The sequence below is a fragment of the Rhinolophus hipposideros genome (assembly GCF_964194185.1).
Source record: "Rhinolophus hipposideros genome assembly, chromosome: 23".
Lineage (NCBI taxonomy): Eukaryota > Metazoa > Chordata > Mammalia > Chiroptera > Rhinolophidae > Rhinolophus > Rhinolophus hipposideros.
Genome location: NC_138069.1, coordinates 39,295,873 through 39,366,499, shown reverse-complemented (window position 1 = coordinate 39,366,499; position 70,627 = coordinate 39,295,873). Strand labels below are relative to the sequence as shown.

General features: G+C 51.1%; 1 protein-coding gene and 1 long non-coding RNA gene across 4 annotated transcripts; one reads left to right on the top strand and one right to left on the bottom strand.

Annotated features, from left to right (window-relative positions):
• Window positions 1–11,648: 11,648 nt before the first annotated feature.
• On the bottom strand, window positions 11,649–44,525 carry NEURL1B (neuralized E3 ubiquitin protein ligase 1B). Of its 2 annotated transcripts, XM_081035959.1 has the most exons (6): window positions 44,352–44,525; window positions 25,629–26,174; window positions 21,630–22,349; window positions 19,930–20,055; window positions 19,483–19,560; window positions 11,649–11,718 (listed from the first exon to the last, which is right to left on the bottom strand). In XM_081035959.1, the coding sequence occupies exons 1-6, from the start codon at window positions 44,380–44,382 to the stop codon at window positions 11,681–11,683; spliced, it is 1,539 nt and encodes a 512-aa protein (XP_080892085.1). In that variant the 5' UTR covers window positions 44,383–44,525; the 3' UTR covers window positions 11,649–11,680. The 2 variants fall into 2 exon arrangements, with proteins under 2 accessions (XP_080892085.1, XP_080892084.1); XM_081035958.1 differs by lacking the exon at window positions 11,649–11,718 and having other exon boundaries at window positions 14,693–19,560.
• LOC308491853 lies at window positions 43,870–70,308 on the top strand. Of its 2 annotated transcripts, none has more exons than XR_013992415.1 (3): window positions 43,870–44,142; window positions 52,839–52,953; window positions 55,628–60,266. It is a non-coding gene; the product is annotated as an uncharacterized lncRNA (long non-coding RNA). The 2 variants fall into 2 exon arrangements; XR_013992414.1 differs by lacking the exon at window positions 55,628–60,266 and adding an exon at window positions 68,355–70,308 and having other exon boundaries at window positions 43,904–44,142.
• Window positions 70,309–70,627: the final 319 nt, after the last annotated feature.

The following is a 70,627-nucleotide window of genomic DNA, read 5'->3' as shown; positions in this document are numbered from 1 at the left end:
GATGGTACAAAACAGTCATTTCTGGGTCATTCAAGGTGAACCTTAATGTCGGATTCTTGGGGTTAGTTTCAAAATCTCATTTGGTGTCCTGGAGTATCTCATTGGGCCTGCACACTCACTAGCAGTCACCCGTGTGTCACTAAGACAGTTTGGAAAGAAGGATGGTTCCAGGGGGGTTACATGCCGGTGCTTGGGAGGCCATGGTTTTCTACCAAATGCCATGCTGTTGCCCGGGACCACACTTAGTGTGGGCGAGGCCAGATGCAGGGAGGCCAGCCAGCCGGTACCGCTGTGCCTCAGTTCTCATTTATCAAATATGGAGACAATGATGTCTACCTCTCAGGGCTGCTGTAAGGTTTGAAGGGCACGTGAGGGGAAGGGAGCAGGATTTGTTTTCCTTTCCCGCTCAGAAGTCCTTTTTTAGGCTGGTTCCTTCCACGAACGTTTTTGAGTAAATACACCTCGTTCTCCCTTGAGGCTCCTGGGCTCAGGTTTCCACAGGGCAGCGAGGACTTTTGCCATCACCCTGAGTTCTGGGGGAACTCCTTGGGGGACGAGCTACTGGTTCAACAACCCCAGTTAACAGATGGGGACACAGGCTGAGTGTCCTCCGCTGGAACAGCTGGGACACGAATGGCAGGGGAGGGAGTCTAACCAAGTCTCCGTCTTTAGTGGCCCGCAGAGCTTCTCAGGGAGGTCACTGCGCCCACCCCTGAAGGAGGAGACCCCAGACGATGGGCTCCGCCCCCTGCCGATAGGCTCCGCCCCCAGACGATGGGCTCCGCCCCCTGCCCATGGCAAATGCTCGAGTCGGCCAGGCAATTTCTCAGAGTTTGGCGCCCTCCGGTGGTCAGCGTGCAGAGGCGAAGAAGGCACGGAGCCTGGCTCCAGAATCGGACGGTCCTCCTCTGCCAGGGATTTATTAATTCCTTGATTCACCCATCCATCCATTTCACAAACATTTTTGCACTGCCCACTGAGGGCTCGCCACGGGGATAGGCACCAGGGACACACTTTTACCAAGATAGACGCGATGGCTGCTCTGGGAGGCCAGAAGTTAGTCGCATACCTATGCAGATGTATAAATACAGCGTGTATTAGAAAGGCGTGGAGGAAAAATTCAGGGTGCATGCCAGTGTATGCCTGCGGGACTGGCCCGAGGCCAAGTCAGCCAAGGTTCCTGAGGTGACAGGCTTGATTCAGAGTTAACCAGAAGTGGGTGGGCATCAGTCGGGGAATTTTAGGCAGAGGAAACAGAATGTGCAAAGCCCTGAGTGGGGAGGGAGCCTGCTGAGCGTGCAGGCTGGAGCCCAGCTGAGTGGGGAAGGTGGGAGGGGGGCAGCGGTGGGAGAAAGGCTGGGGAGGTGGGCAGGCCGAACCTCTCAGGGCCTTCTGAGCCTCCGCGGGAAGCTTTCGTATCTCCCAGGTCCATTAGGAAGCTGTCATGGTTAAGGACATGGACTCTGGCCCCAGGCTGCCTGGGTTTGAATCCTGTCTGCATTTTGCCAGCTGGGTGACCTTGGGCAAGTTGCTTCAGCTCTCTGTGCCTCAGTGTCCTCACTCAGGTAGTTGGGATGGTAACAGATTAACCAAGCTCCCCTCATAGGGCTCCTGTGAGGAATACCTGAGTCTGCACAGTGACCTGCCTGGAACAGCGAAGGCCCCTGGGGGGCCCCTATGAATGCTGGCAGATATTGCTGCTGCTGTTGGAGGGATCCAGGATGGGCTGACAGATCAGAATCCCAGTGGCGGGAGGACTCAGCCTCTGAGGAGGAGGATTTGAAGGGACATGGGAGCAGAGAGGCCAGAGAGGGGCTGCTGCAGCCTCCTGAGGGGAGAGGGCGACCCCCCCTCGACCAGGGTGCTTGTGGGGACGAGAGGACACATTCCAGATGTAGTTAGGAGGTAAAGTCAGTGGGGCTTGGTTCATGGATTATATCTGGGGGTGAGGGAGAGAGAGGGTCCAACATCACTCCCGAGATCCAGGACTTCACAACTGGATAGAGGACGAGATGGGGACGACGGGGGGGGGGGGGGGTTGTTGTTGGATTGACGGATGGACTGAGTGATTGACGGGCGGGCACTGGAGTAGCCGGAGGTCCAGGGTTAGTTTGCAGCTCCTGGGCGGTGGCCTGGAGGAGCTGTCCAGGAGATGGACGCTTCAGGGTACTGTGCTCAGAGAGTGGCCCAGGTGAGAAAGGGATTCTGGGTCACCTGCATAGGGCCAGTGACTAAAGCCACAGTCGAGGATGTCTCCATGAAGGAGAGAAAACAGAGGTGGGGGAGGCGAGGCCTTGTTCTGAGAGCTGAGAACCCACCGGCAATGGCTGGGGAGGGCAGGACGGGCTGGAAGGACCCTCGGGGCTAGAGTTTCTGGTTCTACCAGCACCTGGCTCAGGAAGGCGCGTCTCTGTCTGCCAAACCTGGGCCCTCCTTCCTCAAAGGGACTGTTCAGCCTAAATTCGCCATGTGCATTCTCCCTGTTTCTTTCAAATGCCCCGCCCTTGCCACCTATCCTCCACTGCGTGGCCATTCCACTAATTCTTTCTACTTCCTCTCCTCCCACTCCACTTCTTCCAGACCCTCCCTCTGTGTGCCCCTACTGTGTAGCCGACACAGTAAAGATACCACCAATTGCCCCACAGCTCTGACAACTCTCCCTGCCTTCCATTACCTCTGCGCCCTGGGAAGGCCTCTTCCCTGAGGTCCCTCAAATGGGGGTGGTTTGAATTTTCAACACTCACAGATCCCAGGGTTAGTCGATGGGGCGGCGTCTTCCTGGATCACCTGATCCTCTTCAAGATTTCCCACCTTCTTGCAAAACACCCACTGCTCTGAGGTCCATGGCGTTCAGCTCGCCCAGCCATTGCTCCTCCACCTCCCTGACGCCGTTTCATGGACCCACTTCCCAACCCTTCCCTGTTCATTTGCGGAGAGCTCGAGACCTACCGTCTTCCTGTTTGGCCCAAGCTTTGCCGTCATCTTGGGTGACTTTGCCAGCCAGTCCAATGCCATGAGCCCTTCTCTCAGTGACTGTGGACTCAATATTTCCTCTTTCAGTTCTGCCCCCTTTTACTTTATCCACCTTAGGACTATGTCACGAAAGCAGTAGAAATTTATTCTCTCACAGCTCAGGAGACTGGAAGTTCAAAAGCAAGGTATCCGCAGCATTGTTTCCTTTGGGCGGTTCTAAAGGAGACCCTCCCTGCCCCATTTAAATCACTTTAATCAGACACCGGTGTCCACCATTTCATTGAAATTGCTCCTGTCAATCTCCCAGAGTCCTCCACATTGCTATCCAATGGCCACTTTTCTGTACTTATCAGACCACGTCTCCCAGCAGCTGACCTCTCCCTCCTGGAAAACTCTTCTTGGTCAGGACACCACACAGACCTGCTTCTCCGATGGCTGCTCTCCCCCTAACTGATCTCAGACCTTGAGAATCCTCAGGTGTGGTCCTGAGCTCCCTTCTTCTCTCTACTTATACTGTCTCCTCAACTGAGCTCATATAATCTCGTGATTTTAAATACCTTCTCTATGCTGTTGAGCCTCATATTTATACCTCACTTCTAGGTTGTTCCCCCCAGCTCCAGATTCATCAGTCCACTGCCTGTCCTCTAGAGTATTCCACAGACATCTCAATATGAATATATCCCAAACATGAAGTGTAGACTTTCCCATAAAACTTGCCCCCTTGTTCCAAGTCTACTGGCACCACCACCCATGCAGTGGCTCCAGTTGGAAAGTTTGGGGTCATCCTTGAGTCCCTCTTTCCCTCCCACCCAATCCAACCCCTCAGCACATTCTGTTGTCTGTCCCCCCAAACACATTCTTGTTCTGTCCACTTGTGTCTATTGGTCCTGCGCCCCCTGAGGCAGACCCCCTCCATCTTTGCCCTGGACCATTGTGGCACCCTGGCACCGCTCTCTGCCTGGCCTCTGCCCCACCCCCGGCCATTGTCCACAGCCATCTTCAAAGATTGACTGAACACCTACCATGTGCCAGGTGCTGAGGATAAAAAGCGAACGGGAAGACCTATCCTGCCCCACTCACCTTCTAATAGGGTGAGAGAGAAAGTCACCGACACAGGGTGACAAATGCTGGGAAGAACATAAACAGGGTGCTGAAACAGACCAAGGTCTGCCTAGTGTGGTCAGGAAAAGTATTTCGGAGTGACATTCAAGCTGAAATTTCAGTGTCACAAGGCCTTGCGTGCCCCACTAAGGAGCGTTGGGCCTGACCGGAGAATGTTTGAAGGATTTTAAGCAGAGAACTGATACAATCTGGTTTATGTTTGAAGAAAATGCCTCCAGCTGCTGGGAGGACAATGGGTTAGGGTGGGGTGACGTCCCTAGGAGGTGGAAAGCACAGATTGGCCAGGCCATGTGCACAGCTCTCAGCCAAGAGAATGAGATCAGCACCCTGACCCCCCACGCCCCTGCGGCTGGGGTGGGGTGGGTGGCGCCCCTGAGGAAAATCAAGGTGCCCTTTCCTGAAGAAAGGAAATGACGGCAGAGCTGGAAAATAAAAAAGATAGCTCTCCACATCAGGGACCACTGTGGAGTTCCTCAAAGGGAATATGATGGACGTGAAGAGCATAAGAAAGTAAAGGACCTTGACACCTGGGGGCTCAGTGAAAGTCTATGGAGTGAAGAGCTTACCTAGGTATAAAGTATGGAGGGCCGTGTATGCCAGGAGGGAAAGAGATCTCTCAACTGCTGCCGGTCCAGGAAGCCTGCAAAAGAGGCAGGAACTATCCTTTATGGTTTCTCGAGGACGTAACACTTATAAAGGCATGGTTCACAGGGCCCAGTCTGAGGTAAACCCTGTGGGATTTGCTAGACCACAGTCCAGCAAACAAACAGACAAAAGCGTGTCAACATAGCACAATTCCTCTGCGTGTATTTGTGTCACCACAAAGAGGACTGACATCCTACCCTCCTGTCCCACCCCAGGTGCTCCGAGCCTATCTTCCAAATCCTACACAGTCTCCCCCAGCCCCCACCTGCGGGACTCATGTCATCTCCCCCTCTGCCTTTCCTCTCAGGAACCTCCCAAAAGGTGGAGAGGGGAGCAGTGGAACAAAGGCAGCAGGAGGGAGCCAAGGAAGACTCAGGACGCTCAATCTGGAGTAATTGTCCTACAGGCACTGCAACCGTTAAAAATAGCTCCCTCCTGGACGCCTCCCCCATCTGTCTTCCTCACCCACCACACAGTTGTTGGTTCCCTGAAGAACTAGCTGTGGGGAGCTCCGAAGAGCCCTGCCCTTGAAGCTAATGGTTTACTGCAGCAGACAAGAAGGAAGCAAATTGTTACAGATTAACCCAGCCTGGTGGGGGGTGGCAGGGGGCGTGGGAGGGGGTTCTGCCAGGGAAGGTTTTCAGGAGGAGTCATGGAAACTGTTTGAATGGAGAGCAGGTGAGTAGGCGTGATGCAGGCATGTGTGAATGTGTGCACCTGCAATGTGTGTGTGGGGGGAACATTCCAGATGGAGAGGGAAGCATGTGCACAATGAATGAATCTCAGCCCCTAAACCCAGGCATGCATGAAATGAGCTTATTTCCCCCACACCTTCATTTCCTTTAGAGACCACATTCCACTGGGGCTCCCTCCCTTTTCCCCAAAGTCATGGCCAAATTCCAGGGGCTTGTATTGTGCTGCGATGTGAATGGGGAGTAGGTGTAGAACACGGAGCTGATCCTCAGTTTCATCTGTCCACATGGTAACCCAGGATGGTCCTAGAGCATCTGTTATGGAGGGAGTCCTTACATCCTGTTCACTTTCTGCCCTGTGGCATCTTTCCTTGGAGTGTGGAGGGAGAGAGAGATGCCAGGTAAGGAGGAAAGTTCAGGAGGTCAAAGAGACTCAGTTAATATTTTAAAAAGTATGAGCTTTCCACATTTTTGAAGGCAGTTCATTCTGGCTAGCACACAGCAAGCTGTGGGTATGGTGGTGCTGGTGGTGGGAACTGCGGGGGAGAGGAGAACAGCTGGGGTCGACCCCGCCACCCTCTCTCTTTCATCAATAAAGCAGGTGGTGGCCTGAGTCTGACAACTGTCACTGCTCTCTCCCACACAGCAGGTGGGCTCTTTAAGGCCACCCGGGGGCCTTAATTTCACTCTACAAAGAACATGCAGGGAGAGGTTTCTAGGTGGTTTGCGGCAATTAGATACCTATTCTGTTACTAGAGAAACTGAGAGTAACAAGTGCCAATGGCTTTGCTGGATCACGGAGGTGACAGAGCCCACATCTCACACCTACCCCAGGCACAACTCCTTCGCTGGAAGACAAGTAGGGAATCAAACAGCTTTTGGAGACGCACTCTTCTGATGTAATCTGACTTACCTTCTTAGCAGTAGCTGGGCAGTTTTGCAATTTATCAGGAAAACCACAGCTCTGAGGGAGAGGCTTACCAGGTGAATCAGAGCTTCAGTGTTTTCTATCTTATATGCAAGAGGAAGGAAAAACAAAAGGGACTATTTACAAAGAAATATTCAAGAGCTTTTCTCAGAGTGGAGGATACCTCCCTATCCAAACCAGCTCATTCTTGTACCCTTTGTGTGTGTGTTTTGTTTTGGGAGTTTTCTCGTTTCAGTTTGTTTTCTTGTTTTTGTTTTGTTTTTTGTTTATTTTTGTTTTGTTTTGTTTGTTTGGTTATGGGCCTGACAAGTCACCCAAGCTGGAATGAAGTTGCCTCGGAGACATTGCATGTATTGTTCCATCTGTCTGGCAAACCCTTCTTCTTCTCTGCATAGAGACCATCTGTTCCTTAAAGGTGCTCTACTCCTGGAAGCCTCTCCTGACTCCTTCAGCCTAGATCAGAGCGCCCACACTCTTCTGGGCTTACCCCAGCCATGACGCTGGCCACTCTTGTAAGATCTTCCGTTTCAGTCCCGCTTGCTGATGGTGAGGTTGGTGAGTGCAGCGTGTGTTGTGTTAATTTGCTAACCTGCTGGGTTCCACTTGGTCCACTCTCTTTAGACGGTTGTTCCTCTTGTCAGGTTTCTTCATGCCCATTATCCAGACACATCTTGCATTAAACAATAATAGTAATAGTTCCAAGATTCAGAGGTTGAAGCCCTAACCCCCAATGTGACTGTATTTGGAGATGGGGCCTTTAGGGTGGTGATTAAGGTTAAATGAGGTCATAGGATGGGGTCCTCATCCAATAGGACTGGTGTCCTTATAAGAATAGGAAGAGATACCAGACAGCTCCTTCTCTGCATGTGCACAGAGGAAAGGTCACGCCAGGATACAGAGAAGGCAGGAAGAGAGGTCACCAAGCCTGGCAGCACCCTGATCTTGGACTTCTAGCCTCCAGAACTATGAGAAAATCAATTTCTGCTATGTATAAGTCCCCAGCCTATGGTGTCCTGTTATGGCAACCCCCGGGGACTAGGACACAGGAGTCACCCTGATGGCCAAAGAGGCATTTTTCGCAGCATTGCCATTCCTTGGCTATATTTGAGGGTTTATTTTTCTTTCCAATTTTAGAAATTGTGGTAAAATACACATAACATAAAATTGACCATCTTAACCATTTATTTATTATTCAATTACAGCTGACAAATTCAATATTTAGGTGTACAACGTATGCTTAGGCATTTATATAACTATTAAGTAACCCTCCCTCCTAAGTCTAGTACCCACCTGGTACCATAGACAGTTATTACAATAGGATTGCCTATGTTCCCTGTGCTGTACCTTACATCCCCAAGACTATGTGGTAACTACCAATCTGTACTTCTTAATCCCTTCCCCGTTTCCCCCCCACCCCTCGCCCCTCTGGCAGCCATCAGTTTGTTCTCTGTCTCTATGAGTCTCTTTCTCATCTTAGCCTTTTAGAAACGTACGGCTCAGTGGTATAAAGTCCATCCACACTGTGTGCCACCATCACCACTGGCCATCTCCAGAACGTTTTTCAGCATCACAAGCAGAAACTGTGCACATTAAACACTGGCTCCCCATGCCCCTCCCCCAACACCTGGTGACCGCCCTTCTATTTTCTGTCTCTATGAATGTGGCTACTCTAGAGCCCGCATATATGTGGACTCATACAGTATTTGTCTTTTGTGACTGGCTATGTCACTTAGCATAATGTCCTGAGGGATTCTTTTCATTGCATTTCCCCTTGCTTGTTTTCTTTTGATGCGCCTCATACAGGGTTGCATATGTGGGGTAAATCATGGCCCAAGGCGGGGGCCAGAGTTAGGGGCCATGTACCACCCTCTCAGCACTGCAGGGTCTGAGAAAGAACCTGTCCTGGTCCCAGCCCCAGTCCTTGCCCACCTCAGTTCCAGTCCAACCCCAGATGTCACCTCAGCCCGGCCCGTGTCACCCTAACACGGCCTCCTCAAGCTTCCCCATATCCATGAGGCCATTTGCAGGAGCCTGCCTCCCCAGGTCACCTGGTGACATCTGGAGGATGCGCTGGGGGTGGGGTGGGGTGGGGGTAGTGGATGTCAGCCCCTGGACCTTGACTATCTGTCTGGCAGTTTCTTTCTGCTCACCTCTTTGCTGCCTCTCACCAAGACCACTAGAGGACGACAGTGCTCTACCTTCTAGAAAGAAAACTGTCAATCCCTCCCAAGGAGGAGCCCAGAGAATCCCCTTCCCTGGACTTCAGGACTTCCAGGATCACTGCTTATTGGTGAGAATGGGGAAAAGGAGGTGCTGGGGGGATGGGGCCCTCATCCAGCATCAAACAGCCCTCCAGACCCCTGCCCAGCCCCCCACCCCCCACCCCACTGCCCTTTGCCCATCTGTCTGCAGCCTGTGGGAGGAAGCCTGACCAGGAGCTGCCAGCCAGGGGAGTGGTGGGAGCCTCTTGAAGAGAGAGAGTCTGGTTATGGCAGAAACAAAATGTGTCTGGGACCTTTGCCCCTACCGTGGGCAGCTCCTCCAACACGCAGCCCCGCCCCCTCTGTGCTTGGGTGGCTGCCTTCTGCAGGGTGTGCCCAGGCTGATCTCTGTTGGCCAACTGCTGCCCACCGTCCAAGGTGAGCCTCTTGCGTGAGGCTCTTGTGTGAGCTCCTCAGGGAAGCCTTCCCCGTACTGGGGCCTCTGTGAAGAACAATTCTGGCTAAAACAACCCCAGGGCGGAAAGACAGCGAGGCTGGGCAAGAGGGATGGCCCTGGAATGGATCTAGTCTGCTTTGGAACTCCCTGCCAAGGGAGACAGAGGCTTAAGAGAGATGGGAATTGCTCAAAATAATGGACAGGATTCTTTTTGTGTGGAGGTGGCAGATGACAGCAGAGAAAGGAGAGGCAAACCAGTTGGCACTGGGGACAGGGGACAGGGAACTGGGGACAGATGGGGAAGGCCAGAGGCACCTCACTGGGAACTTCCTGACATTTCTGTCCTGTGGTGGCAATGGGAATCTTCTCCCACACCCCAGCTCTATCCCTCCATGGGGGTGGGGGGGCGGATCGCCCTTGGGGACATCGAGGTGGGCATGGGCCAGTGCCTAAGGCTGTAGAGCAGGCAAGGCTGCAGACAGTTCCCCATCAGCTCAGCCTGGGGAAGGCCTGGCCCTTCCCACGCCCCTCCTGGAATGCAGGGGTCCTGGGAGTTGAGCAAAAGTGTGACTTTCCCTTTGGAGTCTGAGGTCAGTCAGCCTCCCAGGCCGGGGCCAGCATTCTTGACGGGGATCCAACACAAGCAATGGGCGAGGGGCCGGGGCAAGCTCAGAGGCCCGAGCGCCCGCCATCTGATGGCCCCGAGCTGCCACTCCTTGCGGAAAGAAGGTGTCTAATGCCAGAAGTGCCACACTGGGGGAGGGGATGTAAATACCAAAGTTATTTGGGAACCCCTGTGCTGGTCACCTGTACATGCTGCTGTAAACGCAAGTTCCACAACACTCTTCTGAGGGATAAAAGAGAGTTTCGTTCTGATACGATTTGTAAATCAGAAAACATAGCCATTGGTATAAACCGAAGATGCGCTCTAAAGTGGGAAGGATAAGGCAAGACTTTTAAAGGCGAGTTGCCAGCTGATCAAAAGGATGGGTTGTTAGGGAAATAAGACTATAAACTTACATCATTCGTTTTCTGACTGGTGAGAGCAACTGGATTTTCAGGGGTCTGCTAACTCAGTGGTCAGCAAGTGGGGCTGTGTGATAAGAACAATGGGTAGTTTCGATTGACTCATGGTCAGCAGAGAGAGTCACAGGATATGGCCAACAGTTGGAGTCATAAGACAGGGTCAGCAAAGTGTGTGTGGGGGTTTACAAGGCAGGGGCAAACGCCTCCGTTTCTTTTGGAGTCTACAAAATAAACTAGGAAAACAAGTTTTGTGGTGAAATGGACAGTGCAAAGAATGTGGTTCATCTGGTAGACAGATAATTTAAATTGCAAAATGGCCCAGTCACTCGAGCAGGGTCAGAAACCAAATTGTAGAAGGGTCCAGATATTTGGTCACAAATTATATTAGAATCCTCACTGCTAACAGTGTCACAGAGCTGACTCATTGAGGCACACAAAGCCTGAAGGGAGGCCCAGGGGGCTGTGTGGGGGACAGAGGGACAGCCCCTGGTCCAGCTGGGGGAGGGTGCAGCAGGTCCTATACTGATAAAAACAGTAACCACCATTACTTAGCCTCTCTAATGCCAGCCACTCCCTGACACGGTTCATCCCGACACAATCCACGATGGAGCTGACACCGCTCTCACTTTAGAGACCCAGAAACCAAGGCTCAGAGCGAGTCAGTAACTTGCCCAAGACCCCACAGCAGAGGCAAGACGCCATCACATTGGAAACGCCTGCCCAGAGCAGAGCTGAGATGCCAGGACACACTTTCCTAAGGACCTGAAAGTGGTCCTACAGGTGCCACCTAGAGGCAGGGAAGTGAGGCGCAGAGAGGGGGCCTCCCCGACGCACAACTCCATGGGCACGTCCACCAAACTTTGGGCCTCTTGAGGGGGGCAAGTGCTCCCTCTTTTTGGGGACAGGGTGTGGACATGCACTGAGGCCTATGCAGCCCACTCCTAAGCAGGCTCTCTGGACTCTTCTGATTGCTGAAGCCTTCCCGAGGCAGCTGGGGAGAGGCAGGAGAGGCAGTGGGAGGAGGTTCTCGATTCAGAGAGAAAGGTTTAAATCTGGCAGGCCATAGCGGGGAGAGGAGGAGCTAAGAAAGGGGACCAGACTGCCCGAGGCATTCTGTGTTGATGCAGCTGCCCCCAGGCTTCTGGAAGCTTCCCCTGGGTGCATTTAACAGCCAAGGTCGGGGCTCTGTTCCCACAATGGATGCCTGGAATATTCATGTTTTCCATATCCCTGTGTGGGAGCCAAAACCAGCTTCCAAGAGCCAATCGAGTTGAGTCTGAAGGGAGAGGCGAAGATTTCCCTCCCTGGAATTGGATTAATAGACCTTCTGTAAGTCAAGGACCCAGCTTGAAGGCTTTTCTCTACTCTCCTGGCTCGGGGCTGAGCCTGGTTCCCTCCCCGTCCCACCTCCCCTCTTCCTTCTCCTTTCTCCTCCTCTTTCTGATAATTTACCCACAGACAAGCTGTGATGCTGAGGAAAGAGTCAGCCCTGGTTCAGATCTGGGTTCTGCAGCTCACAAGCTGTGTGATTCAGGGCAGATCACTGCCCTTCTGAGAGTCTCTTCCCTTAACTTTAAAATGGGAGGATAATACCTACCTCATGGGCTGTTTGTGGGGTCAATGAAATCACAAGTGTCTATGTTCCAGGCCCATAAAAACCACTGGGTCTAAATCCTGGAAAATAATTACAAAAAGAAAGAGAAGAAATCCTTTTGTCGTGGAGAGGCCATACAGAGTGGGATAAAGTTATTTAATGTCTCTGAGTCTTGGTTTTCTGTCCTAGAAAATGAAAGTCACGATGGAAACTATTATACCTCAAAGAGCTATTGTGAGGATTCAATGATGTAATGGGTGCCCTTAGCACATAGTAAGCGGCCATTAAATGATTAAATGATCGGTTGTTACCACTATTTTTGTGGAGGAGTATTTGTCTTGCAGGAACACGAGGAATGATGACAAGAGGTCCCCATACACAGACAATGGTAAAGCTCGAGGCTACACTTCAGCTGGCAGGGGTGGTGGGGGTCAGGGGTGGTGGGGGTCAGGGTACAGGCTCTGGAGAGTGAAACATTAGAGGAGAAATATAGTATGACCAGGAGCATGGCCCAGGCAAGAGTAAGCGCCTGAACACCAAGGAGAAAGAACAATCCCTAAATGACATCACTAAATGATCCAGAGCCTTTATACCTTGAATTTTATCTGTCCCAGCAGCCTTAGAACTGCACTGGTCTGAACATGTCTGTTTAATGGGTCTGCCTTCCACCTCAGATTGGTTGTTTCTTGAGGGCAAGAGCCATGTCATACTTGGTTCTGTATCAGGTATGAGCATGTCACCAAGACTAGTTCAGGGACTTGGCTTTTGATCCAAGGAGTCAAAGGAAAGACAGCCCTGGGACTTTTCCTGAAACTTTTTAAAAGGGTTATTTAGCTGGCATAAGTTAGGAGCCACTAGAGGCCATCTTGGTCACCACACAGGGAAAGCCGGCCTGAGAGTCTGTCAACCCAGAGGAAAGCAGAACTGAGAGAGCGAGAGATACCCAATGACACATTTTAACAGTTGGGTCCAGCCATTCCTGAATCCAGAACTGACACGCTGAATTGTGTGAGTTATTTCTTAAGTTAGATTTTTCTTAAGTTGGGTTTCGTTCTTTTAGAACCCAAAGAGCCTAGATTAACATGCCACCCCCCACCAACCTTTATTTAAAAAAAATAAGTCTTAATTATTAGATGACACCTATGAAAATGACCCTTAACCCAGTATAAGTGGGTGATATCATAGGAAGGACGCCTAGGAAGGGAGAAAGGAGCCTGGGTTCTGGGAAGTCTCTGCCCGAGACCTAGAGGAAAGGTACAAGATTTTCCCTTAACTCTGGAGCAGGCACACCTGGGATTCAGTCCTGCTTCTACCTTGGAGGGACCCTGGTTCTCTCACCTGTAAAATGAGGAGACAAACATTATTGTGAACATTCATTCAGAGAATGTGTGAGAATCGGGGTTTCTTCTGCTTGGTGAATATTCACGTCTCTTACCCCACTGCTCCTAAAACAGTGTCAGCAAGCCAGGCTGTCCTCACAAGCCAGGAGGGACAGGCCTGTGCACTTGCTTTACCTTCTTCCTTTCCCCACTATTCCTGATGCCACTGCAAGTCTCCACCCCAGAAATCTGGGCCCTCAAGCCTGGCCTGGAGCAAGCCCAAATTGGTCAGCCTGGCCTGGCCTCTACTAGAAACTTGCAGGCCCTTATCTCGACCGTGACTAAATTTGGATCTCAAACTCAGACAATCAGCCTGGGAATTCCTGACGAATTCCAGCAAGGGCCAGCCGTTCTCCGTGGTTTTTGCAGAGAAGGGAGATAATTTTTCCAAGTAACAAGTTTACATTAACAGTAATAACCGGTCATTATAGAAAATTTGGAAAACACAGGGGAAAACGTCACCAGTAACACCATCACCCAGCCCCAGCCCCAGGCGCTGTTTTGCTTGTTTTCTGTTGGTCGTTTCAATGCACGGTCAGGTTTTTGGCTGTTGGTTTTTCTTTTCCTTCCTTTTCACATCCATGAGATCAGAGTGTATGGAGTTTCCTATCTTCATGTTCCCACCATATTTTAACATAAAGATATTCCTGTGTCATGAACTCTGCTGAGTGCACGTCACTCGCGTGTCTCAATAATGCTCACACCCATCCTAACATCAGCTCTCGTTCTTCTGGCTTTGCAGATGAGGAAACTGAGGCTCAAAGAAGTTTAGTTTCTCGCCGGCGTCGTGGTGGGGCCCAGGCTGTCTGGCTTCACAGCCCATGCTATTAACCAGGTCTCTCTCTGTATCACCGTTTACTGAGCCTTTCTTAGAGAGATGCCTGTTGTTTTCGCCTGCCCAGCACTCTTTCATTGCTCTAATTTCTCCTGAGGACTGTCATTCCCCACTTTCAGTTCCACTAGGGAAGCTATTGGGTGGAGCTTCCTTAGTGGAGCTAAGGGAGAGCACGTCCTTGGGTCTGACCAATCAGAGCCCCCTATCTCTCTGGCCTCCGTGACTGGTTCAGGATAGGGCACGCGATCCAGGTTGGTCCACACAGGGATTGCTGAATGGCAGGATGTAACATGGGCCCGCAGCTGGATGTCTTGAGAACCTGCCTGGGAATGACGCTGGAACAAAGGAGGGCAGAGGGAGAGGGGGAGAGACCAAGTCCTGTTACAGCATTTCAAATTCTGGGTCCAGTTGCACCTGAAGTGGGTTCTTGGGTTCTGCTACTGGACTTCTGATTCCTGAGCTTTTTAATCCCCTTAAGCCAGTGCGAGTTGGGTTTCTGTCACTTATAACCAAGAGTTCTGGCAAGAACACCCTGGTTGTTGGACATGAGGGTTGCTTATAGTTTTTCTTACCGAAAGGCAAAATAATGCTGCAATGAACATCATTACATAGAGCTTACCCTTTGATTAGAATTAGAATTATTTGATTAGAATTATTTCCTCGTCATATTTTCACAGTAGTTACTTGGCAAAAGGATCAAACATTGTCAGGGCTCTATAGACATTCTGCAAATTGTTTCCTTAAGGTTGGCAATGATTTGTATCCCTCACCTCCACTCTCCAACTGTGTATATAATTGTGATTTTAAAAAATGAGCTTTGAAGAGACTTTCTTTCTTACCAAGCCAAAGTTGTATTTGTTTTCAAACAGGAAAATTATGTAATATAAAACAGATAAAAACAGACAAAACTCAAAACACACAACACATAAAAGCACAACACACAAGACCAGTGCAAACCCTTCCCAACCCATTTGCCCCAAGTTTCAAAACCTTTATTACAGATCCCCAAAGATTAGACTGTATTGGAGAGGTCACAGTATTGAATCAGAAAAGTAAGAAAAGTAAGAGACATTTTTAAAAAGGTCTGTACACAGGTAGTGAGGGGTGGGGGACAGATACTTCATCAGTCCATCAAAAACATAATGCAGAAGGATTTCAGTGATTATCACAATTTCTCGAACACTACAATGTATGCTAGTCCCCTGCCCACTTTTGAAAGTTGCTTTTAAAAAGGATAAAAAGTGCACAGACACTTTCATAAGGCACAGACATTGTTGCACAAGTCATTTCAGTAGGGACTTGGAAAAGATAGTGAGACAAATACCGAGAAATGCCAGGTGACCATGTGTCCCTGAGCCAGTGTCCCTTTGCTGGAACTGCGGCAGAGATGGGATCTAGCAGTGGTAGGTTTCTGCCTCTCAGTCTCCAAGACTTTGCATAATCCCCTTCTCAACCGGAACTTGCTGGGGATTCTCCAGGGACTTGGGAATTGATTTCCAGCCTGAAAGTAGTAGGTAGCTCTCGCCCCACATCTTTCTGGGAGGACCTGAGAATTGTCATCAATTGGTGGGGACTTTGGGGATTTTGCCCAAGGCTGTTTGGCAGCAGCTCACCTACTGCGAGGTGCCTGGCATTTCTAATGCACAGCAGGCTTTTCGAAGCATGCAGGACACTCTGGGTCTGGAAAGCAGTCATTGGGCCCTCACCAAGACACATGCCCTTGGAGCAACAGAATGGCCAAGAAGGGCCAGTGGATTCTGCCCCTACTGTCTCATTACCCTCTCATTGTCTCTCCATCTGAAGTCAGACCTAGGGCCCTCTCCTCTCAGCATCCCACACCTGGTAGGCACTCAGCAGACGTTTGCTGAATGACTGTGTGCATGTGTTTTATCAGACCTCTGAACACTTATAACTGGATTTCTGATTTATTCAGCAAATCTTTAATGAGTACCTACTACGTAGAACACAGAACCCGACACAAGAGGGATCATATCAAAGTTTACAAATCTGTCCATCTCCTGCTCTGGACCACGAGCTCCCTGAGGGCTGCGTCATTAGTCCCAGTTCCCAAACCTGTGTCCAGAACACAGGCCATGCTGAGTAGTGGGTGTTCAATGGCTGAAAAAGTAATGCTGTATTTAGGGAAGCAGCTGTCCCGGGGAAACTAAATCCCAGAAGATTCCCAGTTCTAGGAGTGGACTAGGAAAAGGAGCTTGTTTTGATTTGGAATAAGCACAATTTTTTTGACGATTCAAAAGGAACATGTACAACATGGGGCCTCCCCTGCCCCCCTTCCCCCGTCCCAGCCCTGGGGGCCCTGCTTGAGGGGGAGGTGGTCACGAGGCCCAGGAAGATGGTGGGACAAGGTCTCCGGCCCCTCCCTGAAGCTGTCCCACATGGGTGCCCCCGGGGAACAGGAGGCCCTTGGTTTGGACACAAGCTCTCACATAGCTCAGCTCCACGGGGATGAGGTGGGTGGGGGGCAGATGAGACTAAAAGGAAGGACACTTGTCCTTCCAGCGTGTGGGTGGCACAGGGGCCCCAGCCTGGGGCTGGGACCCTCCACACAGGCACAGGTGCCCAGTCTCTTTCCAGGTGCAGCTCAAATGAGTGTCAAGGAATAAAAGTCAGGCAAGCTCAGGCTTTCTGGAACTCAGGCCACGCAGTGAAGAGCACTCACGCTCTTCACACTCCTGGGTTTGAATCCTAGCCTGCCAATTCCTGCTCTGGGATCCTACGACATTTCACTCTCAGGACCTCAGTTCTCTTGCCTGCCTAATGGAGATAAAACCACATTTCATGGATTCTAAGCAACAGTTTTTTTTCACATTTCGACATCTCTGATTGGAATGAATTATATAGTTATGGCATCTGACAGTTAAAATTGGCAGTGTTCTTTCCTTAACGGTACACCAAATATCGGTGGTGTCTTAGACATGACTCCATGTGGTAATAAGACCTGCTCCCAGGATCAATGTGTGGAGACAGCTCCCTAGCCCAGTGCCGGGGCACACAGTGTGGGAAATGAAAGAGTGGTTCCCTTTCCGATTCCCCCTGCCCCGGACTCGCGACAGAACATAGAAGGCCATGTGAGCGGCTCCAATGCAGCACTGAGTAAGTCAGTTTACAGCATCAGGAAATGTCTGGTTTTTAGGAGATAAACACCCCCTTAATTCCTCTTTGACACAGGGAGGCTATTTATAGCAGCTGCAGAGCAAGTCGAACAGGCCACCAGCTCCTTTTGTCCAGGTAACAGGTCACTGGGAGCATGGTCTGGTCCACCCTGGGTCCAGGCCCTTAGCCACTGGTTTCCTGGTGCTGTCTGTACACTACCCAGGCTGGACGCCAAGGGGGCAGTCAGGAAGGGCCAGTGGCAGGAGAGAGGAGCTGGCTCTCCCAGGCCACTGAGACGACCAGAGCTTGTTGTGACTGGCTCAGGCCAGTCAGGGGGACTTGCCTGGGGAACCACAGTCCTGGGGGGCGACAAATCCTTACACAGGGCCTCTGCCCACATCCAGCACATGGGGAAATGGAAGGATCCCACTGACCAAATTCAGCGAGGTATCAAGTGCTTGCCTAGATTCTCAAACTCTTATCTTGGCAGATGCTGGGGTTCCAGGAACTCCCCTCAAAGATTCTACTGCAAAATTAAAATGTGGGCATGTTTCCCAAATTCACTAGGGAAAAGAACCAACTAGGGTTTCTTGCAGGGGCAAGAGTAGGGGTTCTAAAGTTGAGATCAGAAAACTGACCACTTCCAGACAGAGAAGCAGCAAGTAGTTTAAGACCTGGGGCATCACAAGGGCACAACTGGCTGGTCTCATGGGACTTGATCTGACGAGGGCTCGGCCCGGCTGGGCTCTGGGCCCCAGACACCCTGCAAACATTCATTATATGAATTCATAAACCCTGAATGTTCTCCTTTGCCTGTCTCTCTCAGCAGATGAACAGATTAGGAATTGTAATAAAAATGACACCTGCTCTTTGCAAGCTGTCTCAGGCCTTTTAGAGTATTGTGGTGGTCCCCCCGAGAGCTCTGGAAGGGGCAGGTGCTAGGCTTCCTTTTGGATAGACTGGGAATGGAGAAACAGAGAAGTCCCCCCTGCCCAGGGACTTCCCTAAAGGCACAGCACAAGACAGGGCAGATGTGGGTACCAGAACTGGGGCAAGAAAGGAGGAGCAGGTGAGGGTCTGGGAGTCTGCAGAGATGGGCCTAGGCAGGGGAAGGTGTGGGGGTAGGGTCAGGGTCCCATGAAATGTCTAGCAAATAGCCCTGGGAAGGGGGAAAGTCCCTGTGTCGGCATTTTCAGTTCATGTCTGTTATTTGTTAACCTCCTAATGATCAGTTAACATCTTACTAATCAGCAGGGGAAGATAAGCTTAGAATCAGAGGAAAGATGGGTTGCAAAGCTCTGGTTCCTCCTAGTTTGCCCACAGGTTGCCCTGAGGACGCTCACACGCCCGGTGTTACAACAGGAGTTGTCTGCGCCTTGCCTTGCGGTGGCCTTTGCAGCTCCAGGGAAGTGACCTCCCTCTAGGCTTCCTTCCCTCACCCAGGAAAAGAGAACCCGTGGTTAGTCTCCTTGGACATGGTAGGTATAGATTAAAAGCATCTAAGGACAGAGTCAAGTGCAGTGTGCTTATTATTAGGCTGTCTGGGGGGTGAAGGGGTGAAAAGGCTTCTGGGACGACACTGCCCAGAGCTCTCTGCTGGCTGCAGCACCCATCAACACTCTCCAGGACAGAGTTAAAAACCAAAGAGGCAAATTGTTCTTTTATGTTCTCCTCCCACCTACCCCAAGGAGTTGCTGCTTTGGAGCTGTAAACAATGAGCTATTTTTTTCTCCTCTTAAAAAATCTGACTGTTTTTTCTATACCTCCCCAGGGAGTTCTGTTTAGATGCAGGCTTCATACATTCAAAACCAGCTGACATCACAGCCCCAGAAAGTGAACAATTTCTAGTCATGCTGGGCTCCGGATCGCATATTCCTTAAGTGTTAAATAACCTCCTAGAGCCAGGATCCCTGGATAAATACCGATGCATTCTCTCTCTTTCTGTCACACATGCCCTCTCCCTTCTTGGTTCCCCTCCCTCCCCTCCCTCTTCTCTCTCACACACACAAACACAAACAACTCAACCCACCCCCAGCAAAAAGCATTGCACAGAGGACGCTCTTTCCCAGCCAAGGGGTCACCGAGGATGGGCAGTCTGCCAAGCAGTTCCTGAGCTTGCTCTTAGGACAGCCTTTTGGGGGCAAGGGCTTTTGAGCCAGAAGCAATCCGCGCTGGGATCAGCCCCCAGGGGGCCTTGTTTCCATGACTGTCACGCCTTGCCCACCACTGGAGAGTGGCAGATGAGATGGCTGCTGCCCTTGGACTCTCTGGTGGCTACGGTGGTTGCCGAGCCCAGGTTGGTTTCAGAAAGGTGACCTTGATCTGGCCGGGGCCCATCAGTGGGCCAGGCTATGGCCTATAGATCTTAATGACATCTTTGATGGGCCGCCGGCAGATGGGGCAGCAGGCCCGGGCCTGCCTCTTGAGCCGCAGGCCACAGCTGTGGCACAGGCACATATGTCCACACGTGTAGATGACTGTGTCCACTTCTCCATCGAAGCACACTGTGCACTCACCGTTCTTGCTGCCTGCCGGCTCCGGTGGGGAAAACATGGGGGACACCGGGGGGCTCAGTGGGGAGCTGGGGGCCGTCACTGTAGAAAGGAAGAACAGGACCAGCCCTGAATAAGTGGTTCTCAGGTGAGCTCTGCTGGGGCACCCCAAGACAGAGCGTCCATGGTAGAACCGTGGGGAAACAACTTTGGGAGACACCGATTTTGAATTTTCTTCTGGGTTTTGCCCTTTTTGCTACCCTCCTACCCCAAGCATCAAGCACCATTTTCGCCCTTTGGGATGCCATATCTAGATGTTTCTCCTCCCTCCAAATGAATGCACAGCTGAGGAAGGAGAGGACTCAGCAGGGAAAGGAGGCCACTCTGCATAGGCCTGGGAAGGCACTGACACAGCCAAAGGAGCCAGGCCAGCTGTCAGTCCCTGCCCACCCAGGGTTTGCATTTCCTTACCCAGGGATGACTCGGAGGCTGAAGACGACTGGTTGACACTGAAGGCCATATCAGAATCGCTGTCATCCTGGGAGCCGCTGAGGGACCCTGATGGTGATGTGGTCGCAGGGCTGGACTGCAGGGTGCCTGAGACCAAAGAGACTCCATCAGGGGCAGTGGGAGGTGAGCGCTGCTCTGCTAGCCCCTGGCTCTCCCGTGTCGCACGTCAGACTCCCTGTCTGTCCCATGAGAGGATAAGAGCCAGGGAATCACAGGGCTCTGCTAAGGACTGATGGAATCGTACATGCGTGGTGGACAGCTGTTCTTGGCCTGCCCAGCCTCCATCCCCATGTATTTCGGAAACAGAACTAGGGTTTTGTTTTGGAACACTGCTTCTCCCTCATTCACACCATCCAGGCCAGGCCAATGACTTCCACCCTGTGGCCTCAATGGTGATTCGGGGAAGGCCACCACGTGACCCGATGAAGGCCAGCCAGGCCTTCACTAGAGCTTTCGCTCAAACTGGGGGGAAAGACGGGGCTCATTCCCTTGGGAGGTGAGCCCAACACTGTAGGGCCTGCCTGAGAGTGAAACCAACACAGAGGAAAGTGAGCTTCGACATGGAAAGAGATGGGATCCTGATGACATTCTTCCCACACGTAGATCTAACCATTACTGCTGTTATCGTCACTACATATTAAACATGCTGGAGGTGGCAGGCACCTGCTGAAAGCACTGTGTGCACCGCATCATTTCGGCCTCAGGTAATTACTGCGGTAGGTAATTACTCCTTTTCTACACAGAAGGAAACTGAGGCTCAGAGGAGATCTGTGATTTGCCCAACGTCTTCACAGCTGATCCGCTGTGTGACTGGGACAGTCGTTTCCTCTCTCTGTGCTTCGTTACCTGGAGATGGGATCCTGGTAACGGTCTCATAGGGTCATCAGGACAAAACTGAAGGAGGTAACGTGAAACGTTCATCGTTTCTGTCGTCACTCGGACTTTACTTCCTGAACCATGCAAATGGCGCTGTGCTCTCTGGCCACCTTCCCCGACCACCACACCCTTCCCACCAAGCGGGAGAACAGCCCCGGTGCCCTGTGAAACATCTCCCAGTGCAGCTCTCATTGGGGGGTCTGTGTCCTGCCCCTCCCCGGCCCCGTCCTGCAGCCCTGGGCCTGGCCCACGGCCGGTGGGCTGCGTGATCATTCGTGGCACGAATGAAGGCAGGTGCATCTCAAGATAAGATGGCTCAAGCCTCCATTCCATTTTCTGTGCACGGTGTTCTCCTTCTTTCCTCGTTTAAGTGTAGCTGTAGGTACTTTTTCTTACACTTAATATGTATGACATGTAAAAAAAAATAGTAACACTGAAAACAAAAATTGCACCCACCCTTCACCGACTGCCTAAATAAAGCCTGCCAGGTCCTGACACCCCGGGTACTAGGGCCGTGTGGCCAAAGAGTGGTCCAGGGAGCTGCCACCTGGGTATCCCCGGGGCACGCGCTGAAAAGGCACCATCTCAGGGGCCACCCCCACTGAACAGGAAAGTCCAGGTGGAGGCGGGGGGTTGCGATGCGCGCTCAAGTTTGGAAAACGCTGGCCGGGTTTCAGCGCGGGCTCCCGGGGCGGGCCCCGCGCACGGGCACGCGCACGCGCACGGGCACGCGCACGCGCAGGGCACGCGCACGGGCTCCGCGCACGCGCGGTCTGGGGACTCACCGAGGAGGCGCAGCTGGCCGGCGGCGCCGCCGCGCACGGCGAAGAAGGCCCAGAGCGCCTGCGTGGTGTCGACGCACAGCAGGCGGCCGCGCGAGCGCCCGTTGACGCCCAGGAGCACGTCGCCGCCGGGCCGCAGCGTGAAGCTGAGTGCGTCCCCGCCGCTCGGCACGGGCCCGGCGCGGGCCACCACCCAGTACTCTTTGCGGTCGAGCAGCGCGTCGGGGTCGGCGGGCAGCTCGGCCGGCCGGAGCCCGCCCGGGTCGCACGACGTGATGCCGAAGGCCAGCGCGCCGGGCGCCGCCAGCCCCGGGCGGCCCACTTCCACGAAGAGGCTCTCGCCAGGCCGCAGGGGGCGCTCGGAGAAGACCAGCGTGCGGCCGCCGTCGGGCCGCGGCGCGCAGGCCACCTTGCGGTCGGTCGACAGGCTCACGTCGGGCCCGCGCGTGGCGTGGAAGCGCAGGTCGGCCTCGAGCAGCGCGGGCGAGGACGCAGGCCGGGGGCGCTCGCGGGGCCCGCACGGGATGGCGGAGACCGAGGCGTCGGCGGGGGGCGGGCCCGGCGCGCGGCCCAGCGCCAGGTGGCCCAGCTTGGCCACCACCTGGTTGTTCTCCAGCTCGTTGTTGTCGAAGTTGGCCGCGTCGAGGCTGCTGGGCGGCGGGCAGGCGCTGAAGCGGGCCTGGCTGAGCCGCGCGGGCGGCAGCGTGTCGGCGAAGGCGCTCTCTGCCGGGACAGGGGGGCGGGGGGGCGGTGAGGGCGCGGCCGGCCCGGAACCTGCCCCGCGCCCCGCGTCCCCGCCGCGTCCCCGCTGCTTCGCCCCGCACGGGACCTCCCCGCGCCCCAGGCGGCCGCCGCCCCCGCCCCCGCCGCTCCCCGTCCTGTTTCCGGTTCTGTCGCGAAGGTAGTGAAGAACCACAGCGCACATAACCGGATTAAGCAGAACCCTCAGTTTCCCAAACACACTCATCCGTGGGCCGGGCGGGTGAGGCCCCTCCTGCCGCCCTCCTGCCATCCCCGCTTCCGTGTCCCTCCGCTTCTTCTCTCCTGCCCTTTTTCCCTCCCTTCTTCCCTCTTTCTCGGTCCTTTCCTCCTCCCTCCTGCCTTCCCTCAGAGGTGCTAATGTTTTTGAAAATGTAAAGGGCCTTTGCAAACCTTCGTTTGCCTCCCCAACCAGAACACAAAGCTCCCAGGAAAAGAGCGGACACTTGTGCCCTCTTGGTGGCCTTATGTAACGAGCACTATTTTAAGCTCCTTTCACGGGTTCTTTAGTCCTCACGCAGCCCGGGAGGTGTGTGTGGTTATAACCTGCCGTTTAGCAAATAAGGGTGCTGAGGCACCGAGGCGACCGTGACCGAGGTCCCGCGGCAACTAAGTGGCAGCGCCGGGACGAGCAGCTGTAGGCCCCGGAGTCCCGACGCCCCACGTGCCGACTTGGAAAGGGCAGCAGAGGGCACAGTGCCCGGGAGGGACCCACTGCGTGGACACGACTTCTATACGACAGGGCCTCACTCTGGAAACAAGAAACTAACGCAGTTGTTGAAAAAGTCACAGTTGTGAAAATATTTTTTCAATTTTCAGTGATACGAAAAAAATGTTGTTGATACTACATGTTAAGTAAAACAGCAAAACAGAAGTAGTATGTATCATTCCGGTAACTTGGGGCGATGCCTAGTTAATTGTCTCCCCAGCTAGAAGGTGAGTCCCGGGAGGGCAGGGTCTGTGCCAGTACGTTCATCACGTCCTCCGGGATTAGCAGAGGGCTTGGCAAATAGTCCTCATTATTATGTAGTTTGTTGGATGGAGAATGAAGGAAGGAGGTCTCTAGCAGAGACTGCCACTCGTAAGAAATCGGAAAGAAAAGAAACAATCACTAAAGTATTTTGAAGTTTTTTTTTTAAGTGATAAAAATATTCTTGTTAACCCTAGTAAGTAAACAAAGCAAGAGAATGTGTTTCTCAAACTTTTAAAACCAGATCCCTCTAGCTAAGATTTTGTTAAGTGTTACTATTCTGTAATTTATATCATGGAATAAAATATTTCTTCCCCTTCAGTTTTCCAAATATAAAATTACGTCATAATAACAAACATGCTTTTTCAAAAAGCCTGCCCTAGGCCCTGGTGACAGCCTGATACGTTACTCCGCACCCTCACCCCCTCCATACAGGGCACACTTTGTAAACTGGCCTTCCAGGTTCTGACCCTGGCTCACAGGCCTGTTTGGTTGGTCTCCTGCTGTTTTTTCTTTATCTATTTTGAAAAGGAAACCTATGCAAATAATGCCGCTTATCCAGATTCAACAATTATCAATTCATGGCCAATCCTTTCATTGAAACCTCCACCAACTCTCCCTCCTATATTTTGAAGCAAATCCTAGACATGCCACTTCATCTGAAAATCATTTTAGTGAGTCTCTAAAAATTAAGGCCTTAACTGTCATGTATGTGAGAATACGCTTTCCTCCAAGTTTATTTGAGTAAATATCCAAATAAAGTTCACTTGTCATTGGTCTCTTTTAAGCTGTAGGTTGTCTCATTACCTCTTTTCCCCACTTCCATTTGTTTGTTGAATAAACCACCACTTGGTCTTTAAAAAATTTTTTGAATTAGTCGCCAATACTTATGCATCAGGAAATTTAACTTAAACTGGATTTATAGCCTCTCTTGGTAAATCAGGAGGCCTGAATTTTGGCATGGCAACCACCAGTTAAAGCTTGCCCTTTTGTTGAAGATACCTGCTCTCCCTCCCCATGGCCTGAGCTGGCCCTCTTCACCCATCTCAGCCACTTGCTGGGACCCTGTGGGCATCTGAGTGTGTATGTCTTGCCTTAGAGGATGTTTGCCCATAACCTGAGGGAAGACGTGGTATTTTCCATGGTGAAAAATCTGAACAGTGGCTGCCTGGTGGGGACAAAGGCTGACTCAGAAGTGGGAGCTTTCTGGGGTTCTGGACAGGTGTATAAAACTGCCAAAATTCAAACCTGAGGTCAGTGCATTCATAGCAGGTAAATGACATGGAAAGCTGTATCCCTGAGAAACCTGCTGTCCTGTCACAAGCCCAGAAATCAAGGCTGGGTTGGCTCAAGGGCAACCTGTGAGTTCAAGAGCTAATAAGGTCACAAAGCAGGTCGGGTTGCCAGAGGGTGGGGAGTAGGAGAGAAAGGGGGTTCACAGCTTACTGGGTCTGGGTTTCCCCATGGGGTGACTAAAATATTTTGGAACTAGACAGAGGTGGTGGTTGCCAACTGAATGTCACTGAATTGCATACTTTAAAATGGTTACTTTTATGGGAATTATGCCTCAATACAGAAAACGTTTTAAAAAAAAGTCTCAAGATAATTGCAGCAGACTCCTATTCCCATGAGTTTCCCCACCAGGATTTCAGCCTTAGTGGCTGTCTCTGTTAGCGCCAGGGCCACACTTGTCTGCCTGCCTCCCCGGTGGACCTTGAGCCCCTTAACAGTGGGCCTGGATCTGATACATATCCATACTCAGTGCCTGACAGTGTAGATACTCAAGGATAAAGGCATAAGCTTGACTGCTGAGGGAGGGAGTGGAGGTGGGAGTAAATGAATGAGTGAGCAAATGAATTAATACATGAATGAACAAGTGTGTGAATGAGCAAATAGACAAGGGAGTGAAGGAATGAGCAAAGGAATGGATGAAAGAATGAGTGAGCAAGTAACTGAGTGAAGGAGTAAATGAATGAATCTGGGCCAGACCATGGACCCTGGACCCAACCAGGGTCCATGTGGGTTCCAATCAGGCTTTGGATTAGCAGTGCAAGTCAGCTAACCAATTCGTGCCTCAGTTTTCTCATCTATAAAATGGGGTGGCGAGTTGTGAGAAATAAATGAGTTAAAATGTATCAAATGCTTAGAACAACACCCGACAAAGTGAGCACTCCGCATTTGTATGAAAGAAATATACACCCATGCACACAGAGAACCACTGCCTGGTCCTCAGGGCGACGCCCCGCCCCTTTGTAGCGGAATCCACGACCTACCGAGGAGCTGCACCTCGTCGGTGATGCCATAGACGTCGATGAGTGCCCAGAGTGGGCCACCCACGGCCACGCCGCAGTGGAAGAGCACGGGCTCACCGTCGTTGACACTGTAGAAGACGCGGCCATGGCGATCCGCCCAGTAGGCCAGCACCGTGTCGCGCAGCGCCAGGTTCTCAGGTAGCGCCTTGGCCCAGTAGCCGGGCCGTGTGACCAGGTCGGGGCAGGCGTACTTGGGGATGTCCTGGGCGCTCATGAGCGACGGGTCATGCGCCGTGAAGCCAAAGCGCAGCGCACCGCTCCACCCGGGACGCACCGCCACCAAGCGCAGCCGCACCTGCTCGTACAGCCGGATGGGCCGCTGCGTGAACGTGACCCCGTTGCAGAAGCTGTTGCGCCGCGTGGCACGTCGCGAGTGGCCGTCCAGCCGTACGTTCTTGCCCTTGGCCTGAGCGTGGAAGCGCGGCGCTTCGCCCAGGATCGGGCGCCGCTCGGGGCCGGGTCCGCAGCACGGCCTCGTGGCCAGGAGGCGCGCCTGCGGGCTCGAGTCTGCAGGAAGAGACAAGCAGGAGGATTAGGGCCCCCAGGAACTCTGCGGTCTCGATTCGTCTTTTAATAATCATTTCTATTTTACATTCCATTTTAATTAGTCCCATAATTGATAAACTTGAGAAGATTCCAGGCACTGAAATTAGCCCAATGCTGCTACCGTGAAGTCACTGTATCCACTTCACAGATGCGCAAACTGAGGCCGTGTGTGGTGAAGCACTGTTCAGAGCTGTTTCACTCCCAGACATACCAATACAGCCAAGCTTGTTACAACAACCAGGCTAGGTTCAACGGACTTCTCCACCCCTATCAAATCCTTCCAAACCTTCTTCCAAGGGCCACTTTGCGCTGCAGAGTCCATCCAAAGGCAACAGGGGCCTTGGATTTTGGGGGAAGAGTGGGTGTCTTTGGCTGCTTTTCTCTGTGCAATTTTTGTTCAAAAGCAAGGCAGAAAAAGCAATAGAAAGAATGCAGTTTCGGGATCCCCTGACAATAGAATAGAATGAAAGGCAATAGCAAGAGTGCAGCTTGGAAGTCCAGCTCTCCCGTCCTTCCTGGCTGGGTGACATGCAGGAGACCATGTCACTCTTCTAGCCCATTTCCTTGCCTGGAAAATGGCGACATTACTTAACTCACATATCTGCTAAAAGATCATGTGGATGAAATTTCTGGAATACTGCCTGGCACAAGAATGTGCTTAATAGGTAACTAATAATATGATCATAATACTGAGGTTCCAAACAGACTCAAGCTAGAATTCTGTGACTTTCCCTCTCCTGTACCCACAGAAAATAAAGGCATTCTTTATAAGCAAGGTGACTTTTCTAGAACATATACCTTTCAGGATTCATTTCTAAGGGAAGTTTGCCCAGAAGGATCTAGAGAATTTTGTGATAGCCTATTTTCAAAGGATTTGGCTGCTGGCCATGAACCCAGGCAGCCTAGTACTGGAGTGAAGTCTTCATCCTTCCCACCTTCCCTCCTCTGTCCCAGGGGCAGTTCTTGGGGGCCTCTGGCCACCAGGGAGGTGGCAGTGTGGGTAATGACTGCAATCTATCCAGCCAAGTACAGTTTTCATAGCAAGCGCTCATTAATTGCAGGCAACCCTGGCATACAATGGCTGTAGTCATGGGAGAAGAATGGAGACCCTAGGGAATGACAGGCCACTGCAGGGACCACTCCTCCCATGCCTAGCCATGGGGTTCACTGTGCTCTGGGCACATCTAGAGGTTCAATTAATACTGAGGCTAATGGGAGCAAGGACAAGAGAAAATAAAGAGGGAGAGGCAATGACAAGGCAGGCACACCATGGCTTCCCCTCCCCAGGCCCGAGGGGAAGGCCCCAGTCACTGAGAGAGGAAACCATGTAGAAAAGCTGGGAGGCCTCTCTACAAACAGAAGCCACTGACCCACAGAAGACAAAATACATGGAATAAAGCCAAGGTCCCACATAACGACTTGAGTCATTCATCTATCATCACATGTTTAGTGTGCACCAAGTATGTGCCAGGCACCACACTAGGCACTGGAAATACAGCAGTCACCAAGACATAGGGTGCCCACTGTGATGGTGCTGACATTCCAGACCACCTTAGGCCTGAGTGACTGGAAGAGGCCCCAGATTCAACAGGGGCTGGGGACAGAAAGTGACGCCCACAGAGCCAGCTCTTGAGGGAGGAGACGGAACATTCCAGGCTGAGGGAACACTAGGGGCAGAGAAGGATAAGTCCTATGGTAGGTGAGGCAGAAGGTGTCAGGTTGGGCAGCCATTGCCTCGCAGGGGTGAGGGGTGAGGTTGTCATTGCCATCACAGGGACCAGACAGGAAGGGCCTGAATGCCAGTCAGAGAGGCTCAGACTGCACAGTATAGGAGAGAGGGAGCCATAAAGGGCTTCCAGCAGAGCAGGCCAGCACTGCCGGCCAGGTAGGAGCCCGAGGCAGCAAGGAGAGGGGACACAGAGCCAGGCTGCAGCCATCTCCAGAACCACAAGGGTAAGAAGGCAAGGGCTCACTGGAGAGCTATTTCCAGAAATACCCCAGGGCATGAACCATCAGGAGAGGTGGCTCAGGGACTTCAGAGCCCGCATTCTCCACGCATGCACGCCACGGCCTTGTCCAAGCCACTAGCTTCTGGATTGTGGCCTCCTCCCATGTGCAACAGGCCGGATTCTCTCCAAGGTCCCCACAGCTGGCAAACTCTTCAGGAAACATTAAATATGACCACAGATCAAAGTCCTTCTGAGCACCAAAGACCACAAGCCACTCTCATTTGATTATTTTGATCTCTCCTGCCATCACTGTTGTTTTGCCAACCTTATCTCTCAATCGGCGAGTTTTTATACTAAACGACTTGAAATCCTCAGCAGATGCTCTTTCAGAGTGGCCTTGCAATTTAAATGAATGCTGGCGTGGGGAGAAATCCTGCTTTGTTACTGTAAGGGGAAGTTTTCTGCAAAACCAACTATATGTTAGGATAAAATGCAGCCAAGTAACCAGCAAAGTTTACATATTTGTTTAATCTTGATTATGTGATCCAACTTCCTTCAGGGAATGAGGCATAAACACTATTTCCCCCCCCTCTGTGGCCAGAACCCTGATGTGAGTTAAAGAAAACCAGAGTGAAAAAATTTCTAAGAGGATGTGTTATTTACACAAATTGAAAATGCTTAAAATAAAGCAGCAATAAGCAACCTCTGAATTGTACACCAACATCTGCTTTTAGCTTGGCTCAGGGAAAGTAGCTTCTAGAAAAACAGAAACATGTGGACACCCCCCCCCCCCAGGTACCCCACAGAATATCCTACTTTGGAGATATCAACAGAAAACCTGAACTTTAGCATTTAAATTACTGCAATAAACACTGCAGCCACATCATAGAAAGTCTGGAAATAAGAAAAATTCCCCTCACTTTCACAGCCTAACTCACATTGCATTTTCATGGTCCCGGCCCGGCTCTTATCCACGTAAGAACCACGGGCCATGGTTTATACTGGATGTTCTCCATATGTGATTGTAGCTAATCTCAAAATAAATCTGCACCTACACGATTACTGTCTCCATTTTCCAGGAGAAAAACAAGGCTCCAGGCAGCAGAGATACTTCCCACAGCTGCAAGGGGCAGCGTTGAGATGTGAACCCAGCAATTTCTGACCCCAACCCATTGCTCCTTCCTCCTGCCCTAACTTTCTCCCATGAGTAGTACGGGAGTACTAACTAAATAGTATTAAGTAATTGTCTAACTTGACTGCAATCAGAGCACACATCTAATTTTGCTTCCTGCCTTTTTTCTAATTCAACATTACATAAAAAGCTTTTGCCCATATGGCTCCCAAGCATTCACTGTCCTTATGTTTCATGGCTGCAGAATATTCCATCAAGGGTCAAAATGTCTCCCACCTAGAGATCACCTGAGCTGTCGCCCAAATGGCTCAGTTTATGGCACAGAGGTTCCCAGCTGCTGGCACACTGGGACCAGATTCAAAAGGATACCTTGTCACTGGTGAGAAAACCTCCTGCCAGGAAGAGGCCCCCACACCATGCCAGGGACCAGACTCCATGTCCCCTTTCTTCCAGGCAAGGCTGAGGACACGCTGGCTTTGTGGGGGTGCTGCCTCCAGCCAGAGCTGCCTCCTCCTCTTCTGGTCAGGAATTGGGCAGGGTGTGGAGGGGGTTCTGTGAAGTGGGAACTGTGAAGACCTCTGCAGTGGTCCATCCTGTGCATGGGACCGAGGAGAGGGCAGTTCTGGTCCGACTTCCTGGTTAACCAAAGGCGGCTCCAGCCCCACCAAGATCAGAAGGGAGGGTCTTTCCAGTCAAGGAAGAGATGCCCCAACTGTAAACATATGGGAAGAGATTTTGGGGGGTGCATGATGAGTGGCTGTGGGTGATGAGGGAGGAAGGACTCTGTTCTAGCTAAGTAAATGCTGCCACTGCCCAGCCTTGGGCAAGTCCTTTGGGAAGACAGATAGACATAAGAGCTGCTCTGGGGGCAGCTGTGTGGTTTACTTGCACCGGTGCTTTAGAATGCCCCTCTTGAGCTCTGCGTTGGAGCCTATGCTTTGCTGCTAATTTGTCTGAGGGCCAGTCATGTCGCCTCCCAGTGCTGCAGATTTTCATCCCTAAATGGTGCATGATCTCAGACTCCGTCTCAGGCTGCTGGAAGGGGCAGTGAGAGCACAGAAAGATCCCAGCGGAAGTCCGCGCACATAGTAGATGCTCACTAAACATTCATTACCTTCCCCATGGGGAACATCAGGTCCAATCCCCGCTGAGTCTCTCACTTCCACCTCTCTAGTGTTTTTTTTATTTTCTAAATCTCAGTTTGAGAGGTGGTTAGAAAGAGCACAGGCTTGGAGTCAGAAAGACCCGGGTTTAAATTCTGGTTGTGTGACATCTTAGCTGTGTGATCTTGCGATATGTGCTTAACTTCTCTGGGTCCCCCAACCAGACCTAGAAAACTGGGGAGAGTCATCTGCATGTTGCAAGACTGCTGTGAGGACGAATGAGGCAAACTCATCAGACACTCCATGCGTGGCCCATAGTAGGTGTTCACTAAACACTTGGTCCCCTTTTTTATTTAGTTCTTTTGACGAGAAAAGGCTTATTCCTGAATCAGAACCGTCTACCTGGGAGCCTGGGGAAATACATCCTGAAATATTTTTTCTGTGTAGGGAGGGCTGGTGACCTTGGCCAGGAAAGTCCTTTGGAAAACCCTGGGGTCGCTTTCCCCTGGCATCCAAGGACAGAGGCCTATTTTTAAGCCATCTCAGCAGTGTCCCAAATGTGCACAGTGCCACCCCCTGAATGAATCCCGCTCATCACCCCAGCCCAGCCTTTCCTTTACCCTAGAAAGAGCCCAAGGAAATGGTGTTTACCACTGGGGGGATGGCAGGAAGCAACAACTCTCACTCCTCTGGACGCGAAGATGATGGCTTCCAGGGTGTTGGCATTCAGCAGATGGCGTTCTGGCTGAAACTTTCAGCAGATTCTGCTCCACAGGGTAAGAGAGTCACCAGTGGGAGCACAGGCTATTCTGCACCCTCCTTCTCACAACTAGCTCTTGACTGAGCCCTTATTATGTGCCAGCCTGGGCCTTTGTGTACGGGGTTTAGTCTTCAGGACAAACTGCAGGGTATGTTTTACCCCCTTCATTTTCCAAAGAAACCAAGGCTCTGAGAGGCAGCGACTCTGGGCAGGCTCAGGCCCTTGTCGCACACCCACCCCATCTCCAAGGCAGCCCTATAACCGTTGGGGGCCGGGTCCTGGGTCTTGAGAGCCGTGTAGGCCTATCTTTCCCCAGAACATACTCACACTCCACACACATCATTTGACATATAACACCAGGGGCTTCCTGGACGCACATGACATCCAGCCTCAGGCTGTGGACTTCAAGTGAGAAGTCTGACTCAAGCGACATGTGCCCGAGTCCACAATTCAAACCAACGCTGTGGGTGGTAGGAAGCCACATGGTGTGTGTGTCTGTGTGTGTTCCGTGGCGTGTGCTACAGAGAGAAAAGGGCAGGGCTCGTATCCAGCAAGGCTTCCCACCACCCAAAGCAGGGCAATGATATCGGTCTCCTTTGGCAACAGAGAGCACCTCTGCCATTGGTGGCTTTGAATGTGGACTAGAAAAAAAATAACCAACGCTCCCTCACCTCTGCCAAATGGGGCAGTGACATGCGCCCAGAAGACAGCCGCCAGCTTAATGGGACTTTGTTCTCTGTCTCAGAGGCCTGGTCGCCAGCACCCTGGCTGGAAAGGGGCTGGCCCACATTGGAAACCGTCACTCTGCTCCCCTCCCCTTTTCTTTGCAAACAAAACCGGTCACCCCAGTGCAGCCAGTGAACTCCTGTCAACAGCTACAAGGAGGCCGGGGCGGGAGGCCAGAGGTCACGCGACACTGCTCACTGGGAGAAAAGCTGTCTCCTTCCAGGCCCCAGTGGCAGCCCTCTTTGCTCAAGTGGGCTGGATGTACCGAGTTCCCAGGGGGTGAGGTCATCCCAACACCCCCTCCAAGTGTGTTCAGTGGCATTGGGATTCCCAAGCCTGTCCCAACCCTCTACTGGGCCCCTTGAGTGAGGTCTCCTCTTGATAAACGGACCCAGGAAACTCCAACCTCAGAGGCGCCAGCTCCCAGGGTCAGGGCCCCACTAACGACGGGGTGGGGGAATGTGCCCTCATTCTTTCTCGAGTACATCACTTCCTTCTCCATCTGACATTTATGGAGCATCCGCTCCATGCTAGGGCCTGAGCTGGCTGCAGGGACACAGGTCCTGACAAGTCCCAAGCAGTCCCTGCCCCCGAGTCAGAGACCAGCAGAAGGAAAACACTGACACCATGACTGCACAGGGTGGTCAGCAGGAATGGATGGGGCCAAGGGGAACAATTCTCAGAGAAGCCACTCTGCAGCCTGAGGGAGAAGTGCCCGGGAGGGTGATAAAAGATTGGGAAGTGTGTCTCAAGAAGAGGGAACAGCACAGGCAAAGGACTGGAGGTGAGAATGAGCTGAATGCACTTGGGGAACTGCAAAGAATACTGAGCAGAAGGGAGAGGAAAGGGGAAGATGGAGAGGGAGTCAGGGGCTGCGTTACCAAGGGGCTTGGAGGCAACGCAGAGGTTAAGATCCTTGTGAAGGCTCTGGGGGGCACTGAAGTGTTTGGAGCAGGGAGGGAATACCCTAGGGTCCACCTCTTTAAAGAACGATATTCGAGCCCTGGGTCTTCCCAAGGAAACTGTGCCTTTCTCTCTCCGCTGCCTATCAAAATGACCCAGGACAGTGGAAGTGAGAAAAGCAGTTCAGGTTTCGAAAGTCGCTTCCACAGGCCTGGCCCTCAGCACCTGCCTCCCCTCTAGGCAGCCCCACGCCACCCCCACCCTGGGCTGAATTTGCCAGCTTTCTCCTTTCTGCCTTGAGGGTGGCCATTCACCTAACCTGGATGATGCCTGGCTGTTGGCTAACCTCTGCCCCAGGGGAGCACCTTTCAGGGTCAAAAGCAATGCTGGAGGCAGAAGCTCCCTTGAACAGGGGCTGTTCTCACCCCTGGAGCTGAGAAAATGCTTCACAAGCCCCACCACTGGCCATTGCTTGCTGGCCCTGAGGGGTGGGGACCTCCTCCACGGCATTCCCACTGTGTGCCAGGCGCTCGCCATGCAGCCCATCCATTCGTTGCCACTTTTGCCAGGTGGCTCCCAGATGAGGAAACTGAGGCCCAGAGGCAGATATCCTTGCCAGACGCCGCCCAGCCTGAGGGCAGTGCCTGTTTTTGAATCTGGTCCTGTCTGCCCCCAAAGGCTGTATCCTTCCTGTTTTATGCCTCACTCCTCCCCAAGGTCTCTCACTTAACCCTTGCCCTGCAAGGAAAAAGGCTAGACTATGTACAAGTAGCTCACCCCCTTTTGGCTAAGGGGGTGAGCCACACCCTGGCTTTGTCTCAAGGAGAGGTAAGGGGGGTGGTGAAGGTCATCAATCGGCTTGTTTTGAGCTGCTTAAAGGCCTTGGTTTGGCAGAATTTGGGATGAACAATAAACAAAGCATCTAAAAAGGGAAAGTGGATGACTAATTATAGTCTGGACGGAGCCCCAGGGCCTAAGTCCCTAAAGTTGAAAAGGGAATTGGGGGTGGGTCATGGTCAGAGAGGCGGACCCTCCCGGGGGAGGGGGGGAAGGGGGCGATGCAGAGACTGAAACCCGCCCACCAGGTCTCCTGTGATCCTCCAGTAGATCTATTGCGAGTGAGAAAGGGAGGCTCAGAAAGGTTGGGAGAGCTGCACAAGGTCACACAGCCAAGAAGTGGTGAAGCATTTGAACCCATACCAGCCTGGCTCCCAAGGCTAGGAAGAAGAAAGAGGCTATAGCTGCCTGGGGCAAAGTGTAGAAGTCATCCCTGCAGGGAAGAACAAGAGCACACAGTAGGTCCTCAACTGATGTTGATTCCTTCCCTGCCGTGTTTGGCTCTGAGGCCCACTGAGAAGTGACTCTAAAGCGTGCCGTTTCCACTCTGCTTCCTTCTCTGAAGAGCCAGCTTTCTCTTTTCTCTCCCTCTCCTCCATCATGCTGGCCTTTTTCCAAATGCCTAAGGGCTCACAGGGGCATGTGTGTGCCGACTAAGGCCTGCAGGAAGCCCGCATGGACTTCGGTCCCCTTATCCAAAGAGGTAAAGGATACGTGTTGGAAATGCAAACTCTGGAGCCCTGATAAGAATCTCCATCCATATATTTTAAGCTCTGATGATCTGAGGTTGGTGGCTCACTGGTGCCTCTCTACAGCCCTACGGACCCATTGCACAGATGAGGCCCAGAAGGAGAGGAGCTGGCCCAAGATCATGGTGCAAGTCCACAGCTGGGTAAGAATTCAATTCAGATCTGAATGCAATGCCCATGTGTGCTCTTGAGCATTCCAGGCACACCTCAGAGCTACTGTGGGTTCCATTGTAGACCACCAATAAAGTGAGTACTACAGCAATAAAGTGAGTTGTAATCTTTTTGCTGGTGGAGGGTCTTGCCTTCCATATGTAAAAACGCAAACTTCTGGGGAGAGCAATAAAGTGAGGCGCAATAAAACGAGGTGTGCCTGAATGCAGAAGTGTTTCCCTAGCCAAACGGCAGGTACTTGAGAGGTGTGACACAGCAGGACAACTTGGTCTGATTGTTCCTCTCCCTACATCACTTTCAGGAGCGTAGATGCCTTGCCTTCAGTGGCCACGTAGGGAGGCCTTGCCTGGGGTTGGGCTCAGACATCTCATGAAGTCTCCCCATCATAGCCACATGAGGGAGGTATCTTCATTATCCCCATCCTAAAGATGGAGAGACGGAGGCTCAGAGGAGGGGAAATGAATTGCCCAGAGTCACACAGCTTAGATATAGAACTGAGATTTGAACTCGAGACTGCCTCCAAAACCAGTATTCTTTCTAACTACCTCTCTTGGAATTCCAGCCAAAGACCACATCTGTAATCATTGTGTAATCCTGCACAAGGCTCTGGTCCTCGGAACAGAGCCCCTGGGAAATCTGTGTGCAGGGATGAAGGTCTGTGTCATCCCCAGAGACATGGAAATTCTGATCTCCCATCTCCTGCCCTTGAATCACCCGAACATTAAGGGGAAGGGAAGTTCTCCTCTGGAGTGGAAAGTTACCCAGCAGACAGGCCTTTGGAGACACGGGGTATGCGTGTGCCCACCCATCTCATAAATCCATCATCCTTGGGGGAAAAGGAAAGAAAACACGTGCCCGAGGGATATAATTGTGATATAAACAATGTGCAATGTTGAGGATGTAAACAAAATACACTTTTTAATAGCAATGGGCATTCTGCCAGTTCTGAGTGCCAGTGCTGCCCCAGACACGCCCACCCCACCCCTTCCCCCAAACGGCTTACTCATTAAAGAACTTTCCCCTGCTGCCCAGAGGTGAGGCTGAGCCACCCTGAGTCCTGAAGGATGAAGGCAGAAGAAGGGATGAGGGTGAGCTGGGACTGACATCTAAGGGTGGCTATCCGAACCCCACTCAGAAATACCTACTGCTGAGCCTGCAAAAAAGCTGAGGCTGGGAAATTGTGGGGAGGGAACAGACCCGGGCAGGGGCAGGTGGCTTCATCTTTCTGTGCTTCCATTTCTTGAGCTCTAAAACGGTGCTAAAATCTCCCAACATGCAGACTTAGCAGGAGGATTACATATGTGAAAGGCTGTCAAGAGCCCTGCAGGCGCTCGTCAGACGAGCACGAGACAGCACTCCCCATAAGACCGTGGGGCCAAAGGCACTTTAATGGACAATTCATCCCAGATCCATCTGATGTTCCAGTTGCCTCTGCCATGTTCATGTCAAGTCCCAGCTGGGCTAAACACCAGCGCCACTCCAGCAAGGGGCGCTTCCTCCCCTGCCTTCTTCCCACTTCCAGACAGCTTCCACAGTTTGAAAGTTCTTCCTTTGACTGAGCTGAAACCTGCCTCCACATGACGTGTATACATTGATCACATCTGTATTTGGTCCACAGTGTTCTTCCCCATCAAGCCTGCTCTTTGGACTCAGGGATCTGCAGGTAGTTCTCAGGCTCCCGGGGTCCCCAGGCCATGCTGCTGGGATTCATTGCCACCCCTGGGAATAACATGGCCCTCGCTTTGCTGTTTAGAAAGACCTCAGGACATCAGCTGGACCCTGACCTGCTTTGGAAGGGGGTTGGAGATCCACACATCAGACCTTAGGGAATATCAGCTAAGGACGTGACAGTGAACCCACAAGGCACCTTGTGACTGTCCCCCTCTCCCCCCGCCATGCCTAGAGGAAGGATGAGAGACAAATAACTACAAAAGTAGGTGAGCAACTAAAAACAAATCTGCCAGGATTTCTAAATGCTTACAGATTCCTGCTCAATACTCTGAAGACTTCCAGAGCAAATGTGAAATGCCCGCCCCCGACCCCCCCACCCCAACCTGGCAGATTTCTCACACCAACATCCCTTCCTTCCAGCCGGACTCCCTAAGCGGTGTGCCCTTGGCAAGTTACTTTCCCTCTCTGTGCCTCTCTGTTCTCTCAACGGTTATACGGGACTAATAATAGCAGCTATCTCACAGGGCTCGGCTTGTCTTGAGGGTTAAATGCAGGTACCTGCTTACAACAGTGTCTGGCACAGACTGGCTGTATGATACAAATCCGTGGTTATTATTATTCGTTGGTGTCTGCCTCCCTCAGGAGCGCGGGGCTCAGCAGGAGCAGGGGCTTGTTTGCCCAGTGAATACATAATCCTAACAGGTGCCTCTTGTGAACATTTACTATCTGTCAGACGCTCTGCATGCCTGAGAGGTAACATCATTATCCCCTTTCTGCAGAAGAGGGAATTGAAGCTTAGAGGTCAAGGTGCTTATCCTGCTAATAAGGCATAGGGCTAAGACTCGGACCCAGGGATGGAGGAGACCTGCCTGTGCTGTTACCTGCTCTGCGCGGAATGGCAGCACAGGAGGAAAGCCTGGCCCCAGCACACGCCCTTGCCAACTGATTGGTGGGGCCTGCCTGGAGCTCTGGGTGGGAAGCGTCTGTGAGCGCAGGGGAAACAGTGGGGCGGCACTGTGACACCTGGCAATGGAGAGTGTGTGTGGCCGACCGCAGGCCAGTTTTATCCAGGCAGACATGTCAGAAGCTGGAGCCAGAGTTGGGCAGGAGGAAGAGGCTTATCGCTTTTCCAGGGCGTGATTCCCAGAAGCCAGCTCCAGCTTTTGAGTTCCAGAGTCTACAGGCCTGGGGTGAGGTGGGGACCAACCTTTTCCCCAGGCAGCTTCATTCTGGCTGCTGTGGGCAGAAGTCATTCACCTTCCCAGGACGGAGAAGGTGAGACGATTACCTGTGGGCAGTGCCTCCTGGTGATGGAGGGGAAGGGCCTTTGGAACCTGGGGCCAAATACTGCTCTGCCACTTCCTGGCCACCTGCCCCAACCAGGTCTCATTACTCGTCTGAGCTCAGTTCCTAGTCTGTGAAATGGGAGACTACTTCTGGGAATCTGGTCCTGATGGTTTAAATGGGATGAAATAGAGGAAGGGTTTGGCATGAACAAGCATGCCAAAGCTCTGGCCATTCTGCTCCACTGCCCAGGTGAGCGCTTACGACCTACAGGGCTGCACCCAGGGGTGCACCCAGGGCTGCTTCTCCCTCTCTGCTTTAAGCTCTAACCACACACCTGCCTTCTGGGCTTCTATTTTAAGCAAAGAGCACCACTAAGTAGAGAAAGCCCTTTGGTCCAAAAGAGGGCAGAGCTGACTCTTCTTGTCCATGAGGAAGATTAAACAGCCTGTTCTGAACAGTCCTTGCGGCTCAGCCCAGCGCCAATGCTATGTCCCTGCTGGCGAATGAAACACACCATCCTGGCGGGGCGTGTAGCAGCTGGGAAACCTAAGACTCCCGACTGCTCTGGCCTGCAAGAACCATCCCCCACACTCTGACCTGATCTCTGACCCTACATGACACCCCCACTTGCACTGGGACCCCCAGAAAGCCGCAGCTCCCGTCATGTGGCCTGCTCTCCCTCCCCTCAGGCCTTTGCACATCTAGCCCCTCTGCCTTGAACAGCCTTTCTTGGTCCCTTCTCTTGGCTGACTTCTCTGCTTTCTGGTCTCTGGTGGACAGCACCTCCTTCAGGAAGTCTTCCTGCAGTCTCTGCTAAGGTCTCACGGCACCCCTGGGCTCCCCCTCCCCCAGTTACTGCTGTAACTGCCTGTCCTTGTTGGTCTCACCCCCTAGATCTTGAGTCCCCAACTCCAGGCTATGACCTCAGGCTCAGCACGGAGCCCAGCCTAGAGGTCTGGTGGACAAAGGAAAAACTAGAAAATGCGACGTGCTAAGAAAATTCTCATCAGAAATCAGGTGTTCCGGAAAGAACTTGAGAAACCCTGGGGGATAGTTGTCAGCATACATGAAAGGGACACCTCTCACTCCAGTCCCTGGGTTCCAGGGTCAGGGTCACCGAGCTTTCACGGCAGGAAGTGAAGGGCGCCATCAGCCAGTCCTGTCCAGGGACCCCAGGGGCAGGCCCAAGACAACAGCAACAGTAACCGTGACAGTGAACGCCCTGGGCATTGTGCTAAGACTGCCTGCTCTGGAGAATTCTCACCACTGCCAACGGTGGGGCAGCACTCCCATGCTTCCTGATTCATAGTGAGGAAACTGAGGCACAGACAGAGAAGTACCTTGCCCCAAATCACTCCACTGGCAGATGACTGAGTTGAAATTTGATCCCAGGCAGGCTGACTCCAAGATTTGTGTTCTAGACCAGGACACCAGCCCTCCCGTCTCATCATGAAGAGACCACTGCGACCCAAGACAGAAATACATTTCACACTGTGACACACACACACACAAATACACACATGTGTGTGCACATACACACACATGTCTGAAACAAAGGTTTATGAAGCAAAAATACTCTTACTTCATGAATGCACATATTTTATTCTATGCCATTATAGATTGCTTGGTCTGGTGGCTAAGCCTTGTTTGGGGTTTAGGGAGAGACTCCTTCCTCTCGGACACACAGGGTATTAGCACCTATGCTCTCCAGTGATATAATCAACTAGTGCCCCATTCTATTAGAACATTCTATTCCTCTTCTACCAGCAGCCAGCTCCATGAGGACCGATAATAGCTGGCATCTCATTCACAGCTGAACCCCCTGTGCCTGGCAATAGATGTCAGATAAATGAATGAAGGTGCACACGCAGGAAAATACACAGCAGACTACATCCCAGGGTCACTCCAGCCTGAGCACGTGCCACTTAAGTGGAGATCAGGGTGACTTGGGGTGACAGAACCACAGAAGACCCTAAAGGCAGACAGAGATGACATTCGAGTGGGAGAGGCAGACATCAAGTTGAACTTATCTTCAGATGTCACCTCTTCCATGCAGCCTTCCTGTATTCCCATAGTTCCAGAGCTCCCTCCTTTCCTGCCAGGGGAGAGAAAGTGAAGGGAGCAGAGGTAGGAACGGGAAGAGGCTAAAAACAAAGGAAGGTACCAGTTCCTTCTGGCTCCTGATTCTCCATGGGCACCTTTTCCACTTTTCCTGTCTGTGCACTGGACAAACTCAGTCCCTCCTCCTCTCTTCCACTGATGGATAAGACCCCTCCACCCTTCCAACCCCAGCATCCTTGTGGGCTGTCTCCAAGGAGCCTTGACTCGTCAGGCCCCTGACAACATGTTGACAGCCTTGCAGGTTTCAGGGCTGCCAGAGGAACCACTATCACTGGGGCCTCTCGCTCAGAGGGAAGGGAGGGAGGCAGATGGGGCAGGATAAGGCAGGCAAGCCGAGCCGGACTTTACATCATGACTGGGTAAAGGAGGAGGAGAGGTGCAGGGAGAGGGGAATGTCACTGGTTATCCACATAGCTATTGTGATGGCTGTAATGAAAAGGACAAAGGCCCTCTCCAAGGGCTGAGAAATTCCAGATCCAGGGAAAGAGTGGCTCAGGCCCCCGGAGCATTTCCACCTACTGCCAGGGAGCAGCAGACCTGACCCATATGGGTCCTGCTCCCATGAGCCCCTTATCCATGGGCTCTGCAGGGACATCTGAGTGGCCCGTGTAGGAGTGGCCCGCGTAGGAGTGAGCAGGCACCTCCCGTTCTGGACACAGCATTTGTAGACCGTCCATCTAGGTTAGGAGGACTGGGTCCCCCTTTACTCTGAGAGTGCCTTTGTCCTTTACCTTTCTGAGCCTCCATTTGCCTCCCTGTAAAATGGGGATAAATCGAGCCCCTCGAAAGGGTTCTTATAAGGATTTAAAATAGACAATAAGAGCTTGGCACAGAGCAGGGTCAACACACTTCCCTCGCTCCAAAGCTCCAGGAAGCCAGGTGATTGAAGAACACTGAAACGGCAGCTGACTTGGTCAAGCATGGACCGACTTAATGATTAACCGGAAGGGCAGTTTGAATTCAGCCTCTTCTCCAGCCAGGACTACAGTGAGCCCAGAGGTACGCTGAGGGAAGGGACTGAAACGTGCTGGTGGGACACTAAGGCGAAGAAGTCCTCCTTCTCCTCAATCCTTCCTCTTCTCCCCCCAGGAATTCTGCCCTCCACAGCCCCATGTGTTTACAAGTTTCTTCCCCTTAAAAAGCCCACGATAAGGCTAATGGAGTCCAGAGAAAAGACCCATGTGGTTTTAGGAATAAGATAGACCTGGGTCTTCTAAGCTCAGTTTCACCACTGCTTAACTGTGTGAATTGGGACCTGTGTCTTAACCTCTCTGGGCCTCAATCTCCTGTAAAATGGAGAACAGCACCTTACTTTGCAGAATTGAATTGCAACTAGAAAGCATAGGTGATGCACACAGCTGGAGCTTAGCAAATGAGAGTTCCCTGCTGAACCCTACACACTACCGTGTTTCCCCGAAAATAAGACCCCGCCGGACAATCAGCTCGAATGCGTCTTTTGGAGCAAAAATTCATATAAGACCTGGTATTATATTATGTTAATTATATTATATTAGACCCAGTATTATATTATGTTATATTACATTACATTATATTATATAAGACTGGGTCTTATATTATAGTAAAATCAGACTGCATCTTATATTAATTTTTGCTCCAAAAGACGCATCAGAGCTGATGGTCCAGCTAGGTCTTATTTTTGGGGAAACACAGTATTTATAGAGCATTCATCTGAATTGCTGATGCCCTCTGCCAGGGCTGCCAAGGGGCATCCCTGCAATCAATCATAAAGGACATTCCCTTTCTTTGGCATTTCCTTATTGTACACAATAGCATGCCGCATGGGTTATGGGGCACCCAATCAGCGTTATCTGAAGCACGGATAGGGAGGGTACTGTATGTCAGAGGCACAGTGCAGGGCTTTAGAGCTAAATAAATCTAGATTTCAACCCTGGTTCTGTCAACTGGATGAGCCCTGTCAGCTGTGGATGAAGATGACAATCTCGACCTTACAGGGCTGTTGCAAGAATTAAACGCATTCATTCATTCAACGTTTACTGAACATCTACTAGCCACTGCTCCAGGTGACTACTACAGGATGACTACATAGCAGTGAATAAAAAGACAAAATCCCCTGTTTAGACAATCAGCAGCTAACTACACACACGGCATGGCACATGGGATCCAGGCTAAGGAGAAACACAAAGCAGGGTGGGAGGAGAGGGCAGTGCTGGGGGCAGGGGCAATGGCAGGGCCCGCATTGGAGCAGAGACCTGAAGGAAGGGAGGGGGAAGCCATGTGGAGGTCTAGGGGAAGAAGGTTCCAGGCAGAGGGATCAGCAAGTGCAGGAGCCTTAAGGAAAAGCGTGCTTGGCATGTAAATGAAGCCACATATGCAGGAAGCCTGGCACGGAATCCAGGTGCTCAGCAAATGCCAGCGCTCTATTTCAAGTCCCGTAGAAGGAACCCCACGCATGTGTCCTTTTCCTGAGAACGAAAGCACAAGGATTTCTACAGGGCAAGACTGAGCCAAGTGTTCCTTCAGCCTAAGATGCAGGCAACATATGAGCTTCACTGCCAGTTTTTGAGTCCCTGCCAGGCACCAGGCTCTGGGCTGGAGGGCAACCAGTGATACAAGATGTCAAGACAGGGCCTCTGTCCTGAGGTGAGTTGTGGAGACAGGTGACCACAATGCAATGTGGTCAGATGAACAAGCAGGGACTAAAGAAGGGATCTAGGTAGCAAAGCAAAGAATGGAATTTGGGGTGGGTGGTCAGGAAAGGCTTCCTGGAGGAGGAAGAGATTTTGAAAGATGGACAAGAAAGGATATTCCAGGTGTGAGGAGCATGGCATACTGAGCACAGTGGTGTAAAAAACAGCACAATGTGTGTGAGAAACTAATCACAGGCAGGTCAAAAAACCATAAACGGCCCTTCACATTCTTGGCAGCTGCCACCTGATGTGGCTCAGGGATTCCAGTTCTGCCCCCTTCCTCAAACTCAGTGCAAGCTTCAGCACCAGTGGAGAGTTTGAATTATTCACACTTATGTACTGCAGCAGGTAACAAACCTAACCTCAGGCTCCCAGCCCAGGGTGGCCCAGTCCACAGAGCGAGAGCTGAGTTGGAAGGAGACGACATAAACCTCCAGCTACAGTTAGCTCGCCTGGCAGTGTCTGTCCCTTCACCCAACCCAACCTGACCCACAGGTGGCAGAATGGCTTTTTTACTAGAACAGCATGAACATTTCTTAATTAAGAATACCTACAAAGGGGCCCGTGCCTCCACCTGATGTCCTTCTGGCTGGGAGATGCTGTGGTATTTGCCAACATCCCTGGACACTTCCTGCCTGGGTGGGTGGGTTCTCCTCCATTAGGCAGTAGCCCTGTCAGTAGGAGGTGAAGGCCGCCCTCCAGTAAATGGACTTGGGTTCGAATCTGCACTCTGCCACTAACTAGCTAGTGACTTCACCTGAGAGTTTGGAGGTTTGAGTGCAGTGGCTTGAAAGCTGCCCAGAGGCTTATAAAGTGTAAGGAGTTGGCTTCTCTTCCATAAGCTGACCTTGGAAATCCAGGACTCAGCTCTGTCCATTTCAATCCTCTCCAGGGTAAGAAATAATCATTGTTTGATATAACACCTAGAAGGAAGAGCTGTATGAGAGATGGGGTTATATGTCCCTCTCCTCCTAAAACCTCACACTAAATTTATCCACAGCTGACTTGCTTCCCCACTGAGCTGGGCTTTTGTGCTTTAAATACACACACACATCTCTTACCTTCTGCATAAAGGATGCTATGAATGCCCAGCCTTAAACCAAAATAAAGACTTATTCTAAAGACTTGGGGGATGGGAGGAGGGCTGGCAGACAGACGCGAGTCTCAAGTCAGATTCTTCCCCTACTAGTGATGTGACCTTGGGGGAGTCATTTCCACTCCTGAGCCTCAGTTTCTTCATTTGTAAAACTGGGATTCACATCTTTACCTTTACTGAGAAGCTTCTTTGCATACCCTCTTTGCATATCGCACCGGGCTATGCAAAGTGCCAGGCACAGAGCCTCCACGCGCTGATCTGTTCCCACAATTACCAGGTATTTTGTAGTAAGGCCTCCTCTGCCTCCCCATTCCCACCCGACCCCACCCTCTATTCCCTTACTTTGGCCCTGGCAATTCTACGGTGGTTTTAACTAGGGAGCGATGCGCTCTGCAGCGGCGACTCGGAGGGGCTAGAGTCCCTAGTTGAGCGGACACCAGAGGGGGGCGCAGCCGGGGTGCGCGTGGGAACGTGGCCAAACCAAGGCAGCTTGTGCCGCGGGGGCGCTAGGCGGCTGGAAACTGGGGTACCTCTGAGGCAACCCCACTCTTAGCAGCTGCAGTCTCCACACAACAGGCAGCTCTGGCCGTCGGAAGCCCTGGGGAGCCCGGCTCCAGTCACCCCACCGGGGCGCCCCAAGCGCCTTCATCTGCGCCCTCCGGCTGGAACAAAGGCGAGGGGGCGCTCGGCAACGCCCCAGCGGCCCCTCCGCTCATCTGGCCAAAGCCAGGACAACAAGGACGAGGGTCCCCAAGGTAACCAGGACGCGGTACCCGCCCTCCTGGAGCGCAAAGCCCAGCTTCGGGGCGCACGAGGATTCGGGGTACGGGAGGTACTGGAGACTCTAGCCCGTTGGATGCCGAGGGCTCCAAGGCGGGGGTGGCTCTCCGGAAGTCACCCAGCGGTTCCCCCAGGGAGAAGAGAACCCCAACGCCCGCCTCCCGGGCAATGCTCCCGGGCGTACCTGGCAGGGTCCTGTGCACCGTGTTGCCCATCGCTGCTTCGGGGCGCGGCGTTGGTGGCGGCGCGCTCGGGGCGCACGGAGGCTAATTACGCGGTGGGCCGGGGACCTGGGCTGGGGTCGGGCTGCGGGGCATCGCGGCTGCACGGGCGAGCCGGCGGGCGGCAGCTCCGGCGGGAGCCTGGAGGGAGGCGGCGGCTGCGGGAGGAGGGGGCGGAGTCACCAGTCGCGGCCCGCGGGCTCCGCCCCCACCTCCTGCCGCCTCCAACCTCTCCGGGAGGGGCGGGGCCGAGGCCGCCGCATCTTTTGAAAGTTTGTACCAGGCGGCTGGAGGACAACTGCCGAGCCTCCCGCCCTCGCCGTTCCTGCGCCCGGGGCTGGGAGGCACGCCGGGCACCTGGGTGCCCTGGGATGCCAGGCTTGTCAGTTCGTTGGCTTTTTGCTCATTTATTCCAATATTTTGAGAAGGCCTTCTCCTAGGCGTTGGGCCACAGGGGCCAAGCCCTCCACTAGGCCGGGCACGTATGCTGAGTGCAAGGAGTGGGGGTGGAGGCAGAAGGTCACCTCAGACAACATACTGAAGGGTTTGAAGACGACAGCCACGTGACTGGAGTACGGGTGGGATCACATACCTACAATTAGGAGAAACATAAGCAGTATCCAAAGTTTGGGAGGAGGGACCCCATATTCATGAATCCACTCACTCACTCATTCAGTAAAGTGTTTATTGAGCACATCCTATGTGCTGGGTACTGTCAATACAGACAAAGCATGCCTAGTGGTAAAGACAGAAATAACAAGCAATTAAGATCACATAATATAATGATCAAAGCCAGAAAGAAAATAAAACAAGATAAGAGAGATGGGGTGGTGGGGGAGGGGTCTCAAGAAGAACGTGGGGACGTGTCAGCAAGGAATCAGCCATGGGAAGAGCTGGGGGGGAGTGTTCCTGGCAGAGGGAGTAACACGCTTTCCTCATTCATTCATTCACCCCACCGGTATTTTCTGAGCACCTCTCCTGTCTGTGCAGGAACCTAGACCACACTCAGCGGGGAGTGAAGCCTGCTAGTGTCTGCCCTCACTGGGATCCATTTTACAGATCGGAACACTGAAGCTCAGGAGGTGCAATGACTTGTCCAAAAGGCCCAGTTCCTAACCAGTTTTTTTTCTGGCCCTACTTTCCATGCGCTTGTATCCCTGAAGACTATGAAATATGCGTCATTACCCCCACTTCACAGATAAGCAATAAAGCTCAGAGAGTGGAGAAGAGATGCCCAAGATTTCCCAGCTGGGAAGGGGCAAAGCTGGCCTAGAGCTGTGTGAATGACAGGGGGGCAGGAGAGCCTCCTGCCTTGCCCCCCAGCTTGGTTTGTCCTGTGTCTACTGCCCCGGATGCCTGACCCAGCCCAGAGTGTTCTCTTTCTTCAAGATTAGCTCAAAGCCCTCACCTCCAGGAAGTCTTCTCTAATCCCCACCATGCCCTGACTTATCATGTGTATCTGAACAGAAGGTTGCCTTGTAGTTACTAACTTCTCATATTACAAATGCTTTCTCAGTTGCTTTTGAAAACACAAAGTCCAGTTTGGGAACGGTACATAAGTTCGATACACCCTCAATCCATGTGAGTTTAGGGTGCGTATAGAGATCAGCTTTATTATAAAAGGAGCCGAGGAAATTTCACTCACATAAAGAAATGCAGTGCAAATGGGACTTTGTGACTGCAAGGGAGGGAGGTTGTGGTCCACAGGCCTTTTAAAGGTCACTTTCAGAGCACTCAAATCAGTGGCAATGTTGTGCAGATCCCAAATGCACACCGCCAGTAAATGAAGCCCCAACTGTCCCAATGTTATGCAGATGGTACCTGCAGAGGGGACACAGTGTCCAGTGGTCATCTGACACATGGGCCAAAAGGGGTGTGTTTTAGCGTTTGCGTCTCTGAATGAGACAGGCTCTAGAAAACTAAAAAAAGCACACTCCACACCCCCCTCCCCCCGCCCGCCCCACACCACGAGATGATGGGGACACTGGAGGTAAAGCCACATGAAAAGAATTTGAACCGAATAGTGTCGTGAAATTTGAGATTAAACAAAAGCAGCCTTTCCAAATTGATATTTTATATAAAAAAGATTTAAAATATGTACGTCTCAGTAAAGAAATAAATATTTCAAGTCGATGTCTGACTATTTCATCTCCATCCCTTAAAGTTGATATTATTCAACTTTATTTTGCAATAGGGATTTCCCTTAACCTTTATTGGAGTTACCTCATATTTGTGCATATATGGTAGTCGCTCCCCCCTCTGAAGCCATGGGGCGCTTTGTCTTTCCTTCCATTGCACCCTCAGGGCAGATGCAGTAGTTGCGACCCCTCTGTGCTCTCCTGTGGGCAGGATTCAGGCTGTGTTCGTTTATGAATCCCCAGTGCCTAGAATAGGACTAGCATACACAGGTACTCAATACACATTTAAATGGACCGACTGGAGAGATGCATTGCTCTGAAAGGAAAGAAGGAAGAAAGGAAGGAGGGGAAGAAAAAAGGGGTAGGAAAGAGGTGTGAAGGAATGAGTTTTAGTTGATAGTAGCCCCGGACACTGGTGTGATCGGCAGTGATAGGTGCAGGGAGACGCAAACAAACAAAATAGGGATGCAATAACAGAAGTATCGTTTCTAGAACAAAGGTGGGGCAGGTGGCTTTGGGAGAGAGGATCTCTGCTACAGGAGGTGTGCACACAGAAGTAGGGGATGGGGGCACATTCCTGGGCAGGAAGAACAGCCTCCAGTCATAACTAACCTCTCCTGGATTTGACTTCCACACCCCTCCCGCCCTTAATCACATCCAGAATCACCGAGACTCTGCCACCCTCCTTTGGCACCAACACCCACGATTGGGCTGCAGGGGCCCCTGGGTGGGGTTGCTGTCTTGAATGTGCAGTGTTGGCACAGCCTCCCAGGGCAGTGGGTAGAGGCAGGTCTCTGGCGGGGCTCCCTGGCACAGCCCCCTCTGGGCACGCCCTGGCAGGCCCGGCCCCATGCAATAGCAGGCAGTCAGGTGCATAACGTAAAAAGGGTGCACACTAAGTTGGGGGGACGTGTAAGTGCACGGTAGATACCTAGGTGAAAAGACCCCTTCCTCTTGGGAACCCAAGGGCGTTTGCTGAGAATCCTCCCCGTAACTCGAGAACCCATCATCCAGGGTGCAGTCAAACCACAAAGCTTAGTCTTCCAATTGCTGTAGGAAGGCTCTGCTTTTCAGCAAACCCTGCCTATCAAACCCTCGATTTCCAAACCCAGCAAGTCTTCACCCGCAAAAGCAGTATTTTTCAGTTCCTGGTTACAAAATGCCAACCCCATAGCGGGCACCAGGCTGCGCCCTTTGAGTAATCTTCCTCGCAGTCCAGCAGCATGGTTATTACAATACCTGTTTTATAGGAGAGGAAACCAAAGTGCAAAGAGAGGAAGAAACTGCCAAGTTCACACAGCTAGGAGAAGGCAGAGCTCAGAGGGTTCTCGAATCTCTATGAATGAGGGCCATTAATGCTATCTGGAAAGGTAACTGCCCTTTTTCTCCCATCTTCCCTCAACAGTTTCTGGCCCCCACTTGTTCTGCCATCACTGGTCCCTTAACTGGGTGAAATCTCAGCAGAGCTCTTTAAAACTCCATGTCACGACCATTGCTGGAGCACCCGTTCTGTGCCAGGCTTAGGGTCAGACAGTTGGGACAATGGGATGAGCAGCCACTCTTTCTGGGGACCACCAGCAATGGCTGCCCATCATACTATAGCTGGTCTGAGAGAATCAGTCAGTCAAGGTGACATGGAAAAAGCTGGGATCCTGGGAGAGCCAAGGGCGGGCAACTGAGAGGGAGCCTCCTTCCTCCCCCAGATCTGAGAGCTCCTGCAGACAAACCATGTGTGGAAACCCAACACCTGGGGTGCTTTCCAGTTCACAGAGCTATTTCCCTTCCATGGCCTCTTTCCAGCTTCATGGGACCCTCTTTGCCCATTTCACTGATGAAGAAACTGAAGCTCAGAGAGGTGAAAGGGTTGCTCGTGGTCACACAGCTGGATGCAGCGGACTCAGGCCTGTTCTGGGACCCCACAGCTGGGTCCTCCATCTCACTGACACCTCACCTACAGAAGAAAGAGGCTTCTTAGGCCCAGAGGAAGGAGGATTACACCACCTTACTGAGCTTTATAATAGGCATCCACTTTATTGTCCTTTTTTTTTAAAAAATGTCTTTTTCAAAAAATGGCTATCCTTCACCCTTGGTGTTTCCGCATAGATTTTACCATCTGTTTTCCAAGTTACACACACACACTTGTTAGGATTTGGATTAGGGCTGTATGCATTGAATCTATAAATCAGTTTGCAGAGAAATGGATTTTTAAAAAATATTGAGTCTTCCAATACCACAGTGTGGTATTGCTACAAGGATGGATACAAAGATCAACAGCAAAGAAAAGAGATATTGGACATAGATGGACTGGTGTTTTATGCTAAATGTGACACAAAGAAGCCTGGGGGGTGGGAAGGACAATCTTTTCAATGACTAGTGCTGGGCCAATTGGATATCGATATAGAAAAAAAAGAAAAAGAAATTGGATCCTTACCTCGTAATATTTGCAACATCAATTTCAGGGGCATTGTAGAGCTAAATATTAAAGGCAAAACAGTAAAACTTGTAGAAAGTAATATACAAGAATGTCTTTATGACCTCGGAGTGGTAGAAAGATTCTTTAACATGCCACAGAAGGTGCTGTCCATAAAAAAGATTGATAAAATTGACTAAAATTTGAATTAAATTGAATTAAAATTTAACATCCTTTTTTGTCAAAGGACATTAATGAAAAAAATAAAAAGGCAACATACAGAATGGAAACAGATCTATCACACACATAACCAACAGAAGACTTACTTGTTTCCAGAATAAACACAACTACAAATTGATGTAACAACTCAATATTTAAAAATGTGTAGAAAACAGGCATTTCACAACTAGCATATTCCAATGAACAATCAACGTATAAAATGGTACTGAATCTCATCAATAACAGGGGAAGTGAAAAATTAAAGTCACAATGAGATAACACTGAGTCACGTGGTTCCCCAGTCAGATTGGCTACAATTTTACCTTTTGGCAGTACCAAGAATTGACAAAGATGTAGAGCAATGGGAACTCTTCCATGATGCTGATGGAACTTTAGGGTGGCACAACGACTTTGGAAAACCACTTGGCAGTATCTTTTACAGTTACACATACATCTACCCCCATGATCCAGCAAAACCCCTCCCAGACATACACCCAAAGAAATACATGCTCATATGCACTTAGAGACCTGCTTGTGAATGTTTGAAATAGCCCCAAACTGAGAACAACCCAAATGTCCATCAACAGCAGAATGGACCAATAATTTGGGGTATATTCATACAACGGAATACCATACAGTAATGAGAAGGCACGAAGCACAGCTGAAGACCAACCTGATGGCTCCTAAGACCATGTTCTGTGAAAACAGCCGGGCACCAGAGGGCACATGCTGTAGGACTTCATCTATGTATCATGTTCAAAACCAGGCAGCTGTAGGTGATAAGACTGTGCAGAAAAGCAAGGAACAACAATCATAAAATTCAGGCTAGGGGTTGCCTTTGAGCAGGATGGAGCGGTACCAATTGAGAGGAGCTGGGGGGGCGGTGGTTCCTGGGGAGCTAGACATTTCTTGACTTGGATGTTTGCTTTTAGATAAATTATTGAGCTGCGCACTTTAGATGTGAGCTTTAGCCTCACACAATGGGCTTCTGCATGTTACATTTCACAGTCAAAAGTTTAAAAGAAAAGAATTTTTCCAGGGCACCAAAGGGAAGGCAATTTGAAAGAGTCTAGCTCCAGAGGGAACGCCCCCACCCTCCCCGGTGGTGGGGTGGGGGGGCAGGATAAGTGAGGTGGCGTGAGTAAGAAACACAGAAGTCACCGAAGCCTTTTTTCATCCAGGCATCAAATGCCTCACCCATCCTAGAATTAGAAATAGAATTCAGAGAGAGGCTCAATGCACTGATGAACACTGGCAGATTTACGAATTGAAAAATGAACTCATATCGTTTCCTGACTGAAAGTCAGGCAGACCTGGCTATGCAGTTTGGCAGAGAGGATTGGCTTTGCCGTCCAGTTTGCATGATGGAGTTTTCGGGAAAATGAATGGGCAACATCTATGCCTCCAAGGTGGTGATGAGATTTGATTTAAAACATTTGTTCTCTATGCAGTGTGCTGGAAATGACATCTTTCGCAACTGTTTACTTTTATGATGAAAACATTTAGATGCCAACTAAAAATGTTTTTGCATCATCTGTAGTTTTCAAAATTCTTTTAAGGGCTACACGAGCCCCAAATTTGAAGAGCCCTGTCTTCCCAGGTGTTATAAGTAGAACGTCAAGGGGAGAGAGGCAAGAAGGGCTCTGTGGGGTAGGCGAGCACAGAGGCCTGTAAGCCAAGCTACGCTGGGAAGAACATGAGGGAGGAAGGAGAGGGGCATCTGGCCAGTGGGGAGTCCTGAAGAGTCCCTCCTGGGGGCCTGAAGGAGGGGGAGCAGGAAGAGGATGGAGCGAGCAGGAAGAAAAGGCAAGGGGCTGGGGGCCTTCTGAGGAACAGGTGGTCGAGCAGGTGTAACAGAACAAAGCAAGGAAAGGGGGCATCCATGACCCTCCATTGTGTGTGGCCACAGCTCTTGAAAAGACCCAACAAAGCAGGCCCCATACTTGGGCAGCTGCCTGGAAAAAGCCGTGTGCCCACCCATCTGCCGCCAGTTCCCATCCCCCACGATCTCCAGGGTCTCCCAGCAACACTGGCCCTGTCTTCACCAGATGGGGGGCAGGGGAGGGAGGTGGAAGGCTACCCTGCCACTTAGCCCTCTGCCTGGGGACAGAGGCTGACCCACCCTGACTACTCTGGGCCACTCTGTCAGAGTGCAGTTCCTGCCCAGTGCAGCTGGAGTCCTTGCTCCCTCCTAGGACTCAGACAGCTGAGGGCAATGCCCTCTCTGGTCTGGGCCTCCTGCCAGCTCAGGCCACTCTCTGGCCTCAGGCTTGCACTGGAGGACGTGCACCAAGCAGTGAAATGGACCAACAGCAGTTGCTGAATATGAATGAATGAATGAATGAATGAATGAACGAACGAACGAACGAACGAGGGAGCGGCTGACTGAATGAAAGTGATGTCCAAGCAGACAGGTGGCATGGAAAGTGCTGGCTGGCAGGAGGCTCAGAGGAGAAGGTGGCCTTCTCCCCTGAAAGGGCCAGACCCACCTGGGCCTCGTACGACTCCACCTCCAGGCGGATGTGAAATGGGCCCCTGTGGACCGTGTGGCCAGTGAGCGCCTCTCCCTCCCTCCAGCCCGTTCTGACCTCTGACCAAAGGCAGTCAGGCTCTCAGGGTCCCTGCCCCAATTCGAACGCACTGGCCCGCCCGCCCGAGGGAAGTCCCTGGGATGAAGGTCCTCTGCTCACAGTGCAGACCCCAGCCCGGAGGTCTCCACTTCCAACCTCTCAGCAGCCCTCACTGTGGGCAGTACTGTCTCTGCTTCAAGGGCCTGAAGTGGCTACTTGGACCCTGGTCCCAGCACGAGTTTACACAGGGAGCTAGAGCCAGAACCAAGCCTGGATTTGGACTCCAGAGGCCCTGGGCTTGCACACACCTCTGGGGCTGCAGGTCCTTCCCCAGGCAAAGCTCATCCAGGGCCAGGTCTCTGCGCACCTGTTCCGACCGTCAGCCTGAGGTGGGGATGGGAAAGGCGGGGGCAATATTTCAGGACCCATCACATGAAAACAGGCTGAGGACCCCTTATTTTTAGCAACCGAGCTGCATGTACTTGTTTCCCCCATACCGGGAGCAAAACCTCAGATAAACATCTGTTCACACCAGCCAAGTCATTTCTTAAATAAAGCAGCTACAATTTGGCATTCCCTGTGTTCAAAATACATGCTCCTTGGATTTTTAATATCACACGTGGTCTGCGTGATTTTAACCCAAGCACAGCAGTCGTTTACTATTTTATTACGTGAGCCATTGTTTGGGGTATTGAGAAAATGGGAAGAGATTGGTGAACTCAGGGGGTGTGGGGGTCCCCGGGCTCAAGCCTGGTCGTCTGTGTGAGGGATCTGGGTTCTGAATCCTCCAGGGAAGGGGCAGTAATCACAGTGTGACCGACCAGCTACTGACCTGGGCTTCCGCTCACAGCAGCCAGAGTCCTCACTCTGTGGCCTGTCCCTGACTGAACCCCTCTCACGGTGTCCCTCCCAGTGAATGAAAGCCCACTTCCTAATCTGCCCATAAGGCCCTCCCTGATCCGGCTCCTGTGGACCCCATCTGTCTCCCACCGGGCTGGCCTGTGCTCACCATGGTCCTGGCTGCACCAGCCTTCTGCTCTTTAAGCACACCGAGCTTCATCAAGCCCCAGGGCCTTTGCACCTACTGTTCACCCTGGAATGTTTTTTCCCTAGGTCTCTTACGTGGCTGCAGCTCATCATTTGGGTCTCAGCTCAAGTGTCCGCTCCTCAGAGAAGATCCTTAGACCCTGACTAGTTGGACTTAAACTTCCTGCCCCTCCTCCCTCAGGTACGCCTTTCATTTTATTTTTGTCAAAGACTTTCTGAAACTATATTGATAGGGTAACTCATTTGTCGTCTTCCTTCCCACTGGAAGGTCAGCAACATGAAAGCAGGAATCTCATCTGCTTTTTTCACCACTGTGTCTTCGGAGCCTACGTGGCACATAGTAGGTGCTCAATAAATACCTGTTAAATGAATGAATGCTTTCTCACAACAACCCTTAGCAATGCCACTGCTATTTTTCCTATTTTACCGATGAAGAAACAGACTCAGAGAAGTTAAGTGACTTCTCCGAGGTCATACAACGTGTACATGGGGATCCATCCCTCCCCGTGAGCCCCACTGTCGGTCTGGGGTTGGGAATCCAGTACTGAGCACAAACATTCCTTCGCTCCCCAGCGAATAAAACTTGAGGCGCATGCAGTGAAAGGCTGAGCATAGCTCACCTAATTAACCAGTGCTGGGGCACTAGGCGAGAGGACGGGCCTTTGATCACAGCCCACAGGTGACAGGACCAGAGCGCCACCCATAAAGACGATTGCGTCATTCAGGCCAGCAGCTCTGACAAGCAGCTCACCTGAACTTGTTGTCATAAAGTCAGGTTATTGCAGGACATTACTGTTGCCAGAAAGTGCCTTGGCTAGGTGGATGTGTAGTTCCTTCGTGCTCTTCCAGGAAGCACACGTTTATTTTACAAAAGTCTGAAAGAACCTGCCCACTAGAAATTCCCTCTATTCTTGCTCCACCTTGCAGAGGCCAATGACCTGGAGCAATTTGATTCTCTGCCTCAAACCTCAATTCCCACCTGTATAAAATGGGTATCAGAATAAAACCTGCCTCACAGGCTTGTTGGAAAATTCCAAGGAGGAAGTAGATAGGTGGCATACCTGGAATGTAAGTAGCCTGTAAGTGTTAGGGGCGGGACTGGGTCAGGGGCCACACTGGTAGAAAGAAGCAGGTGCAGACAGAGCCGAGGAACATTGGAGAAGGAGGCTGGTTTTCCTCAAGACTGCACAGTGATTTTTGTCCCAGTGCCCTTTGTCGTTGTTCTGATCAAGGCAGCACCTCCAGACTTAGACATAACCCTAAGCACCCTAAAGTTCTCACGTCCAATAACCTTTTCTCTCCTCGAGTCTCTTCTACACGATCTGCTCATGTCAGACGTCTGCTGCAAACGCCTGTTTCCTGTCATCTTGGGATCCACCCCCAGTTCCTGCCTATGGTCCATAGAGCTATGCATGCTGACCTCTGCTCATCTGCTGGCTTTATCTTGCCCCTCCTGGTTCCGCCCAGGAGACTTGCTCCCTTCAGCCACCTGCTCTTTGTCCATTCTCTTTCCTTTGCTGGGAACACTTTCCACGCCTCCCTCTTCCCATAGGCACAATTCTCAGGCCTCTGGGGAGCCTTGGCTTTCCCCTTCCTCCCTCTCCCCTTGCTCTGAAGCTCATGGATCCCCTCACTTTTCCTTTGTGGCACCTTTCATGGGGTAGAAGTCTGCATTGATTCATGAAGTTATTTAGTCATTTCCTTTTCCCCTAGTCTGTGAGCTTCTGTAGGCGGCCACCATAGCCATCTGTTCACTGCTGTACCCCTGGGCTCCTAGCATAGGGCCAGCACATAGTAGGTGCTCAACAAATGCTGGCTGAATGAACAAAGGATAGATGAAGCACAGAAGTCCTTAGGGAAGAAGGACCTACTATGTGTGCAGAGCTGAGACAAGCCGGGACCTGGACGGGTGAGGTGAGGGTGTGGAGAGACAGGCATTAGCTCCCTGGGCTAGCTGTTTCCACGAAGGACTCATTTAACCCCTTGCAGCCCCAAAAGGAGGGGACCCCCTACCGCATGTCTGAGTCAGATAGGCCTGGACCCATTTGCTTGGCTCACACAACTTGCTGTGTGACCTACACCAGTCCCTTGGCCTCTCTGGGCCTCAGGTCCCTCATCTGGGAAACAATCACAGCTGTTCTCTATGCATTTCTGGAGGATGAGGTGAGCAATTGGGGACAGAGTGGCATGCCCTGCCCTAGGCACACAGTATATGCTCAATAAATGTTCATTCCCTCCTCTTGGCAAGTAAGCATGTAATTTAGTCCGTCAGGAGAACATGCTTCTCACAGGATTTTTGTCTTTCTTTATATTAGCTAGCAGGTTGGAAAAACCACATTAACACCATATTTTTAAAAGCTGTGTTCTTGGGAGGAGGAAAGGAAGGGAAGAGAAGACATTTCTTTGTGAATTTGATTTAGTGGGAAACGATGTTTGAGTTAGGAAATTCTTGTTTGGGGTCCAATCCCATGAACTGTGAAGAAGGCATGATGGGAACAGCCAGTGGACCGGGGCCAGCTCGTGCAGCGCCGGGTAAGACGCAGCCAGTGCGCCCACCGTGCCTACAGCTCCACGGCTCCACCGCTGGCATCACCCCTTTGCATTAACTGTGCCCTCTAGAAGTCCCTGTGAAAAAATAGCTCTGTGGTCATAATGGGTCCCTAGGGGGATGAGGTGGCGATGGGGACACACTGTGTGTGTGTGTGTGTGTGTGTGTGTGTGTGTGTGTGTAGAGTGGTGGGGGGTGTTGTGTTATACCTGGGAAGTGTAAACCTCCTCTACCTGAAAGAAGCTGATAGAAAAGGGGGGAGGAACCCTCATACAAAGAAAACAAGCGAGGGTTTGTTTTTCCACAGCTTGGGCGAGACCGTGAGTCAGCGGGCGGATGAGGAGGGGAAGGTTCCAGCTGGAGACACTCAAAGCAGCCCTCGGTTCTCTCAGGAGACTCGTGGGGGCTGGCCTCAAAGCTGGAAGGCACCCTCTGTGTTCCTCCCACACCCCTGCGCCTCAGTGTTACAGGAGGCGCAGACCCAGTCGTGTCACAAAAAGGGAGACAGCCATGTCACAAAAAGGGAGCACCTACCGTGCCACACAGAGTAATGTGACAATCACTTGGCGTCCAGTGTCTCATTTAATCCTCACAACAGCCCCGAGCGGTGGGGGATATTATACCCCTTTTAGAGAGGACACTGAGGCTCAGAGAGGTTAAGTCAGTTGCCCAGCGCAGCACAGCGCAGGGAGTCAGCGGTGGGGCCTCTGGGGCCTGTACAAATTTTCCTTGGACAATTTGACTGCATGCAGCAAAAGCCCTGAAAATGTGCCTGCTTTTGACCCATTTGCTCCACTTCTAGAAACAGGACTATCATCAGGCAAGAGCCTCAACATCTCAGCTCTGCGCATGTCCTGGGTACATTCTTCATAAGGGTGAAAAACGAGAAGCCATGTTTCAACCACAGGGAATTTTTTTCAGGAAACTCTAGCAATGGGATACTATGCAGCCATTAAAAAGAATGCATGGATGCTGTGTATTGGTGTTGAAAACATTCACAAAGGGCAGAGCCAAGATTTGAACAGTCTGTTTCGTCCCAGATTCCAATCCTGCCTCCGCCACACATCATCTGTGTGACCTTGGGCAATTGATTAACTCTCTTGTTTCTTCCTTTTTAAATGGGGATAAATCGAGAATCAGAGCTTTGATAAGAATTATAAGAAGTAGATGAGCTAATATGTGTAAGCTCTTAGAGCACTACCTGGCACACAGCAAACACCCTCTGGTATTGTTAGATCAGTGGGAGGGTTACTCCACTGTGGTCAGAAGCAGAAGTCCCGCTAGGTTAACGACGATCATTAACCTCCATGCTCTATTGCCTTTTTTAGGGCCCAAGATGTTTGGAAAAGTGAGGCACAGCGAGGTAAAGTGACCTGCCCATGTTGCACAGCTAGTAAGTGGTAGAGACAGGATCAGTACCAGCCTTGGCTGATGTACAGTCAGTCCCTTCTCTCCATTCCAACTATTGTCCCCAGGCAGAGAGCTGGCCTGAACCAGCGGTGGCTGAGAAGCAGTGGGGGCAAGCGGCCAGGCTTGTGCCTCAAGCCCTGAGACTCACATTCACCAGCTATAGGCTGGGCTGCAGGCAAGAAGAGGCTATTGAAGATTCTGGAGCCTTGCTTTGCTGTCCTGCCCACTTGCTCCATTCCCTGGACCCTGGTGGTGTGTCAGGTCAGGAGTGAGGCCATCCAGGCCTTAGCAATTGGAGTGGGGATGCCCTGTGTAGGTAATAGGCAAAGGTGAGAGCATTGAGAGGGGATGTGTGGCAGCAACTCTTGCACTCACCCCTCCTGGGCCCGGTGTGGCTGCAGGTTGGGGTGAGGCAGAAGGAGAACCTGTCTTCCAGGTTCTCCAGAAGGAGAACCCCCTCATTCATCTGTACATCTACGGGGCAGTGGGCTAATCTAGAAGCCCTTTCAGGCACCTGTGCTGAGGTCATGGTGAGGTCAGAGCGACCCTTCTTCTCCTGAATGCTATTACCTTTGCTGCCCAGGAGAAAATGGGGAAGGAGTGAATTTCCAAAGACTGATGATTGTCACTTCGCCGTGACCATCCTGCAAGAGACCCTCAGTCTAGAAGGAAGGCATGCCCTCTCATGAGAGATTCTCACACCGGAGGGTCTGTATCTAGACATACCTGGACAAGTGGCCTCATCTCCCTGGACATCAATTTCCTCAACTGTCAAATGGGAATCATTCCCAGTGCGTTTGCAAGGATTAGGCATCACAGCTTATGTCAGGTTGTTTGCTCTTTTCCATGGTGTAGTAGTCCCACTGTGGCAGACTTGAAGCTGCTGGAATGTGTAGTCACGGAGTAAGTACAATACACTCCAGAACACCCAAACCCCACTGATGGCCTTTGGGACCTTGGTGTATATCCCTAATGCTTTCTTGGGAAGGAATTCCCCAAAGTGAAATGGCTGTTAGAGCAGTTGCACGAGGCTTTCGATGAGCAATTCCAAATTGCCATCCAGAAAGAAGTTACCAAGTTATGCTCCCTTGGCCTATTCTTCTCACCCCACCCCTCCAACAATGGCTGTTATCTTGCCTTTTAATCTCTCCCACGTGATAGATAGAATAATAGTAGTTCGTTGCTGTTTTCATTTGCATTGCTTTTGGTGAATAACTTTTAGAAATATTTATAGTCAACTGAAATTTTATGTGGGCAACTTTCGGAACACTTCATGAAGCCCCTGGGGATTATAGGTGTCCAAGAAGCAATTTGGGAATCATGGCTTTACTCATCGATGACATCAAATAGTAGATCCATTCACACACCAAAGAGCATCCAAGTTTTTCCCAGAAGGCACCTTGCTGTGTTGCTCAACCCCACCTTGTCTCAATCACATCACCACCGCCTCCTACCATTGTGTCAGGCAAATACACAGCATTCACTTACCATGCTGTGGGAACTGTCACCAGCTAACATCCGTGCTTAGAAAAGGTCGAGCTGGGCAGTATGACATATCTGTGGTGCTTTACGAATAAAGGTGTGTCCTGGAGAAGTAGCTGTGTGGCCTTGGACAAGTCATTTCACCTCTCTGAGCCTTAGTGCCCTCATCTACAAAATGGTGGTGGGGGTAGTAATAATATAGCGTGTGCAAGATTGCGGTGAGAAATAAATGAGCGAATACATTTGAAGTGCTTAGGCCAGGGCCTAGCACATAGTACGCGGGTAACAAGTGACAATCATCGTCATCCTTATTATTGCACTGTCAGAGTGCTTTGTAAACCACAGCACTCTGTGTGAAGGTAAAGTAGTGACATGACGATCCTTCGTGTTTTCCCCAGCCCTCTGCTCTGATGAGGAAGGTCACCCTAGACCTCACATGTCCAGCTTCAAAGCCAGTCTTCTCTGGAGTGGACTGGACCCCCTTTGAATTCTTTGAACCCAGTGCCTTCATTTGACCAAACACAGACTTTTCTCAGAGCAGAGCTAAAGTCTTCTTCAAGAAGCTTCCTCCAAAATGTCCTTTCTGGCTTTGTTTGTCTGGGGACAAAAGTGTCCTCATGGGGCACCTGCCTCCTATCTCTCCCCCAGCACATTTGTCCTGCCAAAGACAGCTTCTTGAGTCTTCTAGGACACAGCCTTTCATCCATCCATCCATCCATCCATCCATCCATCCATCCATCCATCCATCAACACATTGATTACTTAGGTTTGTTCTCAGCTACCCACAGAATCACAGAAATCATCTACTTAACAGGGAGTAACTTCAAGCAAATGAAAAAAGAAAAACCAGACCTCCTTACCCGGAGCTTTATGATCTGACCCCTGCCCATCCTCTGATTCCATCCATTACCACTCTCCCCCACACCTACGGTGTTCCAGCAACTCAGTCAACTTACAGTTCCCTGAACACTACTGTAAGCTAGTTCCCCACTCGGGACCTTTGTCCCTGCTGATTCCTCAGCTTCAAGGGTGTTTTCTCTCCTCTTTGCCTGGCCAGTTCCTTCCTTCTCACCATTTAGTTTCCAGATCAAATGGTATTTCATCCAAGGGAATGTGCATTGACTGATCCCAACCGAAATTATGCCCCATCATTATGCTTCCTTCATAGGCTTCACATACGTAATACGTGAAGGTGTGTTTTCTTTGTGTTTTTACTCACTTGACATTTGTCTCTTCTGCAAGTTTGTAAGTTCATGGGGTGGGGATACTGCCTGTTGTCCCCATGGCAGTGGGGCTGGAGCTGAGAAGTATACCCAGCAGCTTGCATACGGGATATATTTGTTGAATGAGCAAGGCAATATTTAGCCACAGCTCAATGAGAGGAGCAGTATGAGGTAAGGATTGCTTAAAAGACAGATTGTTCACCTTCCTTTCCTGATCTTCTCCAGAGTCTCCTGGAGGCAGCCAGATGGCAGCCAGTTGGGAATGGAGAGTCACCATAGGAACTCGGGCTGCAGACTGAAATGTGTGTTGGCAGAAAAGCAGAAATGTGTGGAGGGATGGGATAGAACAGGAAATCTCTCCTGTGTCCACTGCAAGAATGTTGGTTATCACACAGTGTCCATACTTGTGAGAACCCTCAGGACAGATTCTTATCTTCAGACCATGAGATGGATTAGAGCTGAGGCTCTGAATTCTGATGGTCTGTATTCCACTCCTTGTTCTACCAGTGTGACCATTGGCAGGCTGTGAACTTTTCCCCCTCACCCATTAGTGAGGATAATAATAGTGCCTCCTTTGTACAGGGATGAAGGGGAGTAGTAAACACCCAGTAAGTGCTGGCTATTATAATTCTCCTGGGTAACTTGTTTGTTCCAATGGCATGATCATTGTGATCCAAATCTCCCTTTTCCCACTGACTGCTGGGAAGCTCAATGTCAATTTTATGACCCAGCCATAGCAAATGTCTAGGACATCAAGTGCTGTATTCATGCTCTATTTATGCCCCAAATTTATCATTTGTTTCTTCACGCACTCTGCTATTTATGTGTGCAGCTTGCTCTAACTTATGTATCCTTGGAAACTGTGTATAATGTTTCTGATTAAAAAGATCTCGTATGTTGTATGAAAAAATTCTGCTTGCATGTAGCTGCTTTTGTCTTCTTAGTGCGACGGCGGGTCCCTTGAGAGTGAGGACTACTTCTTTTCGATCCTCCCCTCCCCCTGCAGTGCATTCTAAGCTGAAGGGATGAGTGGATGGAATGTTAGAAAAGTGGGGAACTCAAAGAAGCCTTAGCCACAGAGAGGAAATGCTGACCCGGGAGGTCTCTGCTCTCTCAAGTATCCAGAAACCTAAAAACAACTCCGTATGGGAAAGGTCAGTGACCAATGTGGACGTTTCCTGTGCTTTGAGACCACAGAAAGCAGCGAGGGTATCTGAAAAAAGGGTGGGCCACAGGGGGAGACTTTGGTGGTCCCAGAGCTGCCTGGCTGGTTGGCTACCTTGCAGAATCACACTTTAGTTTGTTTGCTGAGATTCCAGTGACTAACCAGCTCCCTCACCAACATCTGTGTCATCCTCTTCTTTCTGGACACACAGGACACAGATGACATATTTTGTATCTTCTCATGAAAATTTGGAAAATTCGGCAACTCTGGGCCCCCAGTTCCACATGGCAACCATCGGTGCCCTCTTCTGATGGGCACAACTCCTTGAGTGTTGAACTGGTCCCCACTGCCTGGCCTGCCTCACTGACCTACGTGTGTGAGGCTGAGCCCTGGTTGATGGTGACGCTTATGACGCTGGGACCCGGGCAGCCTTTCTTGCCTCCTTGGAGACCCTCTGCCACCCTGTGCAGCCTTGGCAGACCCTGGTCCTGTTAGGTTTTCCCACTTGTAACTTGCAGTCCCCGCTGCAGCAGTTCCATTTCCCTCAGACACCCATCTCCCTCACATCCCGTTCACCCAAATCGTTCCCATCCTTCAGACTTGAGCCATCTTATCTCTGGGAGGGCTGCCAGGATCCCCAGGTCACCCTCGTTCATACGCCCGCGTGCTTTTCTGTGATTATTTACCCAGGGTGCTGCCACTACCAGAGACCTTGTAACACATGGGCTCAAAGCACATATGTTGAATGAATGAATGAATGAATGAATGAGTTAGGCAATGAACCAAAATGTGGGTGGAGAGACTGAAAGGGGCCCAAGGTTACGCTGGTCCAAGGAGGAGAACTCGGACTTGAATGCAGGACTCAGAATCCTGTGCTCTGACAATATCACTCTGTCTGGGCACTAGACCACCTGCTGTCCCGATTGCTTCTCCAATGCCAGGCTTTACCCACTGAGCCGCTGTCAGCCCAGCCACCTTCCCAAGCTAATGCCCAGGGAAGAAAGATGTCGTAGTGCTAGCCAGTCACAGAAGTGGCTCCTTGCACCGTCGGCTGCCTTTGCTGAGAGGACCAGCCCCCACAAGGAGGTTTTCTTTCCTCCTCTCCCCCCAGCCTCTCCCAGTTCCCTGCCCCCGATTTGACTCCCCCTTCACCCAAGCCTCTCTCTTTAATTGCTGTTCAGGGAGCAGGAAGAATGTCATAGATGTTGCATCTGTTTTTCTGGAAGACTGTGAAGCCGCATTAAAATATGTGCTCTGTGGGCGTTTGGTAGGCTGGGGCCTCTCTCACAGCTTAATAATTGGGGGGAAAGAGCTGAGGAAGGAAGAAATGGGAGGGACAGACTGACAGACAGACAAGGAAACACTTGGAGAGAAATAGACAGAACAGAGAGTGTTCTCTAAAGAGAGGCAGAGAGAAACAGAGGCAGAGTAAGACACCGGAGAGATGGAGTAGGGAGAGAGGATGAGGGAAAGAGAGGCGACTGTGAGTCTGTCTATTGCCACACTCCTCCGATTTTTCTTCTGGGCCCTGGATGGAGATTTATGAGGGTTTATCCAAAGCCTCTGCAGGGCGAGGCCAACAAGATATACACCGTTGTGCTTTTCAGGGACAGCGGCAAATGGCTCATGGAAATGCTGCCTGGCTGGGTCCTGGGGCCACCTGCTTGCTGCCTGACCCCTTCTCTTCCCAGTCTTCTCCATGGAGCTGGCAGGAAGCAGGAAAGTTCATCTGTCCTGAGTTGCCTGGGCTGGGAGGGGGCCTTCGGTGTGGCCAGGCTGGTCTGCTTTAGCTTGACCAGGGGTTTTTGTCACTTGCATCTTGAATGAAGCATGTGATCTAGTTAGGTCAGGCCACAACCCAGAGATTGAGACCTAGCTCTAGGTGTGGGTCACTGGTGGGTCACTTCTGTCTCTGAGCCTCAGTTTCCCTACCTGTTAGATGATGATGACAACCCCTGGCTAGACTGGGCTTTGGGAGCCACCAACGTGTTTGGCACCAAGTATTCCATACTCCGGAACCACTGTCCTCGGGGTACAGACCAGTCTTGTTTCTAGGCTTATAAGAGGAGCCCCAGAAATTCCACCCCATGAACAGGGGAGGGGAGGTTCTCTGATTATGGTCCTGGGGCAGCCACCCCGAAAGCCTGGGTGTTGGGCCTCCATCAGCTCTCGGACCCGCCTCTGGCAGTCCAGGCAGCCAAAAATAGTTGCTTTGCTAAGTTTTTAACAGGAAATCTATTTCAGGCCCAGGGAGGAGGACTTCAAGAAGTCCTGGTGGACAGAGCTATTCCCATGAGCTCATGCAGCAGGCCGCAGCATCTGGGAACCTCGGGGGCCCAGCTCGCACTGCCCCAAGGCCTGCTTCTCAAGGAGGGCCAGGCCAGCCCAAGGCGGGCAAATGCAGGCGGCTGGGCTCCTCTTTGTTCCCATCATAAAAGCAACACAAGTGGTGAAAACTTGACACATTGCCCTGTACAGTGAGCAGGAAGGCTCCTCTGTGTCCCGCCCACTGCCTCTCCTAGAGCAACCCTAGCAGACAGTGTGCTGCCGACATCTTTCCAGAGATATTTAATGCCTAGACAAGCACACACGTGTGCTTCTTACACATATAGAATCGTACTATACTCACTCTTCCACAAGTTGATTTTTAAAACAGCTTTAGTGAAATAGGATTCACGTACCATACAATTCACCCATTTAGAGTGTACAATTCAATGGCTTTTAGTAAATTCAGAGCTGTGGAACCATCGCCATAATCAATGGGACCAGCCAATGGCTATCCTGTTCTCATTCTGTCCTCTTTATGACCCTGCGGGAAAGGGTCATCGAATCAGTCAGGGACTCAGCAAAAGGAAGACTGAAGAGTGGCCCCTGGACCTGCCAACTGTGGGTGCTGTCACCCCTGAGGTCCTGGCAAGGTGAGGTGGGGAGGCAAAGAGCAGCTGCCGCCTTCCTTGCAGGAATGCATCCATGGCGAGCACCTGCCCGCCGGCAAAGAAGAGCCAGGGGAATAGATACTGAGCCTTTCTCTGCTCCCATTGTCTGAGCGCCATCAGAGCCTCTTATTGGCCAAGATGACCCGAAGTCCGAGGGTGCAGGGGCCTGGGCTAAACGCAAGGGGGGTCAGACCCCGTGCTCAGAGCGGGCTGGTCAGAGGGGCAGACAGAGATTTCCCAGGACAGTGACTATCCTGTCTTCATGGAGGGGGACATTGAGGTTGAGCAAAGCAATGTCCCCTGCTTGAGGTCACTTGCCCAGGAGGCTGCAGAACCAGGACTGAAGCCTGGCTCTGGCTGACAGTACGGCACACCTGCTGGCACACACACTTACCCTCTCTGGCCCTCCAGTCAGACCAGAACCCAGCGAGGCCTCCATCGCAAGATTTCTGGGAGAGGTGAATGAGGTCATAAAGCTGTAGCAAAGGGCTGGTGCTAGGGATGGCAAGGAAAAATGTCTTTAACACAGCTGCCAAGGGGATAGGGGGAATGACTGAAATAAGGAGGGGATGAGACAGGAAGGCAGAGTGTGGGGGAACTTAGTCCAAGCCTCGCTTTTTACAGGTGAGGAAAAAGAGGCCCAGAGAATTTGTGTGACTTCCCTAAGGCCACACAGCAAATCAGGGGGCAGAGCTTGGACTAAAACTGGGGTGGGGGGGAGCTCTCTCCTTGCCACTGAAGAGAGACCAGGCAGACACTAGGAGTTCTCCTCCAAACACCCTCCCAGGGGCCTGGTCAGAACCTGCTCAGACCTCTCCCCTGCCCTAAAATAAAGAGTTTTCCGTGACAGCCCAAGAGAGTGGTGTCCAGGTGTCCATCAAGGGGAAGTGGTTTAATAAGATAGTCTCACAGGCGATGCTGGGTAGGTATTCAAAGATTGAAATGGGTCTATCACAGGGAAATACCTCCGAGATCTATTAAGTCAGAAAAGGCAGGCTGCTACGCGAACCATTCCCTGTGTCCAGAGCGTCCTCTCCTCCTGACACCTGCATCTTCCTTTGCCCATGAAGGTTCCGGCTACTAGAAAGCTCCAGAACCTGAGGATCACACCCGCCTTGAATCTTGGCACCAGATCCCCCTTGGCAATTAGACAGAAACTGGACAGAAAGGCTACGACTTGATTCTGGGGGAAGAAACTGCTCCTGGAGCTGGGCAGGCTGCCCACACCGTGTGTTCCCCACTCGGCCTGTGCTCCTGGGACCTGCCAGTGTGTGCACACAGCCAGCTCACAAATGACACTCCCCACACAGCCACAAATAGCACAGGTACCAGAGACCATGCACTGCACCTAGCGTACACACCTCTCACGTTCTCAGTAACATCACGCAGAACATACCTCTCTACCTGTGACACACACACCGGGGAATGCTCTTGTATCTGGGGACTTGCCATCCTGACCCTGGAGAGATTCCCCCACCCCCACCCCCTGGGGCTAGCCAATCCCTAGAGATAGGAAACTAGGCGCCTCTGAGAGAGTCTCTCATATACAAACTAACCAATCCAGGGCCCACCCCGTCTCACACTCAGTGCCACTACCTCTACCCTAATCACCCCAGAGCAACTAGAGATAGGCCATAGCCCCAGAGCCGGCTGGAATCCTTCAAACTAGCCAATCCTAAACCTGCTTACTCGGCCTCACCCTGTTCCTTCCCAGATACCACAATCCAGGCTCTTGCCCACAATTTCCCTCTGGCTCCCCGCATTTTGACTAACAGTGGTTCTTCCTTGGGTGGCTCTGGGTGGCTCCTCTTAGAAACTGTGAGGAGCAAACTGTCTTTTCAATGGCAGTCATCTCCTGATCTGCTGGCCTCACAGGACCTGAATGGTAATAAAACCAACATTTAAAACGCTGGTGGTAATAGCTGATTTTCAAGACCTCACTGCCTGTCTTTTCAAGACCAACCTGCCACACTGCCTGAGTCCCCTTCCCGGGGCAGTGCCCCTTGGACTCTGCTTCCTTGGGGTATGAATGGCTTCCTGCATCCCTGACTTGTCTCCCACTTCACCACAGTTTGGATGTCTGTGTCCCCTGCGTCTCTGGGTGTCCGCAGAGCCCAGCCTGGGGCTTATCTGGCTAATGTCTCTGTCTCCACAGATCATAAGCCCCATGACGGTGGGACACAGTAGGCACTTAAGAAATAGCTGTGTTACCCCAAGCCATTCCCTCATCTGACCCTCCCAGGCACCCTCTGAGGCAGGTGGGTGTGGAGTTTTGTACCCATTTTACAGAGAGAAAAGAGAGGCCTAGAGAAGTGAGGTGACCACCCAATGGCCACATGGGGGGCGAGAGGTGAACAGAGGTTTGAATCTAGGCCCGAACCTCTGAAATCCATGGCAACTGTGCTTCAATCTTGTGTTCTGGCCTGCTTGCTGCAGGGGACAGGCTTGCACTCAGCCATTCTAAAGACGATGAAAGTGAGAGGCCAGCCAGGCCACAGGGAGGGGACAGGACAGCGAGCTGGGGCTAGGCCCTGGGGAACAATGCACCACAGGCCTTTGAAATGAAATTGAAAAGACCTGATTTATAAATAGAAAAAAATCCCAAGTCAAGTAATAGGTGTCCTGCTTTACTTTTTTTTGGTTTGTTTTGTAGTTGTTGGCGATCCCCAAAAGCCAGCTGGTCGGGGTGCTGCCAGCTTTGGAGGTTCCCTATTCTGCCGCCTTACCTGGCTAGGGGCCTGGTCCCTTGATTCTCCTTAAACCCACCCTGACCCTCAGAGCACAGATGTCCTCACTGGGTCCCTAAATTCTGCAGTGGCCTCTTTAGCTGTTCCCTCTAGTATCTCCCCCTGGATATGCTGCATATATGAATGAATGGATGGGAGGACACAAGGACAGAGGGACAGGGTTTTCCCAGGCCCTTTCCCAGTGAGACTTTTCCTGGTTACCCTGTGCAGACTTGCCACCCTTCCCCCATCCCGGGATCTCCCTTCCCGGCCCCCGTCTCTTTCTTTTCTCCCTAGCACCTTGCACATCCTGACAGACCTCTCACACCTTCTCCACTCATCACTGCCTTTCTCCCACATTAGTGCACAAGCTCCACTGGGTCCAGCAGAGGCCTGGCCCCAGGTAGGCACAATGGTGAATGAGTGAATCTGTCTGCTGCTGATTCTGCCTTCCTGGGCTTCGGACAGTCCTCCCCAGCAGATGTCTACAGCAACCCCATTCACCAGGCCATCTGCCACCCTCCTCGCCTATCCCTTCCTCATCCCACTCAAGTCAGCATTTGGCCGCTAGAACCTCCCGCAGACCCACCGCCTCTCTCCTTCCCCACTGGCCTTCTCACTGGTCTCCCTCCCTCCAGCACCCTTAGCATCTCTCTGCAGTCAAAGTACTCTTCCTAAGATGCAAATCTGACCTGGTCAAAACTTTTCTCCCTGTCTGGAAGGACGCCTAGCTTCCTTAGTGTCCTTGCAAAGCCCTCGGTGATCTGGCCCTACTCACTGCTGTGGCCGGGCCACACCCCAAGCCTGCCCCCAGACTTAGTTCTCTCCCAGCACTGTTCCCTGTTTCATCTCACGGCCGAGACTTTGCCCTCACTGTTCCCTTTCTTGGGGTATCTAACTCCTGCTTATCCTCAGATGCAGACACTCCTGCTCCAGGAAGGCTTCTTGCCCTAATGCTCAGGGAATGCCTCCTGGGCCCCCCCAATTAACATCCTGTTCATTTCACTTGCAGTAGCCGTGGGTACCATGGGGTCAGGGACCAAACATTCTCTGCCTCTCTCCGAAGCTGCTGACCCAACACAAGCCTGGCACATCAAAGAGGCTCAGGTCATGGCTATTGCTCTGAAGGAAAACGAAATAAATTGAACTGAGCCAAATGAATCCAATCTAAGTGATTTGCCTAACTAGGAATTCAAGATATAGCAATTGAAGGCAGTATTCTATAGATACAGCATTCAGAGCTAACAATTGCAAAGATGACTTCTGTCAGGCCATCCACTAGCAATGAGATAATGTGAACAAATGTCCCTTTGAGAAAATGGTTAAGGTTGTGAAAAAATCTAAATGAATCAACTTCGTCAGGGGCAACAATGGGGACACTTTAACAATTTGGACATTGTAACAATATTAATTTTTCCCATCTGTGAACATAGGATGTCTTTCCATTTCTTGTGTCTTCTTTAAATTCCTTCATCAATGTTTTACAATTTTCAGTGTATGAGTCTTTCATCTCTTTGGTTAACTTTAACTTTATTCCTAAGTATTTTATTCTTTTTGTTTCTATTGTGAAGGGATTGTTTTCTTTCTTTCCTTTTCGGATAGCTTGTTGTTTGTATATAAAAACATGACTGACTTTTGTATGTTGATTTTGAATCCTGCAAATTTACCACATTTATTTATTAGTTCTTCCAGGTTTTTCCTGTTGAATCTTTAGGGTTTTCTACATATATGATCATATCGTCAGCAAACTGAGATAATTTTACTTCTTCTTTTCCTATTTGGATACCTTTTATTTCTTTTTTCTTGTCTAACTGCTCTGGCTAGGACTTTCAGTACTATGTTGAATAGAAACGGCAAGAGGGGGCACCCTTGCTTTGTACATGACCTCAGAGGGAAAGCTTTTCATTTTTCATCATTGATCATAATACCAGTCATGGGCTTTTAATATATGCCCTTTATTGTGTGGAGGTAAGTTCATTCTATATCTATTTTATTGAGAGTTTTTATCATGCATGGATGTTGAATTTTGTCAAATTCTTTTCCTGCATCTATTGAGATGATCATGTGTTTCTTTTCTCTTTCATCCTGTTAGAATGGCTACTATCAAAAGGACAAAAGATAACAAGTGTTGGCAAGGATGTGGAGAAAAGGAAACCATTGTGTACTGTTGGTGGGAATGTAAATTGATACATTGCTATTATGGAAAACTACCGGTATGAAGGTTCCTAAAACGGTTAAAAATAGAAGTACCTTATGATGCAGCAATTCCACTTCTGGATATATATCTGAAGAAAATGAAATCACTATCTCAAAGAGATATCTACACTCCCATGTTGATTGCAGCATTATTCACCCTAGCCAAGAAACAATCTACATGTCCATCAGTGGATGACTGGATAAAGAAAATATGGCATACATTGATACAGTGGAATATTATTCAGCCTTTTCAAAGATGGAGATCTTACCACTCGCAACAACATGGATGAGCCTGGAGGATGTAATGCTAAGTGAAATAAACCAGACACAGAAGGACAAATGCTGCATGCTCTCACTTACATGTGTAATCTATAACAGTGAAACTCACCGAAGTAGAGAGTAGGATGGTGGCTGCCAGGGGTTAGGAGGGGGGAATGGGGAGATGTTGGTCAAGGGGTGCAAAGTTTCAAGTACAGGTGTGTAAGATACATAAGTTCTGGAGATCTCATGTACAGCATGGTGACTCTAGTTAGCAATACTGGATACTTGACATTTCCGAGCAGAGTAGATCTTAAGTGTCCTCACCACACAAACAAAGATAAGTATGCGAGGTGATGGACATGTTCATTAGCTTGATTGTGTGGTGGTGAATATTTCACAATGCATGTGTATCAGAACATTGAGTTGTATACCTTACAGATACACGATTTTTATTTGTCAAGTATACCTCAATACAGATGGGGGGAAAAACCCTCAGAAGGACCACATCCAACCATCACACATCCAGGATATACATTGCAAAACAATCATGGGATACAGTTGATTGTCATTATTTGCAATAAAGTTCTAGAAACTCATCCCAAACACTGAATTAGCCAATATTGGGCCACTGCTGCCAGGGAAAATACAGGGTGAGGGTCCTGCAAGCCTCTGGTCACCTTTGGTCAACTGGCAATACATAAGCTTCTTTGATGCGTGTTTCTGTTAAGTGAGAGAAACCTACTTAATACACATTAACATTGAACTCACAGCCAGGGGCACCCGAACTCAGCGTGAACAAAGCTTATCTAACTCACGGATTTTCTCCAAAAGGCCCATCACAGCTTTCTTGAGCCAGCACTTCAGCACGAGGCTGGGGGGGCCATTTTAAGCAGCAAGAAGAAAAAGCACCAAGATGTGAAAAACATGGTACTAAATAGACTGTAAAAAGGACAGACACACTGATAGTATGAGAGCTGAAGCAGAAAGGCAGAATGTCACCTTGCTCGACCTTAGACGGGAATGTACATGTCAGGTGACTCCCAGTTTTGGCTGCTCTGTGAATGTCTGAGGATGACCGTGAAAGTGCCTGGAGTATTGATTTCTGAGGTTGCAAAAAACTTTAACCAGTAGGTGAATTTGCAAATATGGAATCTGAGAATAATGAGGATCAACCATATGAGAAAAGGATGAGGACGGCACCATTAGAATAACAAAACCACTGGGTACGGCCTAATTGCGAATCAGTAGGGATTGGTCAGGCCAAGGTTTCTCAACCCAAACACTGTTGATGTTTGGGGGCCTATAATTCCTTGTTGGGGGGCGGCTGTTATGTGTATTGTAGGATAGTTTGGTCAACTGGCAATAGTGCCCTCCCCTTTACCCAGCAGTTGTCAGTAGCATCTCTCTAAGTTGTGACAACTGAAAAGGTCCCCAGACACGGCCAAATGAGAATCTCTGGGTCAGATAAACGAAGAGGCAGCCACACGGTGGAGCACGGCAAGACCTTCAAAAGGGGTGGTGTATAAATGACTTGGGAAGACTTCCACGACAGCTTTGAGTAGAAAAAATAAAAAAGACAGGTGCAAAGCTGGATGTATTCTAGAATCTCATTTGTACATCTCTGTGTTGGTAGGCATACACGGAGAGGAAGGAGAGACTGAGCGAAAACGTGAATGCTTTTCTGCTCTTCTACTGGACAGGCCAGTTTGAAGCCTTTGTCCCAATAGTCTTGAGCCTGAATTTCAGGGTTGATTGGAGACCCAGACGTGAGGGCCATGGGTACTTGTTGCCCTGATCTCAGACTTTTGCCAAGGATGCTTTGGGATGTGGAGTCAGGCCGTGAGTCCTCCTGGCCCTTCCGGCAGCTGTCAAGCAGCCCGTGGGCCTGGCACACAGGCCTTCTCTGAC

Excerpts from the sequence above, each read along its gene's own strand:
- NEURL1B (XM_081035958.1), bottom strand. The coding sequence starts at position 44,382 with ATGGGCAACACGGTGCACAGGACCCTGCCAG. Across the intron at positions 20,056-21,629 it reads CGGCCAGCTGCGCCTCCTCG|GCACCCTGCAGTCCAGCCCT; the intron begins GTGAGTCCCCAG and ends CTTTGGTCTCAG. Across the intron at positions 19,561-19,929 it reads AGCCTCCGAGTCATCCCTGG|TGACGGCCCCCAGCTCCCCA; the intron begins GTAAGGAAATGC and ends TCCTTTCTACAG.